At 43.1% G+C, this 60,948-nt stretch overlaps 1 protein-coding gene across 1 annotated transcript; it reads left to right on the top strand.

The window, feature by feature from the left end:
• The first annotated feature begins 11,490 nt into the window (after positions 1-11,490).
• Positions 11,491-59,963, top strand: LOC126457422 (apolipoprotein D-like). Its single transcript, XM_050093694.1, has 6 exons — positions 11,491-11,680; positions 39,808-39,945; positions 46,458-46,588; positions 53,494-53,585; positions 55,812-55,904; positions 59,158-59,963. The coding sequence occupies exons 2-6, from the start codon at positions 39,808-39,810 to the stop codon at positions 59,295-59,297; spliced, it is 594 nt and encodes a 197-aa protein (XP_049949651.1). The 5' UTR covers positions 11,491-11,680; the 3' UTR covers positions 59,298-59,963.
• The last annotated feature ends 985 nt before the right edge of the window (positions 59,964-60,948 follow it).

The raw sequence follows: 60,948 nt of genomic DNA on the forward strand, positions 1-60,948 counted from the left end.
ATGACGGTATGTTTGTAGCAGTATGAACGATTTCTCGAACGTGAAATTTAGACGTTCAGCTTTCGGTTTGCTATCTTCAACTGCGACACAAAACTGGTGAACAAGGGACTGAATGGAAGCCTTAGACCCATTTATCGATTTTTCATAGAATTAGAATTTTCTCGGTTTCTCTGCCAGATAATTTGCTAAGGTGTGGCGGTAGTAGTTGTTGTATGCTTCGCGCATAGATATTTTCACAGACGCACGAATCTCTACTGACCTTCGCTTGTCGTCATTTATGCGTTCCCTTTTGAACCGAAAGTGTAACAGTCTCTGTTTCCTCAGCATCCGCCGAATTTCGTTGTTAAACCATGGTCAGCCTATTCCATCCTTTATCCGCTTACTAGGCACATTACTCTTCAGACCTCGATTTACAATCTGCTTAAACTTTGCCCATAATTCCTCTACATCCATCTTACAGGAACTAAGTGATGCCATTTCACTGTCTAAGTGAGATGTTAACAACTGCTTATCTGCTCTATCTGGCAGAAACGCTCTCCTAGCCTTATTAACTTCCGTAGTCATATTTACTCTGGAAACATCTTGATCGCTAATCCCCATTTCTGACTGACATTGTCGATGAGTTCCGGCCTATTTGTAGCTACAAGGTCTAAGATATTTCCATCGCGTGTGGGCTGCCGAGGTAGCTGCTCAAGACAGTTTTCAGAAGACGTGTTCAAAAGTATTTCGCATGACTGTCTGTCTGTTCCTCTCGCAATGAATCCATAGACGTCCCAGTCTATACATGGCAGGTTAAAATCGCCTCCAACCAATATTGCATGATCTGTGTATTTTCGCACCATTGACCATAGACGTTCTTTCAGTGACTTAGAACTGTCACAGCAGAATCTGGAGGTCGGTAAAACATCCAACAATTAACTTGATTTCACCTATATCTCTTATACGTGACCAGATGACTTCACTGTCACAACGTCGACCTCCATGAGACAACATTTTTTTTTTCAACTGCAATGAACACTCCTATGGCCTCTGTCTTTGCGATACACGTTCCAAGACTCGCTAAGTATTTCAGAGCTTTCCACTTCGGGTTTCAGCCAGTTCTTGGTGCCAAGAATAATTTGAGCGTGAAAAATTTTCTGGAGGGTCGCAAATTCGGGAACTTTATTACTAATAATTCGATAATTTACTGATTTGTGACAGTCAAAGTGTCTTTATTCTGAACGCCGTTTGACTTCCCTGGCTGATATCGACTGGCGAGTGTTCATCAGAGCACCTCAAATTACTGCCTGGCCTAAAAATCCCTCGTGTGCACTCTACAATTACTCTGCTACCTGAGTGCTGCTTCGTTTGTATAGTGCACCCCTGACCTATCGAGTCCTACAGATCCCCACGCGATAACGCAGGTCTATAAATCTGGAGCTAAGAGCGTCGCAGAGTCGACGAAGCCTTTGGGTGAGACTCTCCACTTGGCTCCAAACCAAAGGTCCCCAGTCAACTCTGGGAAAGATGCTGCAAACTGCGAGCTCTGCTTGCACCCCGGCGCAAGTCCAGGAGTCTTAACCACCTTCACCGGCCGCCTATACAAACTTAGATCGCCTCAGAACCCATGCAACAGGGGTTGCTGGTGCCAACACGAGCCACAGCATGCAGACGACTGCATCCTGCACGCTCGATAGCCACAGGCAAGGCCGCCTCCACATCTCGGATGAGGCCTCCCAGCAGCTATATCGAGTGCACACTGGTTTTCTTTCATCCCTGAACGCTATCTGCCTAAGGGGCTTCATAACGCGCCTAACATTGGAGCTCCCAGTAACTAGTGAACCCCTCCCCCCTTATGCTTGCTCAGACCCTGCTGGAGGAGCAGCCACACGTCCACTCACAGGGTGAATGGGCGAGGCCAGATTATCCATCTCACACGCTGGCCCTCCGCATTGGAAGACGCGAACGCATTACCACCCGCCACTCACCATGCAGTGAGGGCAAATCCCATGTGTTGGGTGCACTAGGAGATGCCTTGGAAGCAGATCCCGTGGGCAAAACAAGTGACACTTGAGGCGTCCCATGCAACGCGCTAGATTCTACGCCACCGCTATATACCAAGGCATCAGCCTGAAGGTGACTGAATGTAGCCAAAAGCACATTCAACTGCTCGCGAACTGTGGCCAGCTCCACCTGCGACCATACACAGCATGCACACATCCTAGCCATACTAGCAACATTAACTGAAGAAGTGACTATAAGAACAGACAGTCCTAGATATGCAACTTGCTACCCTCCTGATGTGTCACCACCGTGCCTTGAAGTTTTAATGGGTTACGTAGCTGGCTGTTCAGTGAGCGGCTATTTCACTACAGACTTGATGAATTTACAGTTACAAACACCCGAGATTAAACCTATGAAACAGAGAAATACGCACAAAATTTAATATAAGTACGACGTGGAAAACACAGAAAAACATAAACACTTAACTTGCCGCTCTATACACTTGTATTAGCTGAGAGAGCTGGAGCCTAAGAGCGACGATAATCTTAACTCAATAAATCTTACCAAGATTAGAGAAGGCGGAGATTGTATCACCACTCGCCGTCTGCATGTGTCACGAGGTAAAAGAAAAATCTTAACATATATCTTTCAACATCGGAAAGCTATGACAGTAAAAGTGACCAAAATCAACAGTCACGTGTACATAGCAGGAACTAACAAACAGCTTAAAGGCTTCCATCCGTTATGCAACGAAAACGAAAGTTTTGTTGAGTTGTGAATGATTTGAGCAAATTTACAGTGTTACCAAGAGTTACACTCTATCTGGTAGCAAATTTATTTTATGGCATACTTTGAGGTGACGCCACGCAGTTCAACGGAACCTAAGCCAATAGTCACCTCCTGATACGTAGATGGTACTTTTGTAATGTGGGCCCACGATGAAGAAGAGATATCACGATTTTTTAAGCATATGATTCCAATCCACGAAAATATCTAATTTACTATGAAAATAGAAAAAAAATTGCTTTCTACCATTTTTAGATGTCTTAGACAGTCTGAAAGTGAATAGGTCTCTGGGGCATTCTATTTACCACATGTCCACACATACAAACCTCTATTTGTACGTGTCTAGCTGTCACAGCTCTTCACAAACTGTGGGGGTCCTTCGAAAGTTGATACACAAGGGACATGCGCAAGCTAGCCTATGCTGACAGCAGTTTTCCATCTGCCAAATGACTAAAAAGTCGTAACACCATACCCAAGAGGTGCCACATTTATCGATAATGCTAGGAAATTTGACATTAAACAGTGACCTCTATGTGGATCACCCCTGAGTTGGCTAACTTCAAACTGACAACAAAATAAATGACATCATAGGGAATGAGAATGAGTGTCGTTGAAAAATTAATAACAAGGACCTCCTACAGTATCACAAAGAGATTTATTAACTAATATCAAGGTCAAGTGAGAACAAACATATAAACAGAAACTTCAACTGTGGAACTTTTCATTAACACGAACTCAGTTTGTTTGGCAATAGACTTTTTGTGTGCGCGCTGATGTGAAACTTCCTGGCAAATTAAAAATGTGTGCCGGACCGAGAGCCAAACTCGGGACCTTTGCCTTTCGCGGGCAAGTGCTCTCCTCATTCTGGAAACATTCCCCAGGCTGTGGCTAAGCCATCTCTCCGCAATATCCTTTCTTCCAGGAGTGCTAGTTCTGCAAGGTATGCGGAAGGGCTTCTGTGAAGTTTGGAAGGTAGGAGGCGAAGTACTGGCAGAATTGAAGCTGTGAGGACGGGTAGTGAGTTGTGCTTGGGTAGCTCAGATGGGAGAGCACTTGCCCGCGAAAGGCAAAGGTCCCGAGTACGAGTGTCGTCCGGCACACAGTTTTAATTGACCAGAAAGTTTTAAATGAGGCTGGCTACTGTGAGTGGAAAGATGCCAGTCTAGGCAAGCACTCTCTGCTGTAACATTCCACTGATTGGTCTCTCGCAGCAAGATACAGTTAAGCACGCAATGCACACTGGGAGTGACTACTGCGAGTACAATGTTAGGCGCGCTATGAAGCCCCTTAGGCAGATAGCGTTTAGGACTGAAAAAAGATGATCGTGAAAACGATTGATAGGCTTCTGAATTTGCCGAAACTGCGCAACGTTATCGATATAGCCGGTGAAAGAGGAGGCGCTGTTGTCTGCGTGCGGGCGCTGCTGAATCGTCGTACTGTGGGAGATGACCTCACGACCGCCGGTGATAGTCTCACATCCACAAAAATAGTTACGCCCAGGTGAGCGGACGTCTTTACAGCTAACTGCCCTCTCCGTATAAACAGAAGAGCTCTGGTGACTGTACTCCGTGACGGTTGAGAAACAAGTCCCCCTCTCCCTTTTGCTCAAAACCTTCTGAAAAACAGACGTTTCCCAAGATGTCCTCGAATAAACCTATCATAGCTCAGCAGTGGTACTATGCCAATCATATTTTCTAGCAAGGAGACCTGATCTTCCTTAACCAATCACTGCAGTGCAGTCAGTACACATTCCGTTCTCCGAAAAAACAGCGCACAATGCCCGGAGGTCCTGCAGCCAAACACTGGCGCATTTCACAAGATGAGGGAAGCTTCTTAGTGAAAAAAGGCTCCATCTCGTCTATAAAACTATTTAGTGGCCGCCATTTCGGCGGAGCGCAGCGGCATCTAAGAGACGCGACATCTGGATACATTTGTCGTCCCAAGGTACGCTGTTCTTGTAATAAACACATTAGCCAGGAGCCAGCCAAACGCTCCTTTACCTGGACCCGCACACAGAATAAGGTGACCAGGCTGCCACACCACGTCAACTCGCTAATAAAGCAGTTAGACCGACGCCAGGAAGCCCGGCGCCGCCAGTTTCTAATGAAGTGTCATTTCGCATTCAACCACGGCGTTCACACCCTCTTGCTTAGCCGCTAGCGGAACAAGGCAGGCCGCCAGAATGGAGGCCCATAAACCACTGCCCTGCCAGGCCGACGGCCCGTTTTGGTGACTCCAAAGGAATCCGCGAACTGGCTTACTGCTTGGGGAAAGTTCTAAAGCTGCCCCTAATGCAATGGTCACCTCCAGCGTCCAAAAATCTGTTTCTATAGCAGAGTTTAATTCTACTACTGCTACTCAAGTCATGCAAGTACGGTGAGATCAATCAGTGGCTTACGCTAACACTAATAGTCCATCAGATTAATATCAATCAGTAAAAATTTAGATACAGCAAAGGCGAATGAAATTGTATGATAATCGTTAAAACAAAATGAAAGGAGAGGTGCCTGGCAGGTATTACGACAGCAGTGGCCTGTATGAAAGACACCGCCATCTTTCACATGTAGTGTCTGACGAAGATAGCCTTGCAAAGAAAATGGGACATTTACAATCCATGTTGAAAGACAACGGATATTCTCCACATCAGACTAACATAGCAAGAAGGAAGAAGAAATGTGATCACTCACAAGATCAAGTGGAGGAGGAGCTGTTCAAATCCAGTGCATTCCTCCCATATGTTGGCACTATATTGTCGAAATTAGGCAGAATCCTAAGAAAACGTTACGTTAAGTAATCTTCCGATTACCTTTCTCGGCTCGATAAAGGATGACATGGGTTTGCGGAAGGCTGGAATCCGCAAAATACCTTATCAGTTTGTCGAAGCCTACATTACTCAAGCCACTTTCAGAGCACGTGAATGGCACATGAAACTTAATTGTCACTCTTGCCCTCCGCAGCAGAGTATGTCAACCATAGCCAAAGATATTCTATGCTACTGCCAAGGAAATGTCGCCCACAACGAACTTCTCCTGGGATTCAATTTTCGAAGTATCTGTGGAAATTCATTTGACGGTAGATGTTATTAATGGTGATGGAGAATTTCGGCTGGATAGCTGACTTACTTAATGTCTTCAGAAAGAAAATATTTTACCCTCAACGACATCTCTAGTGATAGTTAATTTTAGTTGGTGAGACCAGAATTTTAACTCCGTAGGTCCGTGATAAGAGACGGAAAAGAGCCACCGTGGTACAACAACCGAGTTAGAAAACTGCTGCGGAAGCAAAGGGAACTTCACAGCAAACATAAACAGAGCCAAAGCCTTGCAGACAAACAAAAATTACGCGAAGCTAAATGTAGTGTGAGGAGGGCTGTGCGCCTCAATGAATTCGAAAGTACTGACTTGGTACAAAATCCTAAGAAATTTTGGTCTTATGTCAAAACGGTAGGTGGATCAAAACAAAATGTCCAGACACTCTGTGACCAAAATGGTACTGAAACAGAGGATGACAGACTAAAGGTCGAAATACTAAATGTCTTTTTCCAAAGCTGTTTCACAGAGGAATACTGCACTATAGTTCTTTCTCTAGATTGTCGCACAGGTGACAAAATGGTAGATATCGAAATAGACGGCAGAGGGATAGAGAAACAATTAAAATCGCTCAAAAGAGGAAAGGCCGCAGTACCTGATGGGATACCAGTTCGATTTTACACAGAGTACGCGAAGGAACTTTTCCCCCTTCTTGCAGCGGTGTACCGTAGGTCTCTAGAAGAACAGCGTTCCAAAGGATTGGAAAAGGGCATAGGTCATCCCCGTTTTCAAGAAGGGACGTCGAACAGATGTGCAGAACTATAGACCTATATCTCTAACGTCGATCAGTTGTAGAATTTTGGAACACGTATTATGTTCGAGTATAATGACTTTTCTGGAGACTAGAAATCTACTCTGTAGGAATCAGCATGGGTTTCGAAAAAGACGGTCGTGTGACACCCAGCTCGCGCTATTCGTCCACGAGACTCATAGGGCCATAGACACGGGTTCACAGGTAGATGCTGTGTTTCTTGACTTCCGCAAGGCGTTCGATACAGTTCCCCACAGTTGTTTAATGAACAAAGTAAGAGCATATGGACTATCAGACCAATTGTGTGATTGGATTCAAGAGTTCCTAGATAACAGAACGCAGCATGTCATTCTCAATGGAGAGAAGTCTTCCGAAGTTAGAGTGATTTCAGGTGTGCCGCAGGGGAGTGTCGTAGGACCTTTGCTATTCACATTATACATAAATGACCTTGTGGATGACATCGGAAGTTCACTGAGGCTTTTTGCGGATGATGCTGTGGTATATCGAGAGGTTGTAACAATGGAAAATTGTACTGAAATGCAGGAGGATCTGCAGCGAATTGACCATGGTGCAGGGAATGGCATTTGAATCTCAATGTAGACAAGTGTAATGTGCTCCGAATACTTATGATTTAGTTACAAAATAGCAGGTCTGCAACTGGAAGCAGTTAATTCCATAAATTATCTGGGAGTACGCATTAGGAGTGATTTAAAATGGAATGATCATATAAAGTTAATCGTTGGTAAAGCAGATGCCAGACTGAGATTCATTGGAAGAATCCTAAGGAAATGCAGTTCGAAAACAAAGGAAGTAGGTTACAGTACGCTTGTTCGCCCACTGCTTGAATACTGCTCAGCAGTGTGGGATCCGTACCAGATAGGGTTGATAGAAGAGATAGAGAAGATCCAACGGAGAGCAGTGCGCTTCGTTACAGGATCATTTAGTAATCGCGAAAGCGTTACGGAGATGATAGATAAACTCCAGTGGAAGACTCTTTAGGGGAGACGCTCAGTAGCTCGGTACGGGCTTTTGTTGAAGTTTCGAGAACATACCTTCACCGAAGAGTCAAGCAGTATATTGCTCCCTCCTACGAATATCTCGCGAAGAGACCATGAGGATAAAATCAGAGAGATTAGAGCCCACACACAAGCATACCGACAATCCTTCTTTCCACGAAAAATTCGAGACTGGAATAGAAGGGAGAACCGATAGAGGTACTCAAGGTACCCTCCGCCACACACCGTCAGGTGGCTTGCGGAGTATGGATGCAGATGTAGATGTAGAGAGAGAACGAGCATGAGCTACGGCCATCACGGATGCGTCTGCGCGTCGCAGATACAGCACCAATATTCAAAGAGTACGTTACACTCGTCAGATGGCGCTCGTATTGCGGTAAACTATACGCATGCGACTGCGCGACTGTTTAGCGATGTGCTCCTGCAACCTACACAGTAAAACATTCACCTAATGATGTCTGAATGAATCTGAACTATGTCGACGTCCGACTTTAACCCCGAAATCTCACGGAAAAATTAAATTATTTATTTTTGAAACAACCTGACAGGCAAAAGCAACAGCACAGTTATTTGGGTTGTACTGGAGCAGAGGTATCTTTTGAAAAGTTACACTGATAATTCATAACACTGGTACCAATATTTAACTAGCTAACGGCATGCAATATTACAACTTTAGTCAAAAGAAACTCTCATATTTTGTAAAGTATTTACACTATGTGATCAAAAGTATCCAGACACCTGGCTGGATATGATTTACAAGTTCCTGGCGCTCTTCATCGGTAATGCTAGAATTCAGTATGGTGTTGGTCCACCCTTAACGTTGGTGACAGCTTCCACTCTCGTAGGCATACATTCACTCAGGTGCAGGAAGGTTTCTTGGGGAATGGCAGCCCATTCTTCACGGAGTGCTGCACTGAGGAGAGGTATCGATGCCGATCGGTGAGGCCGGCTCGAAGTCAGCGTTCCAAAACATTCCAAAGGTGTTCTATAGGATTCAACTCAGGACACTGTGTAGGCCAGTCCATTACAATGATGTTATTGTCGTGTGACCACTCCGCCACATGCCGTGCGTTATGAACAAGTGCTCGATCGTGTTGAAAGATGCAATCGCCATCCCCGAATTTCTCTTCAACAGTGGGAACCAACAATGTAGGCCTGTGCTTTTATAGTGCCACGCAAAACAACAAGGGGTGCAAGCTTCCCCCCCCCCCTCCCCGCCGGCCGCGGTGGCCGAGCTGTTCTAGGCGCTTCAGTCCGGAATCGCGCTGCTGCTAAGGCCGCAGGTTCGAATCCTGCCTCGGGCATGGATGTGTGTGATGTCCTTAGGTTAGTTAGGTTTAAGTGGTTCTAAGTCCAGGGGACTGATGGCCTCAGATGTTAAGTCCCATACTGCTTAGAGCCATTTGAATCATTTGAGCAAGCCCCCCCCCCCCTCCCCGCTCCATGACAAGCACGACCACATTTGACACCACAGCCTCTGGACTCTGAATTTTACTGTGGCCACCACACACGTTGGCAGATGACGTTCACCGGGTGTTCGATATACCTACACCCTGCCATCGGATCGCACATTCTGTACCGTGAAGCCAGCCGCTGTGGCCGAGCGGTTCTAGGCGCTTCAGTTTGGAACTGGGCGACCGCTACAGTCGCAGATTCGAATCTTGCTTCGGGCATGGATGTATGTGATGTCCTTAGGTTTGTTAGGTTTAAGTAGTTCTAACTTCTGGGGGACTGATGACGTCAGATGTTAAGTCCCATAGTGCTCAGAGCCATTTGAACCATTTGTACCGTGATTCGTCACTCCACAACGTTTTTCCACTGTTCAATGGTCCAGTGTTTACGTTCCTTACGCCAAACGAGGCGTCATTTGGCATTTACCGGCGGGATGAGTGGCTTACGAGCAGCTGCTCGATCATGAAATCCAAGTTTCTTCACTTCCCGCCTAACTGTCATAGTACTTGCAGTGGATCCTGATGCAGTCTGGAATTCCTGTGTGATGGTCTGTCGACAGTCAGCCAACAGATGAAGTCGCCTGTACCATTTTGTTCTTTGCGTGTACCTTCACGTTTCCAATTCACTACCACATCGGAAACAGTGGACCTAGGGATGTTTAGGAGTGTGGAAATCTCGCGTACAGACGTATGGCACAAGTAACACCCAATAACATGACAATGTTCGAAGTCCGTGAATTCCGCGGAACGCCCCCAACTCTGCTTTCTTATGATGAGGGCTCTTATAGGTGGCGCCACAATGATCCTAATATGAAAAACGTATGTTTTTGGGGGTGTCCGGATACTTTTGATCGCATATTGTAGGTGTCCACCGTAGTGTATAAACGTGAGAATCGTTTGAGTGTTTTGGATGCAGCTTTGGCTCCGAAGTAGCGGGAGAACATCAGTAAGGAACAAAAAAAGTAAAAAAGAAATACCGATATAGTTATAAGGGTAGTATGCGTGCGTTTTCTATACTCGCAGCGGCGCAGGGATCCATCTACACTTCTAAAGACCCCTACAAAATATCGGACAATTTGTCAGTCTTTGTCAGCTAGCCGGCCGAAGTGGCCGTGCGGTTAAAGGCGCTGCAGTCTGGAACCGCAAGACCGCGACGGTCGCAGGTTCGAATCCTGCCTCGGGCATGGATGTTTGTGATGTCCTTAGGTTAGTTAGGTTTAACTAGTTCTAAGTTCTAGGGGACTAATGACCTCAGCAGTTGAGTCCCATAGAGCTCAGAGCCATTTGAACCATTTTTTTGTCAGCTTTGTAATTTATTATGGCAGTGTTCGGATTTCTTTTCACTTGCCTCTCAAACACAAAACGTATCTGAGAGAAATTTTGCTTGACGATCAGTTCAACAAGATAGCAGACTTTGTCTGTGTTGATGTTTCTCCACGCATGTTTAGTGAGAAAGAGGTTTCTTTAGCAATGTGTCTCACTGTACCTCGAGTTTCCGTAGCTGTGGAAACTACGGTCAAGGGTCAAAACAACACAGTAGTTGCCATTATCGAAGTAGTAAATGTGTCGCGTCTTTCCCAATCACATATTACGAAGGAAGAGGTTAAGAAGAAAATGAATACTCTACGCACCCCATACAAGCGAGACCGCAATAAAATAAAGATATCGAAGCTCTCTGATTCTTCTATGGAGGATGTGTTCACTACGTTCCCACGCTGTGATGTTTTAATGAAAATTGTTTAGATTTTCGTTGGTACTGTATATCTTATCTCACAAATCCAACCATTCACTGGATCAGCGTCTTGTTATCTGTCTTCTTTATACATAGTGCAAAAGTCAATGCAAGAAACGCTTTGTCTGCATTGGTAGCCATTCCCAATAGTGTCACTGTACTTCACTAGAACGACAGCTGATCAACAATGAGGTTAAATTTGACGAACTTTACAGGTAGGTCTGTGCGTTTGTCGACAAAACCATGTGTAGGAAACAGCGTATTTGACAAACAAGTTTGATAGTTACCAGGGGCCTTAATTAAATTTCAAATGTTCGAGGAACTCGTCAAGTAGTTCCGAAGAATGGAAAGTCGTGTGTGTTGACGGCCAGTAATCTCAACAAATGTGGAACGAAGTTTTTGTGTGGTGTCATTATAACTAATGTAGCTAAAAGCCTGCATACGTATCACTCATCTGAAAGGGCGCACGTCACGGTGACAGGCAGGGTAATCCCGGAGGCGGCCGTGACCGCCGCAGAGGCGCCCCTGATACGGCAGAGGCGGATCTGCCCTCAGGGCGGTGACGGTTGGAGGGTGGGGGAGGGAGGGGGAAGGGCTGACCCAGAAAGCTGCGGCCGCGGCCGCTCACCCGCGCCGCCACGGCACTCCTCCGGAGACAGCACAACGGCGCCGCGCACCGCTGACGTCTTCCACGGATGTGACTGAGCAGCTGCGCCACCCCGCCTCCTGTCACCGGTACTGTGCGCGCCGCTGCTCGGGAGTACAGTTACGACGTCAAAGAGCGCCGCATCTCCTTCCAGTTTGGAGCGACCGCCACAACTCGCCTGCTGTGTGGCCGTTAGCTACGACTTACTCCACCATACAGAAGTAAGGTAATGACGGCTTTTTAGGAATATACGCGAAGAGCTTGCTAATTTTCAGAGTGAATTTTTCAGTCTCCAGAGGAATGTGAGCTAATATGAAACTTACTGGCAAGATCAAAATTATGTTGTCGTACTGCCAATATACATGTGTTTTGGATAAATTGCAGCATCGGTGGTGAACATTGAAATATTTAATGTTACAGATCGATTCCGGTCACTGTGCGACCATCTTCAGTACTAAAATTACAATAGATTTCTAGCACTGAAGATGGACGCACAGTGACCGAAATCGATCTGTAAAATAAACGATTTTAAACTTTACGACCGATGCTGCCATTTATCCAATATATATTGTCAATGTTATGTGGTGCACAAGGACTCCAACATGGGACATTTGCTTTTCGCGTGTGAGTGCTCTATGAACTGAGCTACCGAAGCACATCGCACAGCGGTGCTTCGACCAGTACCTTACCTCCTACTCTCTATATTTCTCAGAGGTTCTCTTGCGAAACTTGCAACATTAGCACGCCTGGAGGGAAGGATATTGTGAAGACAAGTTGCTAGTCCCGTTAATTTCGCAGGAGAACTTCTGTGACCTTCGGAAGGTAGGAAAGAGGTAGTGCCGGAAGTTAAGCTGTGAGGACGGACCATGGATCCATGGATCGAGGGTAGCTCAGTTGGTAGAGCACTTAACCAAGAAAGATAAAGGCCACTGGTTCTAATCCGGGTCCGGCACATGCTTTTAATCTGCCAGGACATATGACCTTGCTAATTGTCGACATGTGCTATTCCTCTTATCGGTATTGCTGGTATTTTCAGCGAGGCGAAAGGATAAAAGAACAGATTCATTCTCTTTTATCTCTGTTTGAAGCGACGGAAACCTGTCTGCTACTTTTGGTTGATTTTTCATTAGTATTGCAGTACATTTTAAGACACAGCGAAAACAGGTTTGTATATTATTGCTCGATATGACTTTAACAGACTTTTTCTCGTCATTGTTGTTATTGTTGTGGACTTTAGTCTGAAGACTGGTTTTACTTAGCTCTCTTCGCTAGTATTTACTGTGCTAGCCTCTTCATCTCTACATAACTACTGAAACCTACATACATTTGAATCTTCTTACCGTATTCATACCTTGCTCTCCCTCCCCAATATACATTTCCCTCTCTATCTCCCTTTACCAAATCGATGATTCCTTGATGTCTCAAGATGTGTCCTGACATCAGATCCCTACTTTTAATCAAGTTGTGGCACAAATTTCTTTTTTCCTAGATCTTCTCATTAGTTATTAGAGCTAAGTACCTAATTTGTAACATTCTTCTGCAGGACCACATTTCATAACCTTTGTCCTTTTCGTGTCTGAATTGCTTATCGTCCAAATTTCATTTCAGTAAACGACCACAATCCACTTGAGAAAAGACTTCCTAACTCTTAAATATGTAGTCGATATTACCAAATTTCTCTTTTTCGGAAGTGCTTTTCTTGCTATTGCCACTCGGAGTATTACACCCCCTCTACTTCGGCCGTCATCAGTTACTTTGTTGCTCAAATAGCAAAACTCATCAACTACTCGTTTGTATCTCATTCCCAAATCCAACACCTTCGGCATAGTCTAATTTAATTCTGCTACATTCAATTTCTAATGTTTTATTTTTGTTGATGTACATCTTGTATCCTCTTTTCAGGACACAATCCGTTCCGTTCAGCTGCTCTTCTAAGCCCTTTACGCTCCGTCACAGAATTACAAAAAAAATGGTTCAAATGGCTCTGAGCACTATGGGACTTAACTTCTGAGCTCATCAGTCCCCCCCCCCCCCCCCCTCTCTCCCCTAGAGCAGAATTACAATGTCATCGGCAAACCTCAGAGTTTTCATTTCTTCTCTCTGAACCTCTGCTCCCTCTCCACATTTCTCCCTAGTTTCCTTACTACATGCCCAGCATGAAGATTAAATAACATCGGACATAGGCCATAGCTCTGTCTCACTGCCTTCCGAAACATGGCTTCGCTTTCATGTCCTTCGACACTTATAAGGGCAGCTTGGTTACTGTTCAAGTTCCAAATAATCGGTTTTTCCCTTTATTATAACTTTTTCACCCTTAATTTTACCCTGCTAGCTTCAGAAGTTCATAGAAGTAATCGAGCACTGTCAAGAGCTTTGGCTATATTTACTATGGCTATAAACGTAGATGTGCCTTTTTAACCTCTCTCCTAAGGTAAGTCGTTACTTCAGTACTTCTTCATCGTTACTGTCGTCTAATTAGCTTGAAACGCAACGAAGAGACATATACTTTGCGCCATCAACATATTACACACTTTATGTGTGAGACGGTTGCTTTCCTGCACTTTGTGTTTTTGATGTAGTTAGTCTGTAGTGTTGCTCTGCGTACACGTTGTTATGGATCGACACTTGAGGATGGTTTCTTGTTTGATCGAAACTGGTCGTACAGTTATTGTGCACATCATGACTATTCACAAATGTAATAAACACTGTAATAGATCACAATGCTATCGTTGATTTCAGACCTGGGCTCTTCTTCAGGTAGAGACATACATGTCTTGTGCACCTTACGTATTTTTTTCTCATGAAGAGAAACTGTGCATCTCCTAAAACAATACCACAGCTATTCGTCTTATCAGCTTGCGGCCTGTTCAGTGTGCGAAGTAATAATGAATGCATTCGTTTCCTTTTATGTTTCTTTTAAACTTTGGAAACCAATGTCTTGTTCTCCCTTGAGTTTTTAGTACCATTCCACGGTATTTTAAGGCACTATGTACCATATTTTGCATTTTGTTGCTAGATGAGATTTAACTACACTTTATCTCGTCGTCGCTGTCATGTAATTACTGCGTGATTCTTAAAAAATAGAAATAAATTCTGCAGTACGTCACAATTCAGTCTAATGAATGGTTCATTTCAGATCTGAGCTGAACTTCAAACGGCGTACACATTTCTTTGCAAATTACGTACTTTACGTGGAGAGAAATCATGAGTTTCCTAAAACGATACAGAAATCCTTAAGTTTTCTATGTTTCAAGGAATCCTTTGAGATCTCTGACAGTATTACGAAACTTAAACACTTTTTCAGTTTCAGTCACGTACATTATCTAATATTTATTGTCATGACGCGTTTCGGCATCATGCTATCATCGTCAGGTACCTGTTACAACTGACGTTTAAGTAACAGTAATTGTTGCAGCCGATGCATAAATAACAATAAGGCGCCTTATAATAGCGAAATGCTGCCGAAACGCACGCTGTCAGGAAATATTGGAAAATAAACTTTACTAAGGCTGCGAAAATATTGTTTTATAGGTACAAAAAGCATTCCAAACTCCACAATGATTTGCGGACAGTCTCAGAAGGTAATTCTGAAAAAGAAATGTATGTCGCTGTCTGAAAATCGGTGCTGCGAAACTAAATACCAGTAAATTCAGGGTGGCAATTATTGAACTATATGAAATAAAATTGTCATAATTTGCGAATGATTTGAGTTAGGACGTTCAAACTGCACGGTTGGCCGCGGGGTTTGATGGGACTTAGTAAGCACATTCACATTAGCGACGAAGCCCACTTTCATTCGGATGGGTTCGCCGAAAAGACAAATTGGCGCGATTTGGGGCTGACAATCCGCATTTCGCGATCGAGATGTCTCTTCACCCTCAACCGTGGCTGTGTGGTGTGCAATGCCCAGTCACGGAATAATCGATGCGATATTTCTTGTTGGCACGGTGCCTACTGACCGGTACGTGAAGGTCTTGAGAGATGATTTCATCCCCATTATCCAAAGTGACCCTGATTCGGACAATATGTGGTTCATGCGAGACGGAGCTCAACCCCATCGAAGCAGGAGAGTATTTGCTGTATGGGAGGAGCCCTTTGGTGATCACATTCTGGCTCTGAGGTACCCAGAGGCCGTTGGCATGGGTCTCGATTGGCCTCCATATTCTCCGGGTCTGAATAATGCGAATTCTTTTTGTGGAGCTGTATTAAAGACGAGGTGTACACCAAGAACCCCAAAGCCACTGATGAGATGAAAACACTGAAGTCATCGAAGGCATCGATGTTCCCACACTCCAGCGGGTCTCGTAGAATCTCGCTATTCGTCTGCGCCACATCATCGCCAATAATGGCAGGCATATCGAATATGTCATAACCCAAATCTGAATATCAGTAGTGACGTTTACTTGTTGAATAAAGTATGTGCACGTCGTAGTTTGCAACTAATTTATATTTTTTTCATGTAGTTCAATAATTGTCACCCTGTAAGTAGTTTATTTAACAAAATTCCTGTTGATTGCCGTTTAATTGTTGTCATTATAATTGCAAAGAGCTGTGGAGTTCTCCAGTCATCACGGATGTAAAGCTTAAAAGAATACATTCCTTTTTCATCTCACGAACATCCACCACTTCCAACATACTGTTTTCCAAATGTTCAAATGTGTGTGAATTCCTAAGGGACCAAACTGCTGAGGTCATCAGTCGCTAGACTTACACACTACTTACACTAACTTAAACTAACTTATGCTAAGAACAGCACAGACACCCATGCCCAAGGGAAGACTCCGACGGACGGGGCTGCGCAATCATTGCATTGCGCCTCAAACCGAGCGGCCAGTCCACGCGTCTACTTTTTTCCATTCGTATTTCTGTGGTGTTACCGAATTACTGAACGAAACATTTCAACCTTGAGTATAAATAAGTAGAGGACCAGTCGTCTTCAATACGCCACAGATAGTGCTCTCAATAATTACGTCCTCAGCTACGTTTGATTTCCAATGCCACAGTTCCGTGTGTACCGATATTAGTGTATCTAAGCCCACTTACAGCTGAATGCATGTTTGTGGTTGAAAAAATAAAACGAACATGATGGAGCAGCTCGTATTGTGTCACTCGAAAGTTTGGCTCTAGGTATTCAGCTGAGGGCAGTTTATCTTTGTGCATCCTATACTTTTTAAATCACTGAATATACTCATGACATAGTCTCATCCTTTCTAGATATATATTCAGTAATCAGATGTAGTTTTTTCTAGATGTTCTAATACAACACCTTTTGGTGGACATTTAGTACCACTCTAGAAGAATATTTCAAGATGGCGCATTAGGCGACACAGTAAGTGGTTCAAACAGTGGACTAGTTTTCTGATTAAATGAATTTCAGGTACCCTTCCAGCCACAGTGATTTTGATTTTCCGTCGTTTCCCTAAATACCCTCAAGAGAATATCGGAATATACTGTTTCTTTTCTCCATTTTATTTCATTTCCTGAAGGAATAATTCGCAGGGAAAATTTGAACGAGTCGTACTTCATGTCCGCTATACAGTTACTCATTGGGTCCGAGTAACTTTTTGGCGATAAACGTAAATTAATATCAAACGAACAGTAGAGACACTCTAAACATGCTCTACATTCGTTAAAGTGTCCGAATGAGTCTTAAATATCATGTTTAGGTGTGAGGTGAATGACATCCTTTTCGCCAACACATCGAAAATTGTAAACTCTCACCAGAGATGCCGGATGTCCAGTCGTTTCTGACTTGCGATTACCGGAGAGAGATGTGGCTCATATTTATGTGAATTAATCGTAATGAGTATATAAGGATGATTTTCCTATTCTGGGTATATCCCACTCTCCTATGTATACGAATGAGCCGAAGCATTATAAACACCACCCATCACGAGATTAATGTTACCTTGTGACGTCGTCGGCACGTGACATGGTAAGAAAAGTATATAAGTAAAACAGACACAAAAGAGGGATCGTTAGAGAGACAATATGGGTCGCAAATACGGAAAACGACTGACATAAGCGATTTTGACAAAGAGGTCCGTTGCATGGGAGCAAGCATCTAGATGATTGCCCGTATGCATGCTACTCGTTAGAAACTGCGGAAAGTACTTGAATAATGATAACAAAACCAGCGGCTGTATTTGAATCTTCGTTTTTTATTCTTTTCAATGCAAGTTACCATATGTTGTCATCTTCAGGTCCCAAGCATAATGTGCCATCCACAACCTTTTTCATATGCAGTGAACGGAATCGTATGCAGTGGGCCACAATTAACTGGATTGCGTACCTTCCGTGGCAACAATAAGCCCACCATGGTCAGACGGCACTTAGAGTTGTTATTGTTGCCACAGAATGTACACAATTCAGTTAATTTTGGGCTGCTGCATACGATTCCTTTCCCTGCATATGAAGACGGTTGTGGATGGCACGTTACGCTTGGGACCTGAAGATGGCAACATTTGGTATCGAAACTGGTAACATATATTGAAAAGCATAAAAAACGAAGATTCAAATACAACGCTGATTTTGTTATCATTATTCAAGTAATTCGTATCCGGCTGCAGTCCCACTTACCTTGATGGATTACCAGGAACTGTAAGGAAAGTGGTTGAAGAACGCTAAAACCGCGAATAAGAGGCAAAGTGTCGGACATCCACGCACAGTCACAGAACGTGGAACTCCCCCGAGCTGCATGTTCCTCGCTATGTAAAGTAGGATAGGCAGCGTTCTGGAGCAGAGTGGTGGAATATGGACGTAGAGTACAAAGCTAGTTCAGTCACGAGTGTTTCGGAGCACACCGTTGAGGGCATATGCTGAACGTGTGGTTCCACATTAGACGACACTTATTTGTTCGCATGTTAATTACGTTTGGGTGAGCACCGAATTACCGAGATCGTTCCGTAAATAATTAGAAACGTGAGGTGTGTGTGAATGGATGAATCCAATCTTGTTGCGCCAGGTTGATGGTGCGGAAACACCGTTATCTAGGCGAACGGATGTTTGAAACATGCAAGTCGGCGTGGGCAGTATTATGCTATTGTGTACTTTCATGTGGACTGCCACGGGATCGCTACTGGAAATCAAAATGCTATGATAGGTGCGGACTACGTGAACATTATTGTGGATCTTCTGCATACCTTCATGCCTGGTGCCTTCTCTGGCGTCACAAGGCCAGAATCGTACGACAGTTGTTTGAGGAGGGTGACAGTGACCTCGCTTTGATATCTTGGCAAGAAATTCGCTGATTTGAACTCGACGGAAACCATTTGGAAAACGACTGATCGCTAGCTCCATGTCCACGGACTACCAACCTATGATTCATTTTATGACACAAAGAACAATCTGCAAAAAAAAAAAAAAAAACACTTCCTGGGGGAACGCCAGATATTGCTTCTGCTTTACTCAATGACTTTCCGTCAGTTACTGCAAATTGTGGCCTCTCTGAGAGGAAATTACGAATCCCTTTGGCAACAGAACTCTTAAGCCGCTAGAAAAGAGAAGTTCAAACTTAACTGAATCCACCCTGACAAGCGAAAACATTTTTTCCTCTTTTTTTTTTTAAAAAGGAAGGAAAGTGTGGTGTCACCGCCAGACACCACACTTGCTAGGTGGTAGCTTAAATCGGCCGCGGTCCATTTAGTACATGTCGGACCCGCGTGTCGCCACTGTGTGATCGCAGACCGAGCGCCACCACAAGGCAGGTCTCGAGATACGGACTAGCACTCGCCCAGTTGTACGACGACTTTGCTAGCGACTACACTGACGAAGCCTTTCTCTCATTTGCCGAGAGACAGTTAGAATAGCCTTCAGCTAAGTCCATGGCTACGACCTAGCAAGGCGCCATTAGCCTTACATAGTTTTGAAAGTTATCGTATGAAATGTATCAACAAGAAGAACGATGTATACAACAAAGAATAACAGATAAGTATTTGCGGAGCTGCATACTTTTCTTATTAGAATTCACTACTTATCCTGTTCCAGACTTGACGTCAGTCGGCGTGTGTGTACGCGTGCCTTTCGGCTCCCTTCTCAGTGTGGCGTAGCTAGCTTGTTACGCCACAACAGAAAGAAAGAAAAGCCTTAACTGCAGATAAATGAAGAGTATTCAGTGGTTTCGAAATCCGGATTTTATGTATCGAATTATTAAAATAACTTTTGATATAACATAAATTCAGTCAGTGGAATGCCATCTGTCCATGCATTCGTCGAATATGCTGGCAACGAAACAGAAGGTGATAAAATTCAGCAGCTACTTTCGAACGTCGAACAGATACGAACTTATATAGTGAAGGGATAACTGAGGACGAAACCGAATCTGCTCTGGCCACTCGGAAGAAGAAAGGCGCTGGATGTGACGGAATATATGAATATGAGAAACAATTGACCGCACTTCTGGGAAGCTTATCGCAAGCTGCTGGTGTAAGGAAGTGCACCCCCAGTGACTGGACAGTGTCGCAGGAGAGATTCGCAGAGCTGTATTCTTAAGTGACTGATACGTATACATTGTAGAACTATGGAACAAATTTTGGTGTCACAAATGATGTCTCTTGAGCGGACCGAAGAACTTCTCTGTAAGAAACAATAGCGTTTCAGGAAGCACTAGTGGTCCAAAATCCAACTTTCTCTGAACGTTCGTGATATCCGGAAGCTTGCAGATTACGAGGCTCAGGTACACTATGTGATCAAAAGTATCCGGACACCTGGCTGAAAATGACTTAAAAGTCCGTGGCGCCCTCCATCGGTAATGCTGGAATCCAATATGCTGTTGGCCCATCCTTAGCCTTGATGACACATTCCACTCTCGTAGGCATACGTTCAGTCAGGTGCTGGAATGTTTCTTGGGGAATGGCAGCCCCTTCTTAAAAGAGTATTGCACTGAGGAGAGGTATCGATATCCGTCGGTGAGGCCTGGCAAGAATTCGGCGTTCCAAAACAACCCACTGGATTCGAATGAGGACTCTGTGCAGGTCATTCCATTACAGGGATGTTATTGTCGTGTAACCACTCTGCCACAGGCCGTGTTATGAACAGGTGCTCCATCGTGTCGAAAGGTGCAATCGCCATCCCCGAATTGCTCTTCAACAGTGGGAAGGAATAAGGTGCTTAAGTCATCAATGTAGGCCTGTGCTGTGATAGTGCCACGCAAAGCAACAAAGGGTGCAAGCCCCTTCCATGATAAACACAATCACACCATAGCACTACAGCCTCCGAATTTAGCTTATGGCACTACACACGCAAGCAGATGACGTTCACCGGGTATTCGCCATACCCACGCCTTGCCATCGGATCGCCACATAGTGTACCGTGATTCGTCACTCCACATAATGTTTTTCCGCTGTTCAGTCGTTCATTGCTAACGCTCCTTACATCAAGCGAGGGGTCGTTTGTCATTTACTGGCGTAATGTGTGGCTTATGAGAAGCTGCTCGACCATGAAATCCAAGTTTTCTCACTTCCCTCCTAACTATCATAGTACTTGCAGTGGACTCTGATGCAGTCTGGAATTCCTGTGTGATGGTTTGGATAGAAGTCTGCTTATTACACATTACGACCCTCTTAAACTGTCGGCGGTCTCTGTCAGTCAACAGACGAATTGAACCTGTACGTTTTTGTGCTGTACGTGTCTCTTCTCGTATTCACTTCACTCTCACATTGGAAACAGTGGACCTAGGGAAGTTTAGGAGTTCGGCAATCTCGCGTACAGACGTAAGACACAAGTGACACCCAATCACCTGACTACGTTCGAAGTCTGTGAGTTTCGCGGAGCGCTCCATTCTGCTCTCTCACGATGTCTAATGACTACTGAGATCGCTGATATGAAGTACCTGGCAGTAGATGGCAGCACAATGCACCTAATATGAAAAACGTATGTTTTTGGGGGTGTCCGGATACTTTCGATCTCATAGTGTATATGCCATGTCTCCTCATTTACAGGTAGCCTTTGACAAAGGGCTGTACCTATCTCTTTCCTAGCACCCATGTCGTCTTACAGGATCCGTCATTTCATGATATGACAACTCTGTTTTAGCTTCATGGCCAGATACGACTTCCGTCACCACAGCCGTGAATTGTCCTAACGGAAAGAAGCCGATTGCGTGAACTTGCATATGAACTATATATGCTCAATTCTGTGTTATCGTATGGTATCTGTTTGTATATCGTGTTCTGCTGGACATCAAAACTGTGATAATAGGTATGCGGGTGCATGGTTTGTTTGTAGGTGGTTTGTTGCTATACAAAATTGCTTCCTTCAGCTGCAGTTACAGTTCTAACCCGATTGGGCATCGAGTCATGCTTATAGTGAATGACAGGTTAAAGTTTATCAATATCTGAGATTGCAGGCCTCATGAGCACCAAAAGGAATCTGTCAATCTCCGGTTACACGATCAGTCAAACAAATACAAAGGGTGTAAATTCAGATAAATCGTTAGGGATTACAATTACGATTAATTTTAGTTGGAACGAACACGAGGATAATGCCGGGAAAACAGCAAACCAAAAACTACTATTTATTGGCAGAACACTGAGAAATGCAATACGTCACCTAAAGAGACTGTGCACACTTCGCTTGTGCCTCCGCTTCTGGAGTATTGCCGTGCGGTGTGGGAGCTACATTAGATAGGATCGACGGAGACCATCGAAGAAGTTCAAAGAAGGGCAGCTTATTTTGTACTATCGCGAAATAGGGGAGAGAGCTCTACGAATATGATACGCGAATTGAAGTGATAATCCTCAAAACAAAGGCGGTTTTCGTCGCGGCAGGCTCTTCTCATGAACTTTATGTCGCCAAGTTTTTCTTCAGAGTGTGAAAATATTTTGTTGCGCCCACCTATATAGGAAGGAATGATCTCCATAATAAAATAAGAGAGATCAGAGCTCACGCGGGAAGATTTAAGTTTTCGTTTCTCCCGGGCGTTGTTCGAGAGTGGAACGATAGAGAAATAGCTCAAGGTGGTACAATGAACCTTCTGCGAGACACTAAATTGTGAATTGTGGAGTAATCGTGTGGATGTGCACATAGATATAGATAGGGAATTAACCGTAACATGTCAAGAACGCTGCTGTCCAAATTATCAGCTATGGGAACCAGAAATGTTTTCGTTGCGTACCCAACGGCACCCAACATCAATGGCATCTCGCCAAGCGCTTGGCCCGCTTGACGGAGACAAATGCCATCTCGCAACGCTCATTCTGCTCGGCCGCTTCCACAAGTCCATGGGAATGCTATATGCACAGCCACAACTCGTCTGGAAAGACGGCGTGGCGCCTCTCTGCTGTCCACTGCTGTCGTTGGGCGTATCATCGTCGGCGTTCCTCCCTCTGCGCTGCCTTAAGAGAAGCCGAGAGTCCGTGTAGCTCCAGACATAGTCTCAATGTCCTTGCGGATACTTTTTTGCTGTAAACAAGCCCCCATATCCCCAAAGTAAGTGATATGGCTGTACGGCCAGCATGGCCGATCAAGATGTATGTCTACCTCTCGTGCGCTAGTCACGTGCGTCCGTTGAGATTCTGCATGCTGTCCAGTACGGCCTTCTTGGTCCCATCGATTCTATACTCGAATGATCCCGAAAATTGCAAGCAACAATATCGAGGAGCGATAAATCGATATCTCGTAAGTCTTGATCCTGCCGCAGTCGAATTCTGACATGTGTGGTAGACGTTCCTAAAACGACCTTCTCACACACATTCAAATATCATATCTAAACGAGAAATCCGCTGTATGCGTTAACCCTGTCTACTTCGTGTGCTTGGGCTGAAATACTGAAATAATCAACATTTGCATATCTAAGCATATGGTACGGTTCAAGCTAATTTGGTTGCAATTTTTTTTTTCTTTGAGTCATCAGGCTTCTGACTGGTTTGATGCGGCCCGCCACGAATTCCTCTCCTATGCCAGCCCTGAAAGTAGTACTTGCAATCTACGTCCTCGTTTTTCTGCAGGATATATTCCAGTCTCTGTCCTCCTATACAGTTTTTACGCTCTACAGCTCCCTCTAGTACGATGGAAGCTATTCCCTGAAGTCTTAACAGATACCCTATCATACTGTCTCTCCTTCTTGTCAGTTTCCCTTATATTCCGTTCCTCACCTATTCTGCGGAGCACCTCGTCATTCCCTACCTTACCAGTACACTTAAGTTTCAATATTCTAATGTAGCACCAACTCTCAAATACTTCGATTCTCTCCTGCTCCGGTTTTCCCACAGTCCGTGTATCACTAACATGCAGTGATGTACTCCAAACGTACATTCTCAGGAATTTCTTCCTCAAATTGAGGTCTATGTTTGATACTTGTAGACTTCTTTTGGCCAGGAATGCTTTTTTCGTCTGTGCTAGTCTGCTTTTAAGTCCTCTTTATTCCGTCTACCATAGATTATTTTGCTGCCTAGATAGCAGAATTCCTTCATTTGCTTCGCGATCACCAATCCTGATGTTAAGTCTCTCACTGGTCTCATTTCTACTACTTCCCATTACTATCGTCATTCGTCGATTTACTCCCAGTCCATATACTGTACTCATCAGGCTGTTAATTACATTCAGCGTGTCCAGTAAGTCTTCTTCATTTTCACTACTGAGTATGGCAATCTCACCAGTGAGTCTTATCACTGATATCCTTTCACCTTGAGTTTTAGATCCTTTCACCTTGAGTTTTAGTTCTATTCTTGACACTTTCTTCTATTTCCGCCATTGCTGCTTCTGTGTATAGGCTGAACAGTGAGGCGAAAGAGCACATCCCTGTCTTACACCCTCTTTAATACGAGCACTTCGTTCTTGGTCTTTCACTACTATTTGTCTTCATTGCCCATTGGTCAGAGTAGGTTAGTGCTAAGGAAGGAAGATAAGAAAATTGGGGTTTAATGTCTCGTTGACATCGAGTAATGTCTTGAGGATGAGGAAGGGACCATCTGGACATTTGCCTGGAGCGATTTAAGGAAACCGTGATAAACCTAGATCTGGTTGGCCGGACTCGGATTTGAACCATCGTCCTCCCGAATACGAGTACATTGTGCTACTCACTGTACAAACTCGCTCTGCGGGCTAGCGCGTACAGTATACTATTTAGTGGTGATAGAAATTTGTGAAGGTTTTTCCGGTCTGACACGAACGAAGTCTGACATTGTACCATTTTACAAACATAATCTGTTTTCCGTAATTAATGTCCACCGATAGCCCCCGGCCCTCAGGAGCGGATACATGAAGTGCTGTGTTAATGTGGTTGCAAAATATTAATCTCCTATCTGTCCGTCTGATTCTTCAAATGTCCCCTTGGTAGATTTTTGAGTGAGGCAATTCTAACAATATTTTATCGATCTCCGAGACCGGATTCATTCCGCATATGAGGCGTGCTGCACACCACCATTCGCTACAGTTAACAGCAACTGAAGGAAGCGTAATAAAACCTAAACATTAACTTTGTAATTACTTGAATGAAGACGATTAGGTAACGAAGCAGTTACCACGGAATAATGGCCAATTTTCTACTCCTCGAGTGTAACCTGTCCCTACAGGTTGCAAGGAACTGCACTTTCCAACACTGATTCCGTGAGCGGCTGCACGCAAACAGTTTCTCCAAACGTTTTTCTTCCCATTCCGTTGTTATGCTTCTACACAGTTTCGGACGATAACGGACGCTCTACTTCGCACACGGCAGTGACGACTGCTCAAAGCGGATGTTTATGACGAACACAATAAAAATATCTCCTGTCAGACTTTCTCTGACAAATCTCGACGCACGCCGGCACAATGGTAACAGCAGGACTGTGTGAGCCGTAAACTGTAGTTTTCCTTTCTCGAAGATCTTTGGCTGAAAAGCAGTATGTCAGCAGAATCATGCGGCTCATTCATTCATTTATTTAGGTTTTCATTCCATCCGTTTGCTATTTGAAGCGGAAACTAGTATTGTCTTCATAGCGAAGCCTGATACCAGGACGTCTGTAGTTACCTTTCGAATAGAGATGCTTGCTTGAATACCGTATTGCCGAAGAGTAAGCAATAGAAAAGGTACCTTCATACAAAATATCACATGTCGGAAAATATTGAAAGCTGGTTGAGACAAGTCGCCAACTCAGTAGTGATTGTGGCCTAGTCCGCAGCTCGTGGTCGTGCGGTAGCGTTCTCGCTTCCCACGCCCGGGTTTCCGGGTTCGATTCCCGGCGGGGTCAGGGATTTTCTCTGCCTCGTGATGACTGGGTGTTGTGTGCTGTCCTTAGGTTAGTTAGGTTTAAGTAGTTCTAAGTTCTAGGGGACTGATGACATTAGATGTTAAGTCCCATAGTGCTCAGAGCCATTTGAACCATTTGATTGTGGCCTACCTAAGTCAGGCAAGGATGGGGACCAACCCCTTCATCTCTGAGTAGCACTTGCACTCAGAGTAATGAATTATTCGTTGTATATATTTTAATCTCTGTCTTTCTCTGCCTTTTTCGCTCTCTACAACTCTCTGTATAGTACCAAGGAAGTTGTTCCCTGACGTCTTAATGCATGTGCGATCTCCCTGTTTGTTTTACTTGTCAGCTTACTATGTATGTTCATTTGCTCACCGATTCTGTTGAGACCCTACTCATTTCTTATCTTATCAGTCCACCTAATTTTCAACTCTCGCCTGTAGAATCACATCTCAAATGCTTCGATTTCCACAGTCCATGATTCACTACCACACGATATTCAGCTGCAAACGCACAGTCTCAGAAAGTTGTACCTCAAATTAAGGTCGATGTTAGATGCTAGTAAACTTCTTTTGGCCAGGAGCATCCTTTTTTTCCTGCGCTAGTGCTTTGTATGCGCTCCTTGCTCCGTCCGCCGTGCGTTATTTTTCTTGAAAAGTAGCAGAACTCATTCCCTTCATCTATTTCATGGTCACAATTTTTCATATTAAGTGTCGCTGATCTCATTTCTGCTACTGCTCATTAATTTTGTCTTTTTTCGGTTAACTCTCAGTCCATATTACGTTTCCATTAGCCTGTTTTGTTTATTCAAAACTTCTTCAATGCTTCTTAACTTTCACCAAGAACAGCAACGTGGTCAGTGAATCTGATCATTGATGCCATTTCACCCTGAATTCTAATCCCACTTCTGAAACTTGCTTTATTTCCGTCATTGCTTCTTCACTGTATAGATTGAACAGTAGGGGTGAATGATTGCATCACTGTCTTACCCCTTTCTAAATCCTAGCAATTCGTTCTTGGTTTCCACTTTTTAAAATTTTATTTCTAATTTTTTACTGTATTGAGTTATTTAAATGACCATTGTCCCGACACTCAACTGTGTTGAATCAAAAAGCTCCCAAATACTTCTGCACCACTGTGTCCGATGTATAGTGTGAGAAAACCACAGATTCAAAAACTGAAGCATTACAGTGCAGGCCGAGAGATACGTTAGGTCCCCGGGAAGCGTAGACAACAAAGTGCTCGAAGTAAGTTCAAGACCAGACACTGGCTCTACCTTGCGACCGTAAAATGCTTTTCATGTTAACGGTGCACCAGGACTCTCTGACTGAACGCACTAGTCTCTCTGTTGGAGATATTTTCTTTGTTTCAATGAAGACCGAGTCAATTCAAATTTCTCCTTTAACGTATCGTTATGCAGTAGGGCCTACATCTCATAGGCAAGGGGAACAACAGATAGTTCCAGCCCTTCGTTTGTGTTTTGTAGTTCCTATTCTTTGCTGGTCACATTTTCTTTTTCTCAAGTTACTGAATACGTCCACACCGACTCACCAGGAGTTCTGGCAGTATATTTCTCCCATACTCGTTGCAACACACATGGAACCAGAACTGTTTCATCCACATCTCATTTATAATCCTTTCAATTCTTTCAAAGATTATGGAGCTGATTGCCACACTCATTAATGCAGCTTTACACACGTAGAACAAAATTTACATAAAGGTGAGCGGGTGATGTTCATTATTAGTGGATTCTGCTACCGACGAGATATTTCTGCTGTAAAGCAACAAGATAGATCCTAATATCGTCCGTTAGGGTGAATAGAAGACGGCTTTTTCTGTCCGTATTCTTTTTCAGTTTCCAACTGCTTGCAGTGGGAATGTTTTTCTGTACTACAAATCTGTAAATTCGTTCAAATGGATCAAATGGCTCTGAGCACTATGGGGCTTAACTGCTGAGGTCATCAGTCCCATAGGACTTAGAACTACTTAAACCTAACTAACCTAAGGACATCACACACATCCATGCCCGAGGCAGGATTTTAACCTGCGACCGTAGCGGTCGCGCGGCTCCAGACTGTAGCGCCTAGAACCACTCGGTCATTCCGGCTGGTTGTAAATTCGTTTCCACATGATCTTACCAATACATTTTGAACGTTGATAACAATGATTTGGGTTAGTAATTCTTTACCATGTCATCTTCCATTGTATGAATAGTCCAAACTTCGCTTTTGAGGCAAGGTTCATTACAGAAGTGACTTAATATATAAGTGGTGTACAAATATATCGAAACACTACAAACAGAGCACTTCACCAGTCATGGTGCCATTTACTTGAATGTCTGCATGAGCGGACGTTGATGACGATACCAGCTATTCGAAATTAGCTCGAAATAAATTAGCTGAATGCGAATAACTTCGCCTCAGTGATGTTAGGTACAAACTTACCGTGAGATGGATCTGATCAGCAACAGTGGTCACATAATCCTTCGCAATAATGCGACCTTGCAGAGTAATCATATGGCTCCTGGACTTCCATGATATGGTTACCCAAATCATCACCGAACACCGGCCATGTTTCACTACTGGGACGTAAACTCCTCCAGAAGTTGGAAACGGTGTAAAACAAGACTCATCCGAGCAAACTGCATTCTTCCGCTGCGCCACAGTCCACGTTTTATAGCTTCGGCACGTTTTCATGTTACGGGCGTTTGCATCACTGACGAGTGGTTTTGAAATTCCAGCTCGCCGGACAGTTCCCTGCTTCTGTAGCTCCCTTCGTGTTGTTTAGGTGCTGACTCGGTTCGCGAGTGACATCGCTTTCTGCAGTGACTTTTGCAGCTGTCATCCTCGTATTTTTTGTCACAGTCCTCTTCAATGACGGTCTGTCACGACCACTAAAAGCACACTCGTCCGCGCTGTGATTTAGCGGACGATGTTTTTCCGCATTTCTTGTGTAAGTGCCCCCTGAAACACCAAACAGTTCGGCTTCCTTGTTAACGAAAGCACCCACCACATGAGCGTCAACAATTTGCGCACGTTCGAATTCACTTAGCTCCGACATAATACGCTTAATACTATACAGAACACAGTTCTGACGACTGACAGTTGCAACGAACTGAGACCGTTACACAAGTGCTGTTAGTCGTGGAATACAACAGCTCAACTTGTAGGCTTGGCTATAACCTGCATTTGTGTTCAAGTATGCATTTATCGTATAGTGTCCATTTCTGTGTCCAACTCCTGTAAGTTCACGTGAAGCAACATGTCATTAATTTACTGAAGATTTCATAGTATACACTCGAACTTGACAACCGACGATATTAAAATCTTGCTGTGGGAATGTGGAATGTAGAAGAAATTGATCGATCCTGCTTTATAAAGTGTGCATCATTTAAGGAACTGTTCAATTCTAAATTATAATCTACTTAAAGAAAGCGGATATTAAACGTCTTTGTAACCTTGGTGCCATTTGTAGCCTGCTAAAGAAAAGAAGTTCGGTCGCAGGTTCCAATCCTGCCTCGGGCATGGATGTGTGTGGTGTCCTTAGGTTAGTTAGGTTTAAGTAGTTCTAAGTCTAGGGGACTGATGACTCAGATGTTAAGTCCCATAGTGCTTAGAGCCATTTGACATAGAAGTAATTTTGTGTGAAAGTGTGACGTGGTAATTATTACTCATATTATTCAGAGTGATTCCTTGTTGATGTTACAAACTTTCAGGGATGATGAGGAAAGGTAAATGCATCAATCTGAGGTAAGGGACCCTAGGACAGAAACGACCGAATTGAAAGGTATAAGCGAAAATCTATTCAAGTTCGGCCTCAGTATCGCGCAGTGCTCAAACTAAGGTCGCCAGCTTCCGAATCCTGAACATGGTGTACAGAATACCTGCCGAATACTCCCCAGTACCCTCAGAAAAATTCCCTTGTTGACGAACTAGGAATGGCTCACGTAACTTGGAGTGAGATGGACCAAAAGCTCCAAGTCTACTGTACGTTAATTACGAATTCTATTTGTCTGTGCAAGTTTCATAAGCTACCCACTGGCAACAGCTGTTTAAAATGGCGTCTCGTTTTGAAAGATACAATCGCCATTCCCGAATTGCTCTTCAACAGTGGGAAGCAAGAAGGTGCTTAAAACATCAATGTAGGCCTATGCAGTGATAGTCCCACACGAAACAATAAAGGGTAGCCTACTCCATGAAAAATACGACCACACCATACACCACCGCCTCCGAATTTTACTGTTCACACTACACACGTTGGCAGATGACGTTCACCGGGCAGTTGCCATATGCATACCCTGCCATCGGATCGCCACATTGTGTACCGTGATTCGTCACTCTACACAACGTTTTTCCACTGTTCAATCGACCAATGTTTAGGCTCCTTACACCAAGCGAGGGGTCGTTTGGCATTTACCGGCTTGATGTGTGGCTTATGAGCAGCCGCTCGACCATGATATCCAAGTTGTATCAGCTCCCGCCTAACTGTCATAGTACTTGCAGTGGATCCTGATGCAGTTTGGAATTCCTGTGTGATGGGCCTGATAGGTGTCTGCCTATTACACTTTACTACTGTCTTCAACTCTCGGCGATCTGTGTCAGTCAACAGACGGGGTCGGCCTGTACGCTTTTGTACTGTGCGTCTCCCTTCACATTTACACTTCACTATCACATTGGAATCAGTGGACGTACAGATGTTTAGTCGTGTGGAAATCTCGCGTACAGACGTATGACACAAGTGACACCCAAACACCTGACCACGTTCCAAGTCCATGAGTTCCGCGGAGCACCTCATTCTACTCTCTCACGAAGTCGAATGACTACTGCGGTCCCTGATATGGAGTACCTGGCAGTAGGTGGCAGCACAATGCACCTTATATGAAGTACGTATATTTTTGGGGGTGTCCTGATACTTTTGATCACATAGTGTGTGTCACATATTTTGATACTTGGCCGCCCGCGGTGACCGAGCGGTTCTAGGCGCTTCAGTCCGGAACCGTGCGACTGCTACGGTCGCAGGTTCGAATCCTGCCTCGAGCATGGATGTGTGTGATGTCCTTAGGTTAGTTAGGTTTAAATAGTTTTAAATTCTAGGGGACTGATGACCTCAGATGTTAAGTCCCATAGCGCTCAGAGCTATTTGAAACATTTGATATTCGCAAAGTCAGTCACTGAAACCTATATGGTACTTACACTTGATCTGGAATCATGAAATCTGGCAAGAAGAAAGGTTTCGTGGCACATCTAAAGGAAAAGAATCAGAATATTGTTTATTTGCAATTTTCTCGAAGGAAAAAAAATGTTTCTTTTGTTGTTTGTTGTCCGACTTGAAACTTGAAAGTGAAACATTCTCGACAGTGTTACAATCCCAAGGACCGATATCGTGCCAGTATCGCTGTTGATAACATGCAAAAATCGTCGAGATCCTCCATTTCTGGATAGACGAACTGTCTGTTTACATAATTGAGTTTGTACGGAATCTTCAGTGTGTCAGTCTTAATCGCACCTGGCTAATTATTCTTTTTTTCATCATTTTCCTCTGTTTACGCCGGCCAGTAGTTATAGATTTTACCATTTTGTAGTACTGGTGGAAGAGGCATTTGGTCTTAGAGGCATTTTACTGTAAAACTGGAGCAGTCCCCTCGCAGATTTCGCGCAGGATGATTCCTCCGAACGGCACAAAGAACCGTTGTGTACCTCTTGAGTGGACACGAACACAGCCGTTAAGAGAAAGAGGGAGAGGGAGAGAGAGAGAGAGAGAGAGAGGGAGAGCACTGGGGCACAAAAGAAGCCAGTCACGTATTGCGGAGCGCGGTCAGTGAGTCGCTCTGTCACGGCCAATGCCGCGGCGGCGGCCTCGCTACTCTAGTCGCACACTTCCGCGAACCTTTCGCGCCTCTCCAGACGGCGAGCATTCTGCTGCGGGCGCGCCGACCTCGAAACCGGTTGACGACCTCCTCGCTGACCTCCCTGCCTGCTGTGCTGCTACCGACACGGCACCTGTCTGTGCTCGACGTGTGCTGCAACTGTTTACAACCCGCAATTCGCACACCATGTTCGCCTTTGTGAAGAATCGTCTCCTACCCTTAGGGTATCGCGCCACAGTCGGTAAAAATGGAACCCTTCCACAATCACTTTGTTGTCCGTCTGTCTGTCTGTCTGTCTGTCTTTCCAACTGTTAACGAGATGACCTATCAGTTTGAAAATTAACTCACACACTAAGGCCTATGGGACCTTGCCGGTGAAAAAAATCGAAGTTTCTATGTCAGTGCATTCATAACATAGGCTATTTATGTCACGTATTTTGATATTCGCAAACTCACTCAACAAAACTATACAGTATTTCCTGTTGATCTACAATCATGAAATTTGGCAAGTAATGAGGTTTACAGTACAAGCAACAGAAAAAATTCGAAAATTGTTAATTTGTCGTTACATCAAACGAAAAAAATATTTTTTGTCTTTTGTTATTCGACGTCACATTTGACATTAAAACATTCTCGAAAATCTTGGAATCTTTGGAACCGACATCTTGCTAGTATCAATGTCGATAAGAGCAAAAATAGCCGAGGTTCTAGATTTCCGGAATGGATGGACTGTCTGCATACAAAATTGTCTCCTTTTGTTATTCACTTCTACGATAGCAAATTTTAACCCATATGAGTTGTGTATAGGCTGCATAAGGAACGACAGAACACCACTGCAGGGTAATAATTTAATTGTTCAAGCTGCTGGTGTCTATGGTGACTGGTTGGTGAGGACACTTTAAGGTTACGTCAGCAATAACGATGTTGCTAATTGCTCTAAAGCAAAGATACGCAGTGCTTGTACAAGTCTCCTGCCAATTTTGGCCTCACCTATCCATCGTAAAGTTTTCCATGAGAATAAAAAATTTTCTACCAGTGACGGTGCAAATTACAGTAATGGAAGGTCTGTTCGGAAGGCAACAGTAAGCAGAGAAGTGTAGTTAGGATAAAGATGGTGCAGCGCCAAGAAAAAAGTTCGTTTGAGAGTCGGAAGCCAGTTAATATACACATGGATTGTTTACTCACCAAGAAGCAAGAAGACGTTATGTTAAATTTATTTTCAAGGCGAGAATGCCGTCCGGAGACACGGGTGCAACTTCGGTTTAAATGCAAAGTGCGATCAGTTTCAATTGCGTACTAAGGAAGAGAATGCGGAAAGGACCACTGGAGGGTCACATTTGAGATTTGTCAGGAGGACACCACTTTGTGACAATAGCTCAACAATGTTTTCTGTGGAAAACGTTGAAAAGTGGGAACTTTAGGGGGAAAATCTGCCTTACTTAACATTTCTAACATCAACTTTTCCTACTGAGCCAGACAGTTTTCTTTACATACGAACTGCATACGAATTTGCACAGAATTTGTAGAGTACATTAAATTTCATATGTGTTGTTGTGGTCTTCAGTCCTGAAACTGGTTTGATGCAGCTCTCCTTGCTACCCTATCCTGTGCAAGTTTCTTCATCTCCCAGTACCTATTGCAACCTACATCCTTCTGAATCTGCTTAGTGAATTCATCTCTTGGTCTCCCTCTACGATTTTTGCCCTCCACGCTGCCCTCCAATGCTAAATGCCCCTCGACTATTATAACTGCCATCTGGTTTCTGTGCAAATTGTAAATAGCATTTCGCTCCCTGTATTTTACCCCTGCCACCCTTAGAATTGGAAAGAGAGTATTCCAGTCAACATTGTCAAAAGCTTTCTCTAAGTCTACAAATGCTAGAATCGTTGGTTTGCCTTTCCTTAATCTTTCTCCTAAGATAAGTCGTAAGGTCAGTATTGCCTCACGTGTTCCAATATTTCTAAGGAATCCAAACTGATCTACCCCGGGGTCGGTTTCTACCAGTTTTTCCATTCGTCTTACAGACGAATTCGCGTTAGTATTTTGCAGCTGTGACTTATTAAACTGATTGTTCGGTAATTTTCACATCTGTCAACACCTGATTTCTTTGGGATTGGAATTATTATATTCTTCTTGAAGTCTGAGGGTACTTCGCCTCTCTCATACATCTTGCTTACCAGATGGTAGAGTTTTGTCAGGACTGGCTCTCCCAAGGCCGTCAGTAGTTCTACTGGAATGTTGTCTACTCCCGGGGCCTTGTTTCGGCTCAGGTCTTTCAGTGCTCTGTCAAAATCTTCACGCTGTATCGTATCTCCCATTTCATCTTCATCTACATTCTCTTCCATTTCTATAATATTGTCCTCAAGTACATCTGCTTTCCCTTCTTTGGTTAGGACTGGGTTTCCATCTGAGCTCTTGATATTCATACAAGTGGTTCTCTTTTCTCCAAAGGTCTCTTTAATTTTCCTGTAGGCAGTATCTATCTTGCCCCTAATGAGATAAGCCTCTACATCCTTACATTTGTCCTCTAGCCATCCCTGCTTAGCCATTATGCACTTCCTGTCGATCTCATTTTTGAGACGTTTGTATTCCTTTTTGCCTGCTTCATTTACTGCGTTTTTATGTTTCCTCCTTTCATCAATTAAATTCAATATTTCTTCTGTTACCCAAGGATTTCTACTAGCCCTCGTCTTTTTACCTACTTGATCCTCTGCTGCCTTCACTACTTCATCCCTCAGAGCTACCCATTCTTCTTCTACTGCACTTCTTTCCCCCACTGCTGTCAATTGTTCATTTATGCTCCTCCTTAAACTCTGCACGACCTCTGGTTTAGTCAGTTTATCCAGGTCCCATCTCCTTAAATTCCCACCTTTAACCAATAGATTGTGGTCAGAGTCCACATCTGCCCCTGGAAATGTCTTAAAATTTAAAACCTCGTTCCTAAATCTCTGTCTTACCATTACATAATCTATCTGATACCTTTTAGTATCTCCGTGATTCTTCCATGTATACAACCTTCTTTTATGATTCTTGAACCAAGTGTTAGCTATGATTAAGTTATGCTCTGTGCAAAATTCTACCAGACGGCTTCCCCTTTCATTTCTTACCCCCAATGCATATTCACATACTATGTTTCCTTCTCTCCCTTTTCCTACACTCGAATTCCAGTCACCCATGAGTCTTAAATTTTCGTCTCCCTTCACTATCTGAATAATTTCTTTTATCTCATCATACATTTCACCAATTTCTTCATCATCTGCAGAGCTAGTTGGCATATAAACTTGTACTACTGTAGTAGGCGTGGGCTTCGTGTCTATCTTGGCCACAATAATGCGTTCACTATGCTGTTTGTAGTAGCTTACCCGCACTTCCATTTTTTTATTCATTATTAAACCTACTCCTGCATTACCCCTATTTGATTTTGTATTTATAACCCTGTGTTCACCTGACCAAAAGTCTTGTTCCTCCTGCCACCGAACTTCACTAATTCCCACTATATCTAACTTTAACCTATCCATTTCCCTTTTTAAATTTTCTAACCTACCTGCTCGATTAAGGGATCTGACATTTCACGCTCCGATCCGTAGAACGCCAGTTTTCTTTCTCCTGATAACAACGTCCTCTTGAGTAGTCCCCGCCCGGGGATCCGAATATTTTACCCAAGAGGACGCCATCATCATTTAACCATACAGTAAAGCTGCATGCCCTCGGGAAAAGTTACGCCTGTAGTTTCCCCTTGCTTTCAGCCGTTCGCAGTACCAGCACAGCAAGGCCGTTTTGGTTATTGTTACAAGGCCAGATCAGTCAATCATCCAGACTGTTGCCCTGCAACTACTGAAAAGGCTGCTGCCCCTCTTCAGGAACTACACGTTTGTCTGGCCTCTCAAGAGATACCCCTCCGTTGTGGTTGCACCTACGGTACGGCCATCTTGTATCGCTGAGGCACGCAAGCCTCCCCACCAGCGGCAAGGTCCATGGTTCATGGGGGGAAATTTCATATACATTTACATATGAAATAAAAATATCTTTCATATACACTTACATATAAAATAAAAATATATTTAGACAGTTATCATTACTTAAGTCATGTAAGATTAAAAACGTATAGAGAAAATATTCGTATCAAATTTACCAATGTTGTGAGGCACACCACATGGGGAATTGCAATATGTCCATACACACACGTTTATTGTAGTTACACTAAGTGATAAAATGTATGCGGTCATCTGGCTGAAAATGACTTACAAGTTCGCGGCTCCCTCCATCGGTAATTCTGGGATTCAGTATAGTGTTGGCCCACCCTCTTCCACTCTCGCAGGCGTACATTCAATCAGGTGCTGGAATGTTTCTTGGGATATGGCAGCCCATTCCTCACGGATTGCTGCACTGAGAACACGTATCGTTGTCGGTCGGTGAGGCGTGGTACGGAGTCGGCGTTCCAAAACATCCCAAAGGTGTTCCACAGGATTCACGTCATATGAGCAGTCGCTCGACCTCCCGCCTAACTGTCATAGTACTTGCAGTGGATCCTGATGCAGTTTGGAATTCCTGTGTGATGGTCCGGATAGATGTCTGCCTATTACACAGTGACTGGAAATGGTTAATAACTTGGAGACCATTTGCGGCCATTCTGGGAACTAATGTTACCAAACGACGGAATTGTTGTGGATGTCAGTGCGTCATTTCACGGAGCCACAAATGTTCGCGATTTGTTTAAAGAACATTCTTGGCAGTTCGAGCGAATGGTATGGCCACGAGATGACCCGACATGAATCCCATAGAGCATTTATGAGACAATCGAGAGGTCAATTCGCCGGCCGCGGTGGCCAAGCGGTTAAAGGCGCTACAGTCTGGAACGGTGCGGCCGCTACGGTCGCAGGTTCGAATCCTGCCTCGGACATGGATGTGTGTGACGTCCTTAGGTTAGTTAGGTTTAAGCAGTTCTAAGTTCTAGTGGACTGATGACCTTAGAAGTTAAGTCCGATAGTGCTCAGAGCCATTTTTTTAGAGGTCAATTCGTGCACAAAATCCTGCTTCGGCAACACTTTCGCAATTATAGACGGGTGTAGAGGCAGCATAGATCATTATTTCTGCAGGGAACTTCCAAAGATTTTCTGAGTCCGCGCCGTATCGAGTAGCTGCACAACGCCGGTCAAAATGAGGTCTGACACTGTTTTCGGAGGTATCTCATGACTTTTGTCACCTCGGTTTATAGTTGAGAGATATTTGATTCTTCTTGTATTCGTTTCTTTGTTACTTTTGAGGAGAGTACAAAGCTTGCTGATTTAAGAAGAAGTCTTCAGATGTTAAGGAACAAGCGGGACCAGGTGTTCATCCTATGGTCTGGTTTGACGACAGGAGGTCAGCCACAATGAGTCTAGGGGAGGGAAGTGGGTTCCTAGAGCACCACAGTTCGCGGAAGCGGTTGTAATTATCCCCTGCTCCACCATTTGGCGACCAGTACACTTTTTTCCTTTGAGGGCTAGAAGCCGCTAAGCCACTGTATACCCCTAGGAGATACCTGTGCGTGATGAACTCACCTCCCTGTATACAGATTTAAGCACAGTCTGCCACGGCGCTGCTTGGGTTTCGTGAGAAAATTCGTTGCCTTTCCCTTCATATCTTGTTATCCTGTCAACTGAGTCCTTCCTGCCACTGTCATTAAGCGTGAAGGCCTCTACCAATGAGTGTAGCATGGTTAGCAGCCGATACCAACCTCTTAGATGTTGAGATACGTTCTGTAATCCAAGTATCGGAAATTTCTGCAGGGTTCAATGTAGTGACGAAGATAAAAAGCGAAATTCTCGCTGGTCGCTGCAGTAATGGTTGGATGTCCTCCCCTCCATGTGGAGTTTGTGAAGACGTCGTCGTCGGCCGGAGTGGCCGAGCGGTTCTAGGCGCTACAGTCTGAAACCGCACGACCGCTACGATCGCAGGTTCGAATCCTGCCTTGGGCATGGATGTGTGTGATGTCCTTAGGTTAGTTAGGTTTGAGTAGTTCCAAGTTCTAGGGGACTGATGACCTCAGAAGTTAAGTCCCATAGTGCTCAGAGCCGTTTGAACCTTTTTTTTTTTTTTTTTTTTTTGTCGACGTCGGGACCTAGTTTTAGAGGAAGAGAAGTTCGGACACTTCTCGTGGGGTAGCCGTTTCTGGCACTGGCCGTCCTGCTGCAGAGAGAGAGGGACTTCTGGCCCTGGCGCCAATTGGGGCTCAGATTTGCCACGATTTGAATAAGTGTCGCATGTCGCATTAGTGCTGCCCTTTTTCTGAGCAGCTGACAATTTGCGGGATTTCCCGTGCAACTTGTGTTGCCTGATTAATTATTTTGTTTCATGGACCATGGTATTTTGCATTTGCGAAGGGCACAGATTAGAACTTTTGCGTTTCCCAAGCAGTCTTCCACGTAGATTAGGTACCTCCCTACAGTGTTAGCGGGACATTCATAATTAAATATGGTGTTAGCGGGACATTCATAATTAAATGGGCTTCTAAAGAGGTTTGTGCTTCGGTGTTTTAGGTGGCTGCTTGCCCGTTGTATTGGAGCAGTCTCTGGGTCAACGTTACGAAACTTTACGTTCATTTCATTGGAGAGTAAGTAAATAACTTATAAAATTCAGACTATAACTGATCCTGTCCCTTTAAAAACCAATGTAACCTCTGCATTCCTAACTTTTTCTCACTTTCACGGTGCTACGTTGTTAAGCAGCGGCCAACTCCTTTGTTTAAATATTAGATACGAGCGTATTTTGACAAGTGATTATGACTTATGATGTATGAGCATTGCACTGAGGTGGTTATACGAGGGTAAAACCAAAAGCAAGGTCTCGTATTTTTTTATAAGTACATAGACCTGTTTATTTCTACAATTGCTCACATCAGCTTGAACATTTAGCTACTCGTATTTTTCGACATAATCACAATTTCTGTCGATACATTTTTATGGACGCTGTGACAGTTTTTGTATGCCCATGTCATACCAGCTCGCCGCCATGTTGTTCAGAAATTTATGAACCTCTTCTCTCACCTCGTCGTCGGAGCTGAATCGCTTTCCGGCCAAATGTTCTTTTAACCTAGGGAACAGGCGATAGTCACTGGGCGCCAAGTCAGGACTACAGGGTGGGTGGGTAATTATGTTCCACTGAAAATGTTGCAGGAGAGCAACGGTTTGCCGAGCGATGTGTGGGCAAGCATTGTCATGGAGAATGTGTACGCCCTTGCTCAACATACTTCTCTCCGGTTCTGAATTGCCCGTTTGAGTTTTTTCAGAGTCTCACAGTACAGCGTTAATTGTGATTCCAGTGGGCATATAGTCGATCAACAATACCCCTTTTCGATCCCAAAAAACAGTTGTTATGACTTTACCGGCAGACTGTTTGTATGAATTTCCGCGACTTTGGCGAAGAAGGATGCCGCCACTGGTGTGATTGTTGCTTGGTCTCAGGTGTACAGTGGTATGCCCAGGTTTCGTCACCCGTGACAACTGAGTCCAGAAAGTTGTCCTGTTCGGCGCAAGCCGGTGAGGGAATACGCGGGAAGCATCAACTCGTTGCTGCATGTGGTCCTCAGTCAGCATGCGTGGCACCCATCTTGCGCACACCTTCCGGTAGTTCAATGTTTCCGTTAAAATTATGTGAGCGGTGCTTCGGGAAACCACGGGAACCAACGAACAGAAATCATCCAGGATGATCCTCCGATCTTCACGCGTGCTTTGCTCAACACTGTCTCCTCAGAAATTGGTCTCCCGCTCCTTTGTTCGTCGTGAATTTCGGACCGACCAGCTGCAAACACTCTACACCACTTACGAACATTTTTGACATCCATGCACGAGTCACCATACACTTCCGTCAATTGGCTATCGTTTTCAATCGGCGCAATGCCCTTTGCGTTCAAAAACCGAATAACTGCGCGCAGTTCGCATTTGGCGGTAACATCCAAAGGGAGCTCCATTCTCAACGGCTGCCAACCCAAGACTGAGCGCCTCAGCGCGGCGTGCGCATGTTTACACACAGCACTCTTCATAACAGTGTGACCATCTGCCACACCAACAGAGTTCTGTACTTATAAAAAAATAGGATACCTTACTTTTGGTGTTACCCTCGTACATCTGCTAAAGCCACGTCGTAGAGAGAATAAAGCAAGACAGGAGTGCAGTTTCAGTTTATATCGACGCCAGTCCGGGAGAATTATAACTTGTACTGTTCAATGTTTTTCCTTTGTATCAAGAAACATAATTTGTGGACGTGATTGGAGCGTCACCCCTAAGCGGCACTACCAAAGGAGTCGGTGAACCTACAGGCTAATTCTTTCTCTGTTGGCAGATGAGAGGCTACGGAGCTGCTGGGGTGTTGGCACCTTTGCTGGTGGTGACGGTGATGCTGTCAGCCGTGCAGGGCCAGGTGCCAGCGCTGGGGGCCTGTCCAGACATGCAGACGGTGCCCGGCTTCGACATGGCCAGGGTGAGTAGGATCTTATAATCTTCTCTCACCTCATAGTAGCGCCGACAGTGGTATCTCGTCAAACAACTTGTTTCCTTTTGGAGAAACTTACCAACACACTTTTTTAAATCGTGTCAGAAGCGTCAGATTACAAAGGAAAGAAGGACGTACATGTGGTCCGCGAGACTGCACTGAGTGGGGCAGTTAAGGCAAGAACACATGTGTTGTGCGTCTTGACCACACCACATCTGCGGAGGTTAGACATCTACATGTATACTCCGCAAGCCCCTTAACACCGCAAGGCGGTGGACACATTGTACTAGTATGAAATTTTCACTATACAGCGGAGTGTGCGCTGATGTGAAACTTCCTGGCAGATTAAAACTGTGTGCCGGACCGAGACTCTCCGCTGTAGAGTGAAAATTTCATTCTAGAAATATCCCCTAGCCTGTGGCTAAGCCATGTCTCCGCAGTATCCTTTCTTCCAGGAGTGCTAGTTCTGCAAGGTTCGCAGGAGAGCTTCTGTGAAATTTGGAAGGTAGGAGACGAGGTACTGGCGGAAATAAGGCTGTGAGGACGGGGCGTGAGTCGTGCTTGGGTAGCTCAGTTGGTAGAGCACTGGCCGCGAAAGGCAAAGGTCCCGAGTTCGTGTCTCGGCCCGGCACACAGTTTTAATCTGCCAGGAAGTTTCACATTGTACTAGTGTTGTCAGTTTTCTAGTCTATTCCTGTTCAATAATGGGTGAGCAAATATTATTTGTACGACTCAGTTTGAACTCTGATCCCTCCTCTCTTATTTCCATGACCCCTACGTGAGAAAGACAGTTATGGCAGCGCGATGATTGCATCTACGGACTGGCTGTTTCCCTTTTGTGAGATCTGATTTGGATCTTCTGGTCCCTGCCTGCCGTCTTTTAAGGTATTTCCTGACTCTTTTGATGGTTCCATCCAGCGATGATCTTTTTCAGTCAAGTTCATCTTCGTTTTAGGCTGAGTTTAGTGTTCACAGTCCTCAGCCGCTCAGAGAAAGCTACTCCTTGATTTCAGCTTTTCGGCAGCCTCTCAAATGCCTGATAGGGGCTGCTGTACAGATGTGCAGGACTTCATTCTCTCTATGTAGGCAGTTGCCTCCAGTCGAATTGTCGGTGGAATAGTTTAACCGGTTGGTACATTTTATTTGCGGGAGCGAGTTTCAAGCAGTGGGTGACGAGTCTTTAGATCCCATGCAGTGTGTCGTAAACTCGTTAAGACTGGGCGGATTTGTACCCGACGAGGCAGGCGCATTCGCCAGCGGAATGGGAAACTTTCTGTGCTGTTGCTATTACCAAGTTCGGCTTAGCATCCCAGTTTGAACCTATAACTTTTCTAAGGTACTGGTTTAATGTCAAGAAACTCAGACATTCTTCTCCATGTAACGTGGAGTCCTCAGGTTGCTTGTCTTTTGTGGAGATAAAAAGCGCAAATCTGAGTTTTTGTGGAATTACGCTTAAGTTGGTAATTTATTAATTAAGAAATATAGGTGAAATTTTTTGCGTCCGTTCAGAATAAGCTACAGTTTTCGTAGACCATACCAGCACGAACTGACTGAAACTGAGATCTTCCCGTGCGTTGTCACACTTCAGTAGTCGCCTCTGTGAATGTGTACTTACTTTTCTAGACTCTCTCTGTATATGCGTGTATAAGCTACGTCTTCTTTTTTTTTTTTGTCGAATGTTTGGGCGGAACGACAACAAGTCTCCATGAAAACTATACGATGGATTTTTGTCCGAATTCAGAATTTTCACAATCAAACGAAGAGTGGGAAATGGACAAGTAGGGTATGAAATTGACCAGCGTGAGGTCGTTTTGCAAAAAGATTTAATTGCTTGAAATTAACCAGTCCATAGCGTTCAGTTCGTAAGAAAGCAGCTGCGAGCAGTTTGTCCCGAGTGTCCGAGAGTGTATTTGTCGAATTCTCCGTTATGATTTAAAACAATCGTTCAACAACTGAAGCAGAAATATTATCAGTTGCGATTAGAATTCTGACAGCAAATTATGACATACAGAAACGAGGACAATGGATTTCTGGACAAGTTGTGGATGTCAGATAAGGCCATTTTCATTTCACAGATTACGTGAATAACGGAACTACCGTTACTGGGCAGACAGCACCTCTAACGAAGTTTATGAACGGCCTTTTATACGACAGCAAGGTGACAGCATCGTGTGCAGTTTCGTCACACGGAGTCACCGGACCGTACTTTTCCGCATATGAAGAGCGATTCCCAGTGATTGTCACTCCGGATCGGTATGTCGAGATGTTGCAATCTTTTGTCATGCCTGCATTGAACAGTATTCCACAACTGTATGAGCCGGCAGATGTGGTCGAGCGGTTCTAGGCGCTTCAGTCTGGAACCGCGCGACCGCTACGGTCGCAGGTTCGAATCCTGCCTCTGGCATGGATGTGTGTGATGTCCTTAGGTTAGTTAGGTTTAAGTAGTTCTATGTTCTAGGGGACTGATGACCTCAGATGTGAAGTCCCACAGTGCTCAGAGCCACAACTGTATGAAACCTGGTTTGAACAGGGTGGTGCGACATCCCACACTATAAAGTAATCAATCACAGCTGTGCGAGAATTGTTCGGTAACCGTGGCACCTCAACATTCGGTGTCGTTCACTAGCTTCCCTGACCACCAGATTTGTAAGTTTGTGATTTGTTCTTGAGAGGCTACCTTAAGAGTCAGATGTACACGAGACGGTCACGAAGACAGGATAAATTAAAGGAGAGAATTCACGACGACATTCATGGTATACTAGCAGATATACTGCAACACTCAATGAGAAATCCCAAGAGCAGATTGGAAGAATGCATACGTACAGAAGGATGCTTGCTGTATGCAAGACATATCTTCTAATCATTGGTAATTTTGATTACTGTCTCTTAAAAGACAAATTTTAGTGGCTCAATTGCTGTCAACATATTTTTGCTGCATTTTTAACGTTTTTATTGGCTGTTTCAAAAGTTCCCTTTTATGTGTCGCCCTGCACATGCACAGGGGAAAAAATAGGAAAACGCTGTGCATACTAGGGGAACAAAGAGCTGCGTGTATCTGTGAAATTCACGCCGCGTCGTACTAACAGTGTTCTTTTTATTTTGAGTTTATCAATCTGCCACTGTTTAAACAGTTAGCTGTTTTATTCTCCACTTCTGCCGCAACCTTAAACCACGCCATCAGTTCCTTTGTGTTTGAACAGTATATTTGAACCTGGATAAATTATTTAATACCAACTAAAAACGCCGTCTCAAAGCATTTTTCAAGGTAAGGATGATATGTAGAAAAATGAACGACATACTTTAACTGGCTCTGCAGAGAGTAGTATTTTTTCTAGATTTCGTATAAGCATCTTAAGAGAAGTTTGTAAGTTTACATTCACTTGCTGTCGTTAACCTCAAGATTACTCCTCATCACTAACATTTGATTCTCTTCTATACCACATACACCGATGAACCGTAGCATTGTGAAAACTGCCCACGGCGAGTTTAGCCACTTAGTGCTGAGAGAACGTGACGCGGTGAGGAGAGTATATAAACGGAACAGAGACGAGTGAGGTGTAATCCTAGCGACGATACCGACCAAAAGAGAGGAAATACACTGGCATAAGCAAATTTCACAAAAGGCAGATTGTTGTGGCCAGTGCCTTGAAAGGAGCATCTCGGACACAGCGAAGATGGCCGGCTGTTCGCGTGTTACTGCCGTCAGCGTCTGTGGAAAATGGTTGAAGGGTGGTGAAATCACGAGTAGGCGGTAAGGTGTTGGACGTCCACTCTTCATCGCAGAACACGGAGGTCGGAGGCTTGCCCGCTCTGTAACAGAGGGGAGACATCGACCTGACGGCAGAGTACAATGATGGTTGAGGCACAATTGTTTCCGAGCACACTGTCAGCACACATTGTCGAACATGGGTCTTCGCAGCTAGACGACCCCTACATGTTCGCACATAGTCTCGAGGGGTCTGTCAATTAGGATAAATGGGCAGGGGATCATCGAGACTGGACTGTGGACAACATTTCGTCTGACTGGCTGCCTCTTGTTTTGTATTGCACCAGATCGAATGTCAACCTCGGATACACCGTCATCCAGAAGAACTTTTTTCGAAGCATGTACAGCGTCACGGACACAGCTGGCGTCGGCAATATTATGGTATCTCGGGTATTCACCTGTACTGCCATGTGACCTGTGGTAGTAATGTACGAGACTGTGACAGATGTGGACTACGTGGACATTGTTACGGGCCACTTGCATCCCCTCATGCCTGATGTCATCCCCAGTGACGACGGCATTCCAGCGGAATTACTCTTCGTGTCACAAGGCCAGAATCATGATAGAGTGGTTTGAGGGGCCTGATAGAGATGAGTCATTGATGTATTGACCATCAAATTCGCCTAATCTGAACCCGATGGCAAATATCGTGGACGATGTCAGACGTTGGCTCCACGCTCACAAGCTATTGGCCCGTGATTTAATTGAACAGCGCGACGCGTGCAAACTTGTCTACTGCCACTTACCTTCGGAAACCTATCAAGTATTATTCAAGCCTTGCCACGCTCAATCGATCTGTACTGCGCTTGAAAAGTGAGTCAAGACGCTATTAAGAAAATTGTCGTAATATTTAGGTTGAAGAGTGGTGTACCACTGCATCATAACATTAAAAATATTAAGAATTACGTAAATGAAAATGTAAGAAAAACATAAGAAAAATGTAAATGTTCGTTTGTTCAAAATCGTCTACCTCCGTAAGTTCTTGACCGATTGCTTTAAAATTTTGACACAACGCTAAATTCTAACATAGGCGTGCTTTTAGGTGCCTGTTTCTTTAATATATGCTATATAATATATATTAAATCTATATGTGGGTGTAAATTTTTGAAATTTTTTTGTAACAACGTTTCCCTAATGTTAAATTTATAAAAAAAAATTTATTTCACATACGTTAAAAATAGGTGTTTTAAAATATATGCGTATTCCAATACAACGTTTGTCACAATTTTAAAGCATTCGGTTAAAAATTTTGGAGATTTGCGATTAGGAACATTTACAGTTTCTATATGAGTGTATTTGTTTCTTCAAAATCTCAATTTTTCAAAAGTTCTTCACGTACTGCTTTGAAATTTTTATACAACTTTGCATTCGATTTCTCACCTGATTTTTTTTGTATCTACTGGAACAGTTACAAAAATGTAAATGTTGGTTTGTGCAAATCGTTCGTCTCCGAAAGCTCTTGACCAATTGCTTTGTAATTTTGACACAGCATTGAATTCTAATACTGGCGTGTTTTAGGCACCTAATTGTTTAATGTATGCATATTTTTAATACCTGTAATATATAAATATACATAAGTAATATGTAAATGGAAAACATTGTTACGAGAAATATAAAAAGGTACCTTCCAATTTTCTTCGAATTTTAACGAGTTATAAGTATACGCTCATATAACAGCTAAATGCTGTACAGCTACTCACATTAGCATGTACTGCTGAAAAGAATGCTTCAGGAACAGAATATCATTATATGAATTATTAGATTCTATTCTTTGAAATTTTTCTTCAGCGAGTGGGAGGGGGAGATGGACAGAGACAGGAGAGAGACGAAGATTTAGACGTATATCCAATAGCCATACACGTTAGAAACGTAGTTAGCAAACAGGAAAGTTGTATTCATGATTATTTGTCTGTGGTTAGAATACTAAACTGAATTTGTAAAGTCAGTAAATAACTCACAAAGTCAGAGAGAAGAGCAAGAAGAGGTGGAGAGATGGCGGCAGGAGTACGTCGACAGAGATAGGGTGGGACGTGATGAACTGTGTGAGGGGGAGAGAGGGGGAACTGGAGGAGACGGACAGAGAGAGAGATAGAGAGAGAGAGCGGAGGGGATGAGAAGATGGACGGGGAGATGGATGGGCAGAGATAGGGGAAGAAGGAGGAGGTATACAAAGAAAGAGGGAGGGGAAGAAGGACAGAGGGGAGAGAAAGAGACTACGACGAATATCCAGTTGCCATACATGTTAGAAATGCATGCTTTCTCTTTTCTTTCTTTTTCATTTAAGTAGACTGAGCCACAGCCGAGGGTAGCCGGGTACAGCTAGTCGACAATTATAATTATTTCCATATTGTAAATATTTAAAACTCCTGAACGAACAAAAAGTGTTTTGCATATAACTTCGTATCTTCTCTTTTGCACCTAGAAAGGACTCTATGACACTTGTTTCCATTGTGTTTTATATCAATTATTAGAACCCGCATATAACAGTCAAAAAGGTACAAGTAGTCACATAAGCAAGTACTACTGAAAATAAAAGAATGTATCAGAAAAAGAATATCGGTGTATGAGTTATTACGTTCTATTTTTTGATATTGCTCTGTAAAGTTTACTCAACTGAGCTTACCTCGTTTTCTGACATGTGGTCTCATATAACAAATTATTGCTTTGTAGCGTGTTCTTCGAACGTTACGAACAGGAGAGCTGCGTCGTTTAAACCCCTGCTCTGTGTCCACAGTACATGGGCCGGTGGTACGAGGCGGAGCGCTACTTCGCGCTGTTCGAGTTTGGCGGCAAGTGCGTCAGCGCCAACTACACCGACTCCGGCGAGGGCCGCGTCGCCATCGTCAACAGGCAGACCAGCTCCATGTCAGTACCTGGCCAGCCCAACCTAAGCTAAGCTAACCCAGTGTAGCTCACCCGGTTAGCCGTGCGGTCTAACGCATTATTTTCCGGGCGGGAAGGCGTGCCTGTCTCCGGCACGAATCCGTCCGGCGGATTAGTAGCCCTGGGTTCGGTGTGGGGCGGCGGTGTGGTGAGTGGACTGCTGTAGCCTGTTGTGGGGTTGTGAACCACTGAGGGCTACGGCGTGGACGAAGCCTCTCCGTCGTTTCTAGACCCCAATTCAACACAATACAATACAACCCAGTATACTGCTCTGCTGCGGTCTTAATCTTTACAGACCGCATCTCGTGGTCGTGCGGTAGCGTTCTCGGTTCCCACGCCCGGGTCCGCGGGTTCGATTCCCGGCCGGGGTCAGGGATTTTCTCTGCCTCGTGATGGCTGCGTGTTGTGTGATGTCCTTAGGTTAGTTAGGTTTAAGTAGTTCTAAGTTCTAGGAGACTGATGACCTAAGATGTAAGTCCCATAGTGCTCAGAGCCATTTGAACCATTTAATCTTTACAAAGATATTGACACACATCAAAAAAAGTTTTGCATCACCCCAGTTCCCAGAACCCTGTCATCTTCACAACAACAGCACCAGTACGTGCATTTCTCTGTCAAAGGTATCAGAACGGTTTTGGCTTATAACTTTCGACTCATTCGTTACCGGTACAGGGGCCTTAGACTGATACCCTCTTCTCTATCATCTCAGAATGTAACATCATTGCCGGCCGAAGTGGCCGTGCGGTTAAAGGCGCTGCAGTCTGGAACCGCAAGACCGCTACGGTCGCAGGTTCGAATCCTGCCTCGGGCATGGATGTTTGTGATGTCCTTAGGTTAGTTAGGTTTAACTAGTTCTAAGTTCTAGGGGACTAATGACCTCAGCAGTTGAGTCCCATAGTGCTCAGAGCCATTTGAACCATTTTGTAACATCATTATGGTTCAAAAATGGCTCTGAGCACTATGGGACTTAACATCTATGGTCATCAGTCCCCTAGAACTTAAACTACTTAAACCTAACTAACCTAAGGACATCGCACAACACCCAGCCATCACGAGGCAGAGAAAATCCCTGACCCCGCCGGGAATCGAACCCGGGAACCCGGGCGTGGGAAGCGAGAACGCTACCGCACGACCACGAGATGCGGGCTCATCATTATGGAATCACCCTGTATATACACGCTTCACAACCCCCGGCGTTTATGGCTTTGACGCTGTGTAGCGTCTTTGGATGACGGTTATCGACATAAAATTTTATCAACTAAGTCCACTACACAACCTCTAGAAGATTGTAACATGAATTGTGACACATCCCATATACATATGGTTTTATTCGACTGTATTTAATAGTGAACATATGATACGAAACAAGTTACCATTCAGCTCTCAAACCTGACGCTCCGTCGCGTCAGGTTCCCAGCGGTGAACGGACATCTGCGTGGCTGCTCGTTAACAAAACCGCTGACATGTACAAGTTTGGTCAGCAAAATTTCAGCAGTTTCAACTGAATTAGATACCTCAAAAGCCGATTTCTGTCGTAAGTCCTTTCATCTAGACTAGAAACCGAAAAAGTTTTACTTCTTGAGCAGTTGAAATAGGAGATAGCTGTATTATTTTGCGAGCTAGTACGATATGGTACTATAACCGGTTTCAATAAGTTCAAAAATTTGCTTTTTCTCTTCATCTGGCATTTTTCTAAAATATATGTTTCCATGTAATTAGAATATATTATTTTTGAGATTTAAGCAACGATATTTGCATTAACATGACTTTCAACTCCCTGCTCTACTTTTTCTTTTTTTTTAAACAAAGAAAAGTGTAGCTGTTCATAATCTGACGTCTCTAATCTCTTTTGAACGATAAAAAATACCCAAATGTAATTGCAGTATTATTAATTGGTCCAGTTTTCGCAATAACTGCTTACTTATTGCAGCTACTTAAAGCATGAAGCACAGAACGAGAACAAAATATATTTTGCACTTGACGTATTTCTTGTCGTTCATTGTCCCATCTTCTCGTTCTTGGCTCAGTACTCGTAGGTTAATGACTGCTTCACACAAAATCAGCAAAGACGTGACCGGGTTTGGTTTATACCTACCTCATTTCAGTAACACCATAAAGCAGGAACGTATTTCCTCTTCCGAAAATTAATTTATTTTACATTTTCCTGTTTCCACAGTTTGACACGCATCTTAGCTAAAACTGCTAACTTCTAACTGTTAATCTCACAGTAAGCACCGCTTTAAAACTACCGTGCGCCAAAATGTAACACATTCTAAGAGAACAAGAACAGCAACATCACAATTTCAGTACAAAGATATGTTCACGTCTTGGATGTAATCGATATCCTTGACGAAAGAATTACAAATAATTAATCCTTGATGAAAGCGTAAATAACTGCAGTATTCTGTTCATTTTACCTTTTTGAACAATAAGAGAAAACAGTAATGATGATCAGAATACTAAACCCATGTACTCGACTTCACAAATGGACAAAACTGTGAAGTATTTGAGAAATACAAAAATAATTATGCTTCTCACAAAACGGTCGATCTTATGACAGCATTATGCTTCATCACTGTACATTTACATCAAAATGATAGAAACTACACAATTCGCAATTTCGATCTATTTGGATAATGTTCTGAATTATAGTGTATCGGGTTCTCCTATTATTGACGAAAAAGGATGTCTATTGAACAGCTCCAGTACAATAGCGATATGAATAAATCACGTTGAAAATGTTAGCGATTTAAATTGTGTTCAATATTTTAATCTCTTATGCCTTCATTTCGTTAAATCATAAATTATACAGGAGAATTTTATGCAGTTAAACAATAAACATTAAAAGCTCCTTTTTAGAAAACTGCTCTGCAATACTAATCCTTACGGGCCAGTTGCTATAAAATATCCCTTGCTGTGAGACTTCACAGAGTTTCAAGGTATGGGTATGTCGATTATAAACACGGCTCTGGTCTAGAGGCAGCCGTCACAGTGCCCCGCTCTCTGCGATAATTGAAAATCACTCTGTCTTCCGAAATATGACGTAAACAATGTGAAAGTCGCTTATGATATATATCTCTGTAGTGTCTTTAGGCATGTCAAATTATATTCTTAATTTTAATTAGCCCCGAAGTAATGTTAACAGTTCTGATACGGGTGAAAGTTTCCCGTCTGGGAACAACTTCAAACTTATCAAATCATGTTAAGAATATTACTGAACGCCTGAAACATATGTTGTAACTCAATACCAAAATATCGTACATGGCTCGGAAACGGACCTTTCTAGAATTGCGTATCGCATTGTGTTTGCTATATATAAGCTAAGGATTTTGTTATTTTGTCAATATTTTATTCATGAGAAGTATCTCCTACAAAAATCATGTAAAAAGTTCTGAAATTTACATGTGGTATACATCTCTGTAGTGTTTATACTCTACAAGCATGTAGAAATATATTATTAATTTGAAATAGCGCCAGAGTTAAACGACTCTTAGAATCGGCAGAATTTTCGCGTCCGGAAAAGTTTCCGAATTGAGGATTAGCAGGCACAACGATTTTCTTCAATGGAGGCGGAAACGCAACGGCAGCTGATAATACAAAAGTGGGTTGCCGCTGGTATTTTGCTGGCGGAGGTAGCCCAGTCCTCTAGCTGTCAAATGCAGACTACTATAAATAAGACTGTAAAACGAGAGATAAGATGCTGGCGATAGTGGTGGTGATGGGAGTGGTGATGATGATGATGATGATGATGATGATGACTGTGATCCATTGTGATGACGATGATGATAATGATGACTGTGATCCACTAATTCTAGAAGTGAGGGTGGCGGTGACAGTTCTACCACCTGTTTTCTACGGTTACTTTTATCCCTACGGTAGCTTTGGCAAGCAGTTCACTTGGATTTACAATACACAGGAATCGCTCTTATCAGAATGTGGTTCAATTACATCCAGAATAGGTTTCGGTAACAGATCACTATGTAGTTTCGATTACAAGTCTCTTCACCAGTGTGCTACTACATTGCTGCCCATCCTATGTCATTATGATAAAAGCATCTCGTCGGCCTTTAGCAATGCAAAGAAACCAAATGCAATACACAGACTCTTGAGTTTGCAGCATTCTGTTCGATATCCTGTACAACACTGTTTCTCCAGTGCATCGTTCACCATTAGTCATCAGTCGTTCGTTATTTGTCCATTGTTAAAATATTCATCAATTTCGTAAGCTAGAGTACCCTTCATATTACTTATGAGTAGAAGAATATGCACATACATCATTCAGGCTCAACACAGGAACTAATGAAAGGGGAGAAGGCTCTGTACATTCCTGGTGCCTAGAGAAGTACGTCAATGGTAAAACTGGGATTTCGATTCGTCCTTCCTCCCTCCCCCTCCTCCCTGTTGCCCCACTCCCCCTCCTCTCCAGCCCCCGCTCCGCAATCCTCACCCCGTCCTTTATCATGGTTTTATACCACTGAACTCTTTCAGTAACGAAGGTGTATTTGAGGAGCTCTTCGCCTCCATCCTAACAAGATGTTTACTTGTATAATCGGGAAACTGATCTTTCTTTGTACAAATAAGGAAGGAAGATCAATGGTAAACCTTAGGCCGACAGTGAAATCACCGGAGATGAAGTACAATGCTTGGACGCCCCTGGTGTAAAGCATTGTGACTTATGACACGTGAGTTACTGTGGGCATGTGGACCCAGTCTGCTATAATAGTTCACAATTACAAGACATCAGATAATGACCCTTTATGCAGAATGTATCACTGCAACTGCGCCTGCTGCGTCAGCAACACCACCTACCTTTCCTGCTGAAAGGTCACGCAAAAAACACGGAATACAGTACACTACCTGATACTAGTTTTCAAATTGCTGATGCTTATGGCAAGTGGTATGTTCCGCACTGAATGGCTGTAGATAAACGCCATGAAATCGCCTAAATAGATGACTGACTGGTAAGGAAATGTAAATCCATATAACTGACTCTAAAAAATGATAAAATCATAATTGTACGTGTAATATTAACGCTGTGAAAATACGTGGCACACGGAGCTCCAACACTTAAGAAAATTCAAACAAGATAAATTCTATAAAAGTCGCAAAACATTGGCAAAATTTCGCTGGTAGGTAATGCAGTGAAACTGACTGTCCTACTAATCAGATGTATTAATACCAAACAGATTCTGTACCGACCCTCGAAACATACTGTCGTCACAAAGACACAAAGACCGGTCTCACGAGTGAGGCACACATTCAGACCATGAAAATTTCAATACATTCGCAATGTTAATCAAGAAAATAATTACGCATGAACCAACCGTTACCTGTGAATGATTAACAAAGTCGTATAGCAAGTATGCTCTCCCTGCACAAAGAAATCCTACATCTTTCCACTACACCGTTCAATAGCTAGCAGCACGCAGCACCAGACTCCAAAAAATCTCTTTCTCCAAGCATTCCAGGGCAGAAAGGCGCTTAGTCACACTCGCGACCCAGCAGTCCCAGTGAGATCGGCTCATCCAGAACTCGAAGATCAGTTCCTGAATACCTTACAAGCTGACCCAAAGACAACTACGTTGTGTGCTATCGGTATAGTGCAAATGCAAAAGATAACTTTCAAGTTGCTATGGAAAATGCATTTATTTGTCTTCTCGTTGTTTATTTGTTTCCTAATGACTGAATTAATTATTTTTTTAAGGAGCAGCAAGGTCTCTGCGAATATTTAAAGTAATCTTAAGTTTTATAAACACAATGCTCAAAATTTAATTTTTTTCCTAGATTTATTTCACTAGACCAAGTGTAAAGTTTTTAGAGAGTCCAAGCATGAAAAACGCATCGTGTTTAGAAGCAAGGGGAGGACATTCAAAACATTAAACAGAGTTTCTTACTTGTGAACTTCATAAAACGTTCATTCGTAAATAGTTCGAAAAAGAAAGATGTTCTTGCATGTGTATGTACGGTTCATATTTTGGAATGAGAAATTTGCCTCCGTAGTACGTAAATGTATTCATGGTAACACTGCATTTAGTAAGCCAGGAAGACTTTCTTTCCTCAAGACCAGTTCAAAACCTTACCACATTGTGCCATGCACGCAAAATGACCTTGTTAGAAAAGAGACACAAAATTGATTTTCACTGTCCTATGCTAGCACACAGCGCAGGTACACGGAGTAACGTAGCTAGCCCATTTGCTGGACTTGATAGTAAACAAATAGAAACACAAGGAAAATGTCATTCTGTCGACCGTCTTCAATTCAAGCTTTGTCTGAATGTAGTGTACATCAACAAAGAAAAGATAGAAACGTCTGTGGGAAAAGATAGAAACGTCTGTGGAGAATACAAGTTAGCATTTGTGTGAATGGTGCACTATAGTGCGTTTTTGAGTAGTTCTTGAGGAGAGCAAGTGGATCATCGAATAAAAGAGCTGTGCTGTTAAAAAAGCCGTACTAGTATTAATATATTCACAAAGAATAAAGGTACAAAAAAAGCTGTTATGCTAGTTAATGTCCCCCTGGTACCTAAATAACGTTTGTCTGGTATATTTTTGTCATTCTTCCGGAGGAAAAGTTATTTGGGATGGTCAAGATAAATGAGACAATGTGTATGTTACCATGTAATCACGTAAGTACCTTATCATTTAAATCGGAAGAAACTAGTGACACGTATATTGTGTAAATGTCTCTTGCAGTCCTTGCTTAACGGGTAAAGTGAAAATACAGTTTCACACCTGTACGTTCAGCTAGCTGTAATTTTATCAAGTAGTACAATTCTGTATATGCTCTAAACCCTTGTGACGTTATAACTGATGCAGTACATTCAATAAAATCGCCAACGCAAGTACTCAGGTATCACTGTAAATTTCTAAATGGAACAAATTTTCAGAACTGGTATACGATCAACGATTGAGGGTGAGGTTCGGATCCTGGGCCGCACGGATGACTCCAAGCTCAACGTCCGATTTCCATCCCTGCCAGGTACGTAGGACGTTGTATATGCGTTATTATCCTATGTGAAATAATCTGATTCTATTATTTATTACTGATTTGAAGATATTCTTTAAAATTGCCGTCGATCTAACACGCATAATGTAAATTTTGATCTGTCGTAACACCTTTTTTGTTATCAAGGATTTTGCTGCCCCCGAGTTATAACGGTATTAGAATTAATTTTATTTTAAAATTATTCAGTTGATCGGAGCTTAATTTTTGTTTAATAGATGTTATTATTGGAAGTGCTATTTGTTCCATAGTGCTGAATTTGTAAGTGCCTTTCATTGCATGGTGGTTTCCGGTCACTCAATTGCATCTTCTACACTACGGTTGTCAAAAAACTTTTGCATCTTTATATGTCACAGCTTTGTTGAACTAATGCACAACAGGGGTGACATTATGCTAATTCCGAATTACTTCTTTCTCTGTTTTAAACCGACCACTATATTTAACACGTAGGCATTTTAGTTGTATCGCAATTTATCGCACAGTACACACACTTAACAAACTATGTGCGTTCCCACGTATGGGAACACGCTAGACTTTGCTTAACAGAAAGCTCTATGCTTCAGTTAGCTGCCTTCCCCGAACTATTACATATCTGAAAGAACAACTGATAATGATTTCTTACTTTATTTTTGCGACACAACGTAGTTTATTACTAGAATGAAGTTGGAAGTTGATCGTTCACTTTCAATATTATTTCCATAGAAATAAGTAACAGCTCCAAATAAGGAAAAAAAGTCATAGTTAAATTATTATCTGACATTTTTCTCTGTGCATGTGCCCTGGTTGGATTATTTAATAACAAATCGTCTCACGTCACTATTAGTTTATTGCTTCCGTTACGACTGTAGATGCGATTCGATTGCCGGCCATTGCACAATAATATCCGTGACCAGTCTAGTGGGACTCCTTTAATGTAACTGAACGCCGTCATTTCCAGTGGCTCGTCTGTGGTCGCGTGACAGCAGAGACACCGTAGTGACAGCACCTTGACTACACTGCGCGTACCCGCATGCAGGTGTTGTGTGTGTGTGTGTGTGTGTGTGTGTGTGTGTGTGTGTGTGAGCCGGCCGCGGTGGCCGAGCGGTTCTAGGCGCTTCTGTCCGGAACCGCGCTGCTGCTGCTGCGGTCGCTAGTGGTAGCATGCATTTTGTATATGCCTTCTGGAGCACTGTTCAGTTTGTTTTTACCTTCAGTGTAGTACTTAAGATAAAGTTTTCTTCATTACAATGATGGAATCTTGTGTATCAAAAGATGTGTGAATGCAACTTCCACAGTAGTAAGAATATTAAATAATTTGCGTACATATTTTTGAAACGTTAAGACGTATGATCGTGCTCAGAGAGTTTGAGGCAATAGAATGTTAACAGCTAATTAACTACAAGAGTTTAATCATTAATTAGCTTTTTGTACTGTTGATGTTATTCGGTACTTGTTCTAGATTAAGCAAAAGTCATAAAAGGTAAACACTTATTTTCTGTAAAAGCCGGACATTGTGGGCATAAACAGATGTCATTCATAACAAAACATTTTACAAGCGTTGTTAAGAAATTGTCAGAAAACTAATACTTCCTGCCAAACTATTTTTCCAGGGAGCACCTGATGATCACAACGAGTCGCGTTCTCTAAATATCTTGAATGAATGATCTGATATCGGACGCAATCCCGACAAGCCAAGATATAATTTTTTCTTTCTTCTTCTATGGAAGCGGCAAACTAAAAGGTTCACATACAACAAAAACGGACTATCATCAAAGACCTGTAATTCTATGAACTGTAAAACGGAAAGAAGGAAGAAATCAATAGAGATGCAGCACAAATTCGGAATGTTTTAAGGATGAGGAAGGAAATCGGCCTTGCCCTTTTAAGGTGCCATCCCGGCATTTACCTGGAGCAATTTAGAAAAAAATGACGGAAAGCCTAAATCAGGATGAGCAGATGCTGAGTTAAAATTCCGTCCTTCCGAACGTGAATACAGAGAGCTTAACCAATACGCCATCTCGCTCGGTTCTTGTAAAAATAACAGTACAATGTTTCACCTGGTCATATGTAAAAATAATAAGCATTGCATTAATATTAGGAATTTCGGAGTAATTAGGCTAACTACACTTTAGAAACTTGGCTATCTGCTCTGTGTCACATGACACCAATTGTGTCGCGCATGCGCCGCCGAGTGTGTAGAGACACGTGTTGCCTTTGTTGCAGTCACGTTTACGGCGCCGTACTGGATCCTCGACACAGACTACGACAGCTTCGCCGTCGTGTGGTCGTGCACCAACTTCGGGCTCTTCAGCATACGTAAGTATTTGTCATAGTCAACATGATACTGAGACGACCCCCAAGGGCTTCTACTATGTTATTAGTTCTAAACTTCGCCCGTCCCTCACGCTTTATTTCTGTCATCGAACCAAAAATTAAATATAAAATTTTCTCCTTCTTCTGTTAAGTGATTTCTAGAAATTTCACTGTTATGCTACACGAGACACTGCCCAGTGGACGCTGCTCTGAACTCCTGAAGTCTTTTTCACTAATATTATAAAATAATTTTCTGTTATTTGCAGCCTTCTAAGATTGAGGTGTAAGTGATATGTCAAGCGAATGGGAAGCCCGCGGAAAAAGAGACACCAGTCTTTCCCAAAATAAGTCTTGAACATTCGTTATAATAAGTGGACAAAATTCCTCCAATTGGAATAGAGTCTACGGCTTTCTTTGTAGGAAGGCTACAATTATTTACTTTATGACTTTCGTGTTGAAAGAAAAGGTAGTTCGGGCTGTATGGCGAAGTGTTTATCAAGTACGTATATTTTCTCGACTAACACTTCACTAGATAAATTTCCCTACAGGTACAATATTCCCGATTGGAATTTCACTTGTTAAGTGTTAGAAAAGCTACGTCCACACTATAATGACATTACATTGACATCATAATTTTACTCTTATCATCTACATATCTTAGAATGTGTCCTATCAACCGATACCATCTTGTCTCCCCAATTCTATTCAGTACCTCCTCGTTAGTTACGTTATGTATCCACCTAATCTTCAGCATAGTTCTACAGCACCACATTTCAAAAGACCTAAGCCGAAACAAGGCCCCGGGAGTAGACAACATTCCAGTAGAACTACTGACGGCTTTGGGAGAGCCAGCCTTGACAAAATTCTACCAACTGGTGAGCAAGATGTATGAGACAGGCGAAATACCCTCAGACTTCAAGAAGAATATAATAATTCCAATCCCAAAGAAAGCAGGTGTTGACAGATGTGAAAATTACCGAACTATCAGTTTAATAAGCCACGGCTGCAAAATACTAACACGAATTCCTTACAGACGAATGGAAAAACTGGTAGAAGCCGACCTCGGGGAAGATCAGTTTGGATTCCGTAGAAATGTTGGAACACGTGAGGCAATACTAATCCTACGACTTATCTTAGAAGAAAGATTATGGAAAGGCAAACCTACGATTCTAGCATTTGTAGACTTAGAGAATGCTTTTGACAATGTTGATAAGAATACTCTCTTTCCAATTCTTAAGGTGACAGGGGTAAAATACAGGGAACGGAAGGCTATTTACAATTTGTACAGAAACCAGATGGCAGTTCTAAGAGTCGAGGGGCATGAAAGGGAGGCAGTGGTTGGAAAGGGAGTGAGACGGGGTTGTAGCCTACCCCCGATGTTATTCAATCTGTATATTGAGCAAGCAGTAAAGGAAATAAAAGAAAAAAATCGGAGTAGGAATTAAAATCCATGGAGAAGAAATAAAAACTTTGAGGTTTGCCGATGACATTGTAATTCTGTCAGAGACAGCAAAGGACCTGGAAGAGCAGCTGAACGGAATGGGCAGTCTCTTGAAAGGAGAATAAAACATGAACATCAACAAAAGCAAAATAAGGAAAATGGAATGTACTCGAATTAAATCGGGTGATGCTGATGGTAGTAGATTAGGAAATGAGACATTTAAAGTAGTAAATGAGTTTTGCTATTTTGGGAGCGAAGTAACTGATGATGGTCGAAGTAGACTGGCAATGGCAAGGGCAGCGTTTCTGAAGAAGAGAAATTTTTTAACATCGAGTATAGATTTAAGTGTCAGGAAGTGTTTTCTGAAAGTATTTGTATCGAGTGTAGCCGTGTATGGAAGTGAAACGAGGACGATAAATAGCTTAGACAAGAAGAGATAGAAGCTTTCGAAATGTGGTGCTACAGAAGAATGCTGAAGATTAGGTAAGTACATCACATAACTAATGACGAGGTATTGGCTAGAATTGGGGAGAAGAGAAATTTGTGGCACGTCTTGACTAGAAGAAGGGATCGGTTGGTAGGACATATTCTGAGGCATCAAGGGATTACCAATTTAGTATTGGAGGGCAGCATGGAGGGTAAAAATCGTAGATTGAGACCGAGAGATGAATACACTAAACATATTCAGAAGGATGTAGGTTGCAGCAGGTACTGGGAGATGAAGAAGCTTGCACAGGATAGAGTAGAATGGAGAGCTGCATCAAACCAGTCTCTGGACTGAAGACCACACAAACAAGAACTACTCTGTTCGTGTCTAATGGTTTCTCATCCATGTCTCATTTCAATACATGGCTACACTCCAGAGAAAAACCTTCAACGAATACTTCCTAACAATTAAGTACCATTAGATGTTGACAAATTTCTCTTCTTTATAATTGCTTTTCTTGACATTGCCGGTCTACATTTTATGTCCAGTCTCTACTTCGGCCATAGCCAGTTACTTTGTTGCCCAAATAGCAAAACTCATCTACTGTTTTAAATATATTATTTCCTAATCTAATTACGTCAGTATCACCTTATTTAATTCTACTTCGTTGCATTATCCTTATTCTGCTCTTGTTGATGTTCATCTTATATCCTCCTTTCAAGACACTGTCCATTCCGTTCAAAGGCTCTTCCAAGTCCTTTGCTGTCTGTGACAGAATTAAAATGTCATCGGCATACCTCAAAATTTTTATTTCTTCTACCAGCACTTTAATTCCCACTTTTCTTCGGTTTCCTTTACTGCCTTCTCCGTGTACAGATTGAATAACATGGGAGATTGGCTTCGGCCCCGTCTCCCTTCCTTCTCAACCAGTGCTTACCTTTCCTTTTCCTTTACTGCCTCCTCCGTGAACAGATTGAATAACATGGAAGATTGGCTTTGGCCCCGTCTCCCTTCCTTCTCAACCAGTGCTTCCCTTTTTTTCTGTACAAACTGTAGATAACCTTTCGCTGCCTGTATTTTACCCCTGTTCAGATTCCCGGCTTGAATCCAACGGAACGCCCTTGGAGTGATTTAGATCCTCGACTTCGCTGCAGATACCAGTGTCTGCCATCACTACCTTCTTTGATTTCTGCTTTTGAAGTAGCATGGGCTGCCAATCCTCCAAAGACCGTCAGAGACGCCCTCTTCAGATGTTTCCAGGAAACTTCACGCCCTCATAAAGCGAAGAGTGTACACACCTCATATTAGTGTCCACTAATAGGGGTCGGGCTACCTGCGAGTTAGTCGTTTACCGTTTGTGTAGCTAACGGCAAATCCCCTGTCGGCAGGTAACGCTTGGATCCTGACACGCGACCGCTTCCCGACGCTGGAGGTGATGGAGCGCGCCTACTCTGCCGTGGACCGCCACGGCGTCTCCAGGGCTTTCTTCATCCGGACCGACCAGAGGAACTGTCCCAGCGTCTACTGAGCTCGCGGCCGCTTCACGCCGTGCCAGCGTCCTGGATTTACTGCGTGAACTGTCCAATCTTATGACTCCCTTGAGGAAAATAGCCCATATGTATTCCGAAAGACTATAGGGAACGTCTGTCTACAAAGATACGCGTCGCTACGCTTTGGACTACATCTTTCAATCTGTGATCCTACTGTTTAGATTCGAAGACCGTGGTCTACTTGAAGAAATATTATAATTAGGTCTTTTTCCTGAAGACCACGGTCTAGTTGGAGAAATGTTATAATCAGTTTTTTTTCTTGGTTTATTTAAAGAGAATGGCGGTGCAATACATTTCGTACCGCAGCGCCTCGCCTTTCCGACTGTCAAGTCCATAAAAGTTTCAAATGGCTGTAAACCGAATCTATAACGTATTTCGTGCACAAGTACATCGTCCAAAGGGTTTAAATTTTTTTAGTGGTAGTGAATGTTTTGGAAGCATATGCTTCACTTCTGAAGAGGATCTACGTCTCTTAATTTCTACCAATATTGTATGATTTTAAATATATTGTTCCACTAGAAAAGCATTTCCCACCATTCGTGGTAGCTGTTTACATGCTACAGCGGCTATCTAAATGTGAGAAGTATCACGTCATCATAGCAGACAGATTAAACTTTCGTTAGCGTTGCTGCAACAGATCTATTTCAAATACACGTGCATAGTTATTTTTATTGTAAATATATTTATTGTAGTATTTATTGTAGGTGTTGTTGTTTTGAATGAAATGTATGAAATAAAATTATCTTTTTTATAAGAATTGATGCAATGCCATGTCAGGAATCGTTTGAACCCAATTTAACTATCTTCAAGCCAAATATTTATTTATTTAACCAGATCAGATTAGGACCATTATGTCCTCTCTTATAGCAGACCAGGGTTTCAATAGACATACAGTACATTTTTACATCACATGCACCTAAGAAATAACAATTTCAATATGGCAAAGAGTCTTAAAATGTTTTGAGTGTCTATAGGGTCAATGTGAGTTGATAATACTGACTAGAAACTGATAAAGGTACTACTGGCAGTTCTTGTACTCCTGGTGCTGCTGCCACTAATATTAGTAGTAGTAGTTGTTGTTGTTGTAGTAATAATAATAATAATAATAACAGAAATATAAAGAAGTTGTAGGTGAAAAAGTATATATTTTCTGATATAGCGAGTTTTGAAGAAAGAAAATTTAAGGAGACCACCAGTTAAGAATAATGGGAAACGAGGAAGATTAAGTTGGCAACAAGGATGTACAAGGTAACGAGTGTTTATAGAGACAACGGCAATCATTATTGTTTCTTTAGTAAATATGTCATTAACTGTCTTCTGAAGATGGACATGTTGTTTGTTTCTCTAAGTTATTCTCGAGTCGGCTTCCTGCTACTTTGAAGGACTTTGAGAAAGTGCCTGAACGGTGGAATAGGGCAAAAAGGATTTTGCTCGCATGGGAACAGGTGTTTCTGCCAAGCTGTTCAGACAAGAGCATTAAACACGAGTAGAGAACCGAGGAACAGTGTACGTTGGTAAGAAAGATGGTATGGAGATCTCGGTGCTTGTCTACACCCAATCAGGATGCAGTGAATATAATGGTGAAATGTGATCAGAAAATCAAACATCACAGACATAACGAACATAGGT

This window comes from Schistocerca serialis, chromosome 1 (genome assembly GCF_023864345.2).
Source record: "Schistocerca serialis cubense isolate TAMUIC-IGC-003099 chromosome 1, iqSchSeri2.2, whole genome shotgun sequence".
Classification (NCBI taxonomy): domain Eukaryota; kingdom Metazoa; phylum Arthropoda; class Insecta; order Orthoptera; family Acrididae; genus Schistocerca; species Schistocerca serialis.

What these genes read in the sequence shown, in the direction of transcription:
- LOC126457422 (XM_050093694.1), top strand. Translation starts at nt 39,808, where the DNA reads ATGAGAGGCTACGGAGCTGCTGGGGTGTTGGCACCTTTGCTGGTGGTG. An exon ending in AACAGGCAGACCAGCTCCAT is followed by an intron (nt 46,589 to 53,493) that starts GTCAGTACCTGG and finishes ACAAATTTTCAG; the next exon opens with AACTGGTATACGATCAACGA. An exon ending in CTTCGGGCTCTTCAGCATAC is followed by an intron (nt 55,905 to 59,157) that starts GTAAGTATTTGT and finishes CCCTGTCGGCAG; the next exon opens with GTAACGCTTGGATCCTGACA.